This window comes from Natrix helvetica (genome assembly GCF_964273705.1).
Source record: "Natrix helvetica genome assembly, chromosome: 2".
In the NCBI taxonomy this organism is placed as follows: Eukaryota; Metazoa; Chordata; class Lepidosauria; order Squamata; family Natricidae; genus Natrix; species Natrix helvetica.
Window position 1 is genome coordinate 264,035,301 of NC_138552.1, and position 72,089 is coordinate 264,107,389.

At 40.2% G+C, this 72,089-nt stretch overlaps 1 long non-coding RNA gene across 2 annotated transcripts; it reads right to left on the reverse strand.

Annotated features, from left to right (window-relative positions):
• Window positions 1-17,513: 17,513 nt before the first annotated feature.
• On the reverse strand, window positions 17,514-58,832 carry LOC309385910. Of its 2 annotated transcripts, none has more exons than XR_014174315.1 (3): window positions 58,787-58,832; window positions 17,893-18,007; window positions 17,514-17,684 (listed from the first exon to the last, which is right to left on the reverse strand). It is a non-coding gene; the product is annotated as an uncharacterized lncRNA (long non-coding RNA). The 2 variants fall into 2 exon arrangements; XR_014174316.1 differs by lacking the exon at window positions 58,787-58,832 and adding an exon at window positions 20,397-20,468.
• Window positions 58,833-72,089: the final 13,257 nt, after the last annotated feature.

Here is a 72,089-nt window from a genome sequence, read left to right on the forward strand (position 1 = left end):
ATGTTCTACAGTGGTATTCAATTTACTACAATGATTTTTGCAAATTGCATTAAAGCTTGAAGAATACCCCTCCTCTTATACTGATAAAGATTATTCTTTTTCAACATTAAAGCATACAGTCAATCAAATATTTCCAATCCTACAATTGAAAACACATTAGAAGGGCATTTTATACCTTTAGTGGATATTTTACCATTCTTTATCTTCTCCTTTAATTATATATTTCTGCTTTATTTATTTTTCTTGGGCCTTATTGCAATATTTCAATATTCTCCGAGATCCTTCACAAAGAACATTCACAAAGTTCTAATTTAACTGGAATACAAAACAATCTTTCCGATCTGGAATTCCCTGACTCACACCCTCCCCCTCAGCTCCTCAACACTTCTCAATGTTTTCCTTTCCTTTCCTTTCCTTTCCTTTCCTTTCCTTTCCTTTCCTTTCCTTTCCTTTCTGTTATGTACAGATATGTGCTTCTCTTTTATTGCTCATTTTCAAATTAACAGGCCAGCCGGTTTGGGGAGAGAGAAGTGGCTTCTACTTCCTCTTGCACAAGCCTGATAGAGGACAACTGCCCCTTCTTCTTTCTCCCCCCCTCTCTTGTTCCACTGCAGCATCTGGAAAAATGTGCAGGTGGGGATAGGCACCCTCATGGCCTTTTGGGGAAAATAGACACACCCTGCCATCTCGAAGGTCCACTGGCGGGTGCCTTAAAGAAAATGGAGCCGGGAGTTGCTCCCCAGATGGATCTTCCTTTCTTAAGCCTTTCTTAGTCAATAGTCTTGTATGCCTCAATACAATCCATTCTTTCACCCATGTAAGTATTGCAGCCTGATAATGCAATTCCCAATTCGGTAGCCCAAAGCCACCTCTATTTCTCGAATGCTGCAGCATTTTAAGGCTTATTCTTGCTTTTTTCCATTGCCAGATATATCTTAATATTTCTTTATTGAATTCCTCAGAAATGTTTTCCCAATTTTATCGGAATTGTTTGAAATAGGTATAGTAGTCTTGGTAATATATTCATTTTTATTGTAGCTATTCTTCCTATTAATGATAATTGCAGATTTTTCCACTTCTCCAAATCTGCTTTAATTTGTTGCATCAGTTTATAATACTTATCTTCCTTAATAGTACACATCTTGCTGTCAGATAGAGCCCTAAGTATTTTCTTTTCTTAGTAATCTGGATATCTATTCTCTTCATTAAATCTTTTTTCTGCATGTCTGTACAATTTTTAACTAATACCTTAGTTTTCTCTTTGTTTATTTTAAATCCTGCCGCTTCACCCTATTCCTTTATTTTTTTATTAGTTTAGGCTAGAGGTGGTATTCAGCCAGTTCTCTCTGATTGGTAGTGGTGCAGAGAAAAGGCATACTGAGAGGGTCCATCATGGAGTCAAATATGGAGCCTGGTTGCTGGTGGGCAATGGATAGGAAGTGGATTAAGGATACATTCCTGGCAATGAGTGGAAAAGGTGGTTATTCAGCCACATCTCCTAAGCTTTGCCTTGAGGTTTGGAACCTATTTCTGACCTTCCCCTATAGCTTTGCTATAGGACCTCATAAAAGGTGAACATGCAGAATCAGAAATCAATTAACTGCATGTTCACTAAATAGTAGCAGACCAAGTGAGACTGAAAATAGTAACATTGGCAGCTCTGGAAAGACTGGAAAACTGTATGTAATAATGTGGTTGCTTGGTCAAGAACCACAGAAAGCAGTTAATGAGGACACACTGGAAATTAATTGCATCTCTAAAAGTACCTTGAAACCTCAAAATAATATTGAAGTCCTGCTATTACCCAAGAAATGGTGAATTACTTTAGACAATGCGTGGGTGCAGCAACAGTAATGAGGAAACCACAGATACAAACTGACTTGGTATTTGGTAATCAAATTAAGTAAGGTAAAATGCCTTGGTAAGGCCACACTTGGAATACTGCATTCAGTTCTGGTCGCCACGATGTAAAAAAGATGTGGAGACTCTAGAAAGAGTGCAGAGAAGAGCAACAAAGATGATTAGGGGACTGGAGACTAAAACATATGAAGAACGGTTGCAGGAACTGGGTATGTTTAGCTTAAGAGAAAGAAGGACTAGGGGAGACATGATAGCATTATTCCAATATCTCAGAGGTTGCCACAAAGAAGAGGGAGTCAAACTATTCTCCAAAGCACCTGAGGGTAGAACAAGAAGCAATGGGTGGAAACTAATCAAGGAGAGAAGCAACTTAGAACTGAGGAGAAATTTCCTGACAGTGAGAACAATTAATCAGTGGAACAGCTTGCCTCCAGAAGTTGTGAATGCCCCAACACTGGAAGTCTTTAAGAAGATGTTGGATAGCTATTTGTCTGAAACGGTATAGGGTTTCCTGCCTAGGCAGGGGGTTGGACTAGAAGACCTCCAAGGTCCCTTCCAACTCTACTATTGTATTGTATAAAGAATAATAAAATAAGTGGAGACTATTACTTACATTTACACTTAGAAATTATTGAGAAGCACTCTTTGAAAAGAATTTGTGTAAATTTTTGTTTGAAGAAATTGATACTGTGCAGTGATTAGAAAGGCATTTGAATTGACCAGGCTTTTATTAATTATTCATACTTATGGAATTTTGTTCTTTAGGACTAATGGTTAGGCTTGGGAGAAGGAATTTTTAGGTTCATTTATCTCAGTTAACTTGCCCCATGGAAAGTGAAGTTATGGTACCATGACCATGGTAACATGCCACAGTATTAGCACAGTTTTCTTCTGCATTAGGTTTCATGATTCCATAGGTTATACTGCTGAGACAGACTTTTAGTATTGACAATTGTTTCTTTTTTAATAAAACAAAATTTTATTGGTTTTTAAAAAAATAAACAAGGAAAGGGGTGGTGGAATAGGTTACAAATTTTGGCAGTTACAATATGCAGGAGGTGGCCCCTCCCCCCGTGCTCATACTTTCCATTTATTAATACATTAGATTGTTACTAATTAATGGTATTTTGTCAGCATATAAACTTTTATCTTCAAATAATTTCAATCATTTTACATCAAACAGATTTTCTTGTTCATTTTTGTGATCTGAGTTTTCTCGATGTTGCCAATTCTCCCCCCGCCAGCAGAGCTCTGGCCCCTCCCGTGTCCTGTGTGTCTGGTGTAGTGTCATCAGGTTTGTCTAGGAGGACTTTATTTTTTTCCATAAAGGCCTGAGCCTCTGTGGTTGTATTGATTCTAACCATTGTGTCCTCCCAGAATATTAGCATACCTTCAGGCATCAGCCATTTAAACCACACCCCTTTCTGGTATAATTTCTTCGCTAATAGCGAATAGTTTTTTCTTTTATCTCTCACTTTTTTAGGGATCTGTTTCAGAATGGCTATTTCTCTATCCTGGTATTTTAGTGCTTGCCCCCATGGTGCACTCAGAATCTCATCTCTTGTGATCTTTCTGAGAAATTTAATATGTACCTCCCTTGGAACATTGTGTGGTTCAGGCATATGCTGAGTTTATTCTATAAACCAGGTCCATGTCCCACCCCATCTGTTGTTTGTCTTTTTTAATGTATTCAGCCAATACATTTGTCATAATGTCCCTTAGATCTTCATCATCAGCCTCAACCACATTTTGAAAATTATGGAAAAAGGACATTCTTTCAAATTCCGTTTTTATCTGATGGTTCTCAAGCTCTTGGTTTCCTTTTTGCACTCCCCTCACCTTCCCCCTCATCTCATCCATCCCCTCCTCCAAAAGATCCAGCCTCTGTGAGTTACTTACTGTGAGGACTTCCGGTTCTGGCTGCGGATCGCGACGGGCAAGCTTTGCTCGTCCCGCGCACTCCTGGTGGGCTTCCCACTGATCCGGGGGCACAGGATGCCCTGGAGGGGCTCCTGCTGAGGGGGTGGCGTAGCGGGGGACCCCCTGTGTCGGCGGCAGCCGGGGGGGCTACCGCATCGCCCTAGGCACCGGGAGGCAAGAGGGGAGGCGCCGCGGTGTCTTCACGATGAGGCAGCTGGAAGAAAGCAAGATTTGAAGGATGCAGCTGCTGTGCGGTGAGGTGGAAACTTCCCCCCGTTCCCTTGTTCGACTGAAGGAAAAAAAAATTGCCAGCTCTTTAGAATTAACTTTCAACTTGATTTGGAGAAGTGTGATTGGAGGGAGGGGGATTTCCCCCCCCCCTTGGACAAGCGGCTTTAAACAGTTCTGCTCTCTGCCCCCAGAGGAGGAGGAGGAGGGGGGGAGCCATGCAACGAAATCACGCTCATAGCAAAGGCAGATTTTGGACTGCAATTGTGTAAATGAGGTGATGATCTGAAAACTTTGAAATCTTTTGGTCTTTGCCTTCTGATCCCAGAGCTGGCAGGGCAAGATGGCACACTTCAGTTGTCTTCATAGACACTGAAACTTGACTCCACCCATAGAAGCTTCAGGCATCTTGTCTTTGTCTCCGTGACACTCAGATAAATCTCTTGCTACATTTTACTCTGCTTGAAACAAAGGACTTTACTGCTTTATTGCCAGGAGCTGAATCCAGAAAAGGTTCCTATCTGCTTGGACTCCCTGCCTCGTAACCTTACTTGGCGGTTTTCCTCCCTAATTGTTTCCTCTCTGTACTGACATTGTTATCTCTTTGCTTATTACAATGCCATCCAAAAGACCACCCCCGGGGAAGCCGGGATTTGCTGTCTCTGCCCCAACATCTTCAGCGTCCAGCCCCAGTGGACAACAGACTTTAACTTCTTTGCTCCAGCCCAAGCCTTCTGAGGTGGACTTTCAGCAGATGTTCCAACAACTCTTAAAGGGGCAGGAAGATTTAAAAAGCCAACTAAAGGAGATGAATGAGCAGCTTAGAGAGAACCAAGACCAGGTGATTAATAACTCACAGAGACAATTGTTTCCTGAGAATCTGGCTTGGCAATTGCACTGAGGTCTTCTAGGCAACAGATGGAGTTAAAGCCGATTGAACTAGAAAGGCTAATTAGAGTTGACTTTGATTAGTACTTGGATGTTGGACAGGATCTTAGTCTACACACAGACACACTTCCCCCCTGCAAACTATTGCTGTATATATGAAGAAAAAATATTTGTGCGCACACGCAGGCACATGCATGCATGCACGCACACACTTTTCAAACATTTTTGAATGACATTTATTAACTGTTTGTTTGTTTTTACAGAGCAAGTTTGCCAGAGCAAACTTCTGTTTTTCAATATGCTGATGATGTGGTGATTACTCTGAGAAAAAAGATGTTCATAAGGAGTCACTGTAGCTTTGAGGAAGACTACAGAGTGAATCAGAACAATTTGGTCAAACTGTTACGTTTATAGGCCACATAATATCACATGGCCATAAAGCTATTCTTCGTGTACATCTGAGGTCTTTATATTAAAAATGGGCTATTGCAGACAATACATTTTGTAACTCTGAGAATGCTTCACAGTGAAGTCTATGAAGGGTGCAGAAACACTTACTCAGAGTTCAAGTAATATTAGGCAGGTGAAGGAATTAATACAGAGACAGTTGTCAACTGTGCAGTTTGTTTATTCTTCTTCAAGGGAAGAATACTAAGTTTGTGCATCCCAACTGCCTAGAGGGAAGTACTAATTGACTTTTTGGATATGCCTGTATGTAAGCAGAAAAAGCACCTCTTGATTTTCATATGTCCCTCGAGTAATTATGTGGGAGGTTTTGCTATAGGTATCTACATATTTTCTGCCAGATGGATGCTATGAAAATAACTGTTCAGTTCCAAAGAGGCTTCTTTGGAGTGGGTTAGGTTAGATAGTAGGAGTTTTCCTCTTGGTGGTTGTTTGCTTCTAAAAGTGACATGTTTCCATTGCACTTCCTCCTTAGGTTCATATATAGCAGCAATGGCGAACCTTTTTTGGCTCGTGTGCCATAAGTGGGGGGAGCGCAGGGGGTCATGTGTGGGCATGCCGCACCCATAATGCAATGTGCGACCCCCCCAGTGTGCATGCGTGCACTACAGGCGCTCCTCCCATTTTTACATGCTTTTTTCGCCATCTCCAGGCTCCAGAGGCTTTATAGGAGCCTGGGGAGGGTGAAAACAGACTCCCCTGCCCCCCCAGACGCCGTCCGGAGGCGTCAGGGAAGCCTCCGGACCGTCCCTGAAGCCTTCGGAGCGCTCAAAATGACCCTCCAAGTAAACCGGAAGTGACCCTCATGTGCCCTGACAAATGGCTCCGCATGCCACCTGTGGCACACGTGCCATAGGTTCGCCATCACTGATCAGCTTTTTACAGAAGCTGTTTATTGTCAGTCGTGTTCAATTTTGGTGTATTCTTTAGGTTCATATATGGTGTGGTTTTTAAAGAAACTGTTTGTTTCCTGTTGTATCTAATTATGTGTGGTCTGCTTAGGTTGGGGTAACTCACTTTGTTCACTGAGTTTCAGAATGGCTACAGTTGCCTCTAGACCTTTACATTTTCTTCTAGTAATTCATGTAGTTTACATTTAATACATTCGTAGTTTAGAGCTTCTGTGGGCATAAACTCAAACATATGACATATTTTACATGTTACTATAACATCAGGCTCTTTTCCATGACTTTTCTTTAGTTCACTAAAAAATTAAAACTTTCTAAAAATTAATATTTTCCCTGGTGTTAAGTGTCAGTTTACAATATTTACAAATGTTCTTTATTCCCTGCCTTGAAATGCAGCACTATGTTCCCTGTTTTGAAGTATTGGAGGCTTTTTGTCTGTGATTTTTTATATCCCCCCCTCTTAGATGGTAAGAATTAAAAATTAAAATAAACAGGTTTCCCCCCCCAAAATTTTGTAATTAAAAATGGAAACAAATTTTTAAAAAAGTATTTTTAAAAAGTGAAAAAATTGAAAAAGATTTAAAAAGTGAAAAAAGATTTTAAAATTAAAAAGAGAAATTGAAAACATATTTTTTAAAAAAATACTTTAAAAAATCAAAATTTTAAAGTTTATGAACATTTTTGGCCCTCTATGAAGCGATATGCTTTTCTTTTTGCTGGAAATAGCTGGCTGATTTCTAGGAGATGCTTTGCTCTTAACACTCTACTCCCTGCCTTGAAAATTTATCCCTTTCCTCCCTGTCCAGTACTTTTTATACTTTCCTTCCTGCCTTCTTGCCCTGTTATGTATCACAAGTTTTCCCTCTGGTCGTTGCACTAGGGGGCGCTGTGCTAAACGCTGATTGGCTGGCTGCTTGACAGCTGGCATATATAAAGGCTGTCAAAGCAGAGCTCAGCTGTTGCCTGTTAGCTAAACACACGAAATGTGAATTGCCGCGTTGGCAACCTGTTAGCAATAAACTGTTAGCATTTTGTTAAGTCCTGGCTCGCCTCCGTTTGTCCACCCATGTTCTCCGCAAGCTAGAACATGCCCTTTGTTGGGTTTTGGGGTATGATGTGCTGATCTGGGCATCCTGCTTGCTTAGTTGCTGCTCAGCTGATCTACCACGCTGCTCTCAGCCACTACTGTGGACACTCTGATCCACTGTCCTACTTGTTCTGCACCACTGCTACTCAACTGGTCCACCGTGCTGCTCAAAGCTGCTGCTCTGCTGCCACCTAGTTCTGTTTCACTGCTGCTCAGCTTTGCACTGCACTGCCTCCTAAATGGAGAAAGTGAGGGTGAAGTAATGACAAATGGCAGCAAGGAGCCATGGGCCAAATTCCAAAGGTCTCTGGCGGTAACATTACTGCAACCTGTAAAAAAAGAATGAACATGTTTTTTTACATGTAAATATTTTATTAGCAAAGTGTAACAACTAAAAGATAAAAGGGAATTAAAGAGAATTAAAGGATGGAAAAAAAAGGAATTTTGGCCACTCAGTCCAAGCACCAGTTCTATGCAGGAAACTGGTTTAAAGAGGGACAATGAATGCAAGCTTCTAAAAACTATTTTGGTCAAATTTCCAAGCATCACAATTTATAAATGTTTTTAAAGTTCATGTTAGGGGTGGGACTCATAGAGTTCTCTGTTAATTTATCCAGAGGGTTTGTCCATATTAGAAATGACTCCTGAATATTCTTTCTTATGGTGATTGTTGTCTTTTTAATTCTTGGAGTGTTACTATTTGCATTATCCTTCCTGTATGGCTCACAAAACTAGGAAAGAGAAATAGAGTATCCACAATAATTGAAGAGTTATTGATGCAGGGAAGGTAAGCTGGGATAAGCATCTTTAAAGTATATAGCAGGAGCGAATGGCTTCATTCAGGATGAGTCCCCTGGAAGAAATTGATTTGATAACCTCCCCACCATTGAAGAGCTATCTTAGTTTTTCTCCCCCACTTATTGTTTGCTTTGGAAAACAGGCAGGGAAAAGAATGTTATTGTCCCATAAAAATAGCAGGACAACAGCAACCCAAAAAACACTGCGGCACTTTCTATCTGAATTAGGGGTTTTGTATCTGTATGTGTGATTGCAGAATTCCTTTCTACATCTAATATTGGAATAAACCATTGACCAACTCTTCTGGAAAAATATTATTGGCATATCAATGGGAAATTCTATTCTACTTTATTGTCTCGTCTACTCCACTCTATTCCACGATCAAGAAGCTAGAGTAGCTTGAAGCACCTTGAAAGACAAGGCTGAGAATTGGCTGAGAAATGTCATCTGAATTGCTAATGAAAGACTCTTATACAAGATTTTATACAAGGAAAGCAGTGAGCTGGCATATATCCCATAAAATGGGAAGGGTTTTGTCTGATGGGTTATGCTGTATGTAGAAGTATGCTGTACAGAGGAGCTGGACAGTGAACCAACCTTAGAAGTACTAAACGCTGCCCTAGATTCCCTTGCCTCTGGCAAGGCACCCAGGAAAAATAACATTCCTGCTGAAGTTCTGAGGTGCTGCAAAGAGAACATCCCCACTGAACTGCATGAAAACTTCTGTTTTTGTTGGAGGGAAGGTGGAATACGGCAGGACATGAAAGATGCAAATATTGTCATACTGTATAAGAACAAAGATAACAGGGGTGACTGTAACAACTACCGTGGCATCTCTCTTCTTAGTGTTGTAGGGAAGTTGCTTGCCCGTGTCATACTGAAGAGGCTCCAGGAGCACGCAGAAAGAGTCTATCCAGAATCACAATATGGATTCCAAGCCAACAAGTCCACTAGTGATGTGGTATTTTCCCTTAGACAGTTGCAGGAGAAATGCAGGGAACAAAGACAGTCACTTTTCATAGCCTTCATAGATCTTACGAAGGCTTTTGACTTGGTTAGTAGGGACGGCTTATATAAAATTCTCCCCAAGATTGGATGTCTACCTCAGCTCCACAACATCATCAGGTCTTTTCCTACCACATACATCCCTGCGACCAATTCGCTCTCACAGGGAGGGACTCCTCCGGGTGCCGTCCACCAAGCAATGCCAATGGGCGGCGCCTAGGAGTAGAGCCTTCTCTGTGATGGGCCCAACCCTCTGGAATGACCTCTCCCCCGATATTAGAACTACTACCGACTTCCGCTCCTTCTGACAAAAACTTAAGACTCACCTGTTCCGATTAGCCGGCCTGGCCCACTTATAGTTCTACTCTTACCTCCTGGCGGATATTTTATTTTGGGATAGTTTTTAGGGTAAATGTTTTTATAATTTTTAAAATTTTAATCTAACTTAACTAAATTGTACAGTGAATCATTACTACCTCCTCCAGTCCTATATTTAATTTATTTATTTTGTATTTATACCATGTATATTTATTGTTCAATTATTTTAATATGACTGTACACCGCCCCGAGTCTCTTTTGAGAGAGGGGCAGTTTAGAAATTGAATAAAGTTAAAGTTAAGTTAAAGTTAAGTTTTCATGAGGAAATGAAGAGCACTGTAGTTTTTGATGGCTTAACATCAGATTCCTTTGACATTCGAAGTGGAGTGAAGCAGGGCTGTGTCCTCGCGCCAACTCTATTCGGCCTTCTCCAATTCAATGAGACACTTGTTCTGCAGGCTGAGGCAAAGCGGCAGTCCCGGAACCAGTGAAATCTGGGATCTGGGCAGGGGACAGAATGTATCTGCCCTCAGTGTGGAAGGGATTGCCACTCTTGAATTGGCCTTTTAAGCCACACCAGATACTGCTTTCAAGAGCACGATACCATAGTATTTCGAGACTGAAGGATGCCAATGAAAAGTTTAGAAGAGAGTTGGGAAGATAGTGCAGTTTAAATGATTTTTAAAATGCATATACCACTGATTCCCAGCAGCTTATATTTAAATAGAAGCATCACTAGGAGCTACATAAATAAGAGATGCAGAAGGAGCAATGCAATCATAATTCCAAAGGAAATTATGTCCTTGGTAAATTCATCCAGAAAAGCTAAAAGAAAAAAAATTCAATACAAATCAGTGAAGTAAAAGCTATTTAGTATGGCCATAAACTACCAAAGGCCTTCTCACATGATTTTGTCTTTACTACTTTCCAGAAATCCTATATCCATCTTTCTGGAAAGCTATTCTGTAAAACCTGTTTCATTTCCAAAAAGCTCCATGTCCCCATCTTAGCCTTTGAATCTTGCAATCATCCAGGACAACCTTTGAAGATATCCTGTTGTAAAACTACATCTGGCCTTTTAGGTGAAAATTGCACTTGGCAGCTTAATTGCAATTCATGTAAGGGCTTAAGCTCAGATTTGTTGCCGATAGTCAATGGGTGATGATAACAACTGAATAGCTACAGCTTACTTGTGCACCAACTGAAAGGTCCAAAGGCAGTCCTCAACCATAATGGAGCCTGCCCATTACAGCCAAACATAGTTGCAATTATTAAGTAAGGCATCCACATGATTTCTACACTCAATAACCTCTGTCACAACTCTCCCAGTGTGTAGTCAGTTTACTAATGGAGTACAAGAGCTGCCTGCTGAAAGAAGTCAGACAGCTCCCCCCAATGGTCTGAACCAGCTCACTAGGCTGGAGAAAGTAAGACTGGATCTCTCCACAAGGGACCATTTTTACCTAACCCCTTTGAGAGCAAAATGCTGCTTGTCAGTCTCTCCATCAGGGAGCTCTTTTGCTTTCAATGAGGCTGAGCAAAGAAGTGCCTCAGTGAGAGATATTTTTCCTGCAATGTGGCTTGCCAGAGAGACCTTTGGGATACCAATTTCCATTCTCAAGCACAGACAGCAAGTTCCCTGCCCTGCATTATCTAGCTCTGCATTTTCAAGCCATTCAATGCTATATTTTTGAAAATACTTTTTTTTCCAGCCAGTGTTTTTGCTGCTTGGAGGAGAGACTGTGCCCTGCACTTAGGGCAAAATCAATCTGGCAGGCATCCCATTCACTCTCAAAGAGTTTAGCTGAAAATGGTTTGTCGCACAATGGTTTCTGATGGATCTTTTTCAGTCAAATCCTAGGAATCGGAGGGAATTCTGTGGCTGTTGCTTAAGACCTTCCCTCCTGGCTTCCCGGCTGCCTTTTTGAGGAAGCTGGCAGGGAAGATTACAAATAGCAATCACATGAGCACAGAGGGCTTGGCAACTTGTTGTAAGTGTGAATAGGTTCCCAAGAACCCAGATTGCAATCAGGTGATTTTGGGGATGCTGCAAGTTCAGATGTGTGCATGGAGGTTAAGTATCTTAGTTCAGTGCCTTTGTATTTTCTTGTGGTTGCTGAATAAATCATCAGTCAAAGACTGATAACACAAGAAAGTGGTTAAAAACTCAGATATAATACAGTCATTTTGAGGGCTTCCTGGTCCCAAGGAGTCCCAAACTTGATTCAAACACAATGACTTCAGACTTCTTCAGAAGGTTGATAGGATGATGCCTATCTGATGGAACCCATAATGTCTTTCCTACTTGACTTGATGGATGGACAGATGTAATCAGAAGGACGTGGTCCCTCATATAACCTGGCTCCATCCCATGTAGGGCTTTAAAGGTGACCACCAGCACCCTAAATGTTCAGGTTTTATGTGTTTTATTATTTTTATAAACTCAAAAGAAAAGCATTTCCCCATGGAAATATTTTTTTCTAACTAATTCCAAAGTGTTATATTAAATTTATCTGGATCCTTAATCAGTATATATTTTTGCTATTTTGCTATTTATTCAGTTCTGCTATTTTCTCTAGAAAAAAAGTAAGTCCTTAAAGTGTATGGAGATTGTCAACCATCCAGTTCATAGCTGTCCTAAAAGTGCTTTTTCAGAAGGCAACTGGGCTCCCCCCCACTTTGAAAATTTTCACTTCTGATCAAGAACCTTCTTTAGCTCTGACCAAATGCTGGAAGATGAAGGATTTATGCTTCTTGCTGTGATCTGCTTATCAGCATTCTTTGCAAGAGTGTTTGATGCCACTTGGAGGTTTCTCTGTATCCTCAGGATCACCTGAATATTGCAAATGGGTGTGGGGCCTTCTTGGCATTGCTAAAAGGATTGTATTGTACTGTAAACCGGATTTAGATCGTGTCCTCAAACTAAGGTTTGAAAGAAAGTCACCCTATGCTGTAAAACAGGGGTCCTCAAACTTTTGAAACAGGAGCCAATTCATGGTCCCTCAAACTGTTGGGCCCCCCGGACTGGCTGGGTAAGCATGTGACTGGGTTGGCATGACTAGGCCATGTGACTGGGTGGGCATAGCCAATTTAATTGTCCATTGAACAATGCATACAAATTAAACTTTAATTTGTTTCCCCCCTGGAGGTGTTTTATTTGCTTTTGTTTACATGTTGCTCTTTCGGTTGCCTTTTCTTTTTGCTAGATCACTTTTTCAGTTGTTTAGGAGTCTAGTGGTCCACTACAGGAAACTCAGTTTTGCAGCAATTCTTTTCAGCCAGAAGGAACTTGAGAAATCTCTTTCCCCCTCTCTCTTTCTCTCTCTCTTTCTCTTTCTGTCTTTCTCTCCCCCTCTCGTGGGGTTTGCGAAGGTAAGTCCTGTGCTCAGCCAAAGGGTGGGTGGCGCAATGATGGCAGGACAGCCTCATGGTCCTGTGCTGCCAGATTAATTGCTTCGGCGGGCCGCATGTGGCCCCAGGGCCGTAGTTTGAGGACCTGAACTGTGATCAGTTTGTCATTTCTTCCCTCACCCATGGCAGTGGATGATGTCACCTGATGTTTTCAGGTAGATGTGAAACTAGAATGGAGACAATATTGATCCCTGCGAAACCCTGCATTCCGGTACATTCCAGCCAGACTGATTCCATCCTATCCAAACATTTATTTCTTCAGGTTGGCAAGTAATTCTTTAAAAAAAAAACCTTTGTTTTGAGTCTTTACAATTTCTTCTATTTAGTCAGGCTTGGATGGCTGCTAGAGAACGGATGCTGGACATCAACTGTCTATCTCAGCACAGTTTCATTATGCCAAATGAAACCAGATAATTATATCAATTCGTTAAACTCCCTTTGATAATTCAGATTGATTCAGGGCCAGATTCAACATCCTTCCCTCAGCACTTCCATGTGGGATATTTAGTGAGGTTCCTAGGGCCAGTCAGCCCCGCCCTTGTTCTAAGGATTCAGGTACATATCATCCTTCATTTGCTGTTACATTGTGCATTTTATTACAATACCGGAAGAAGATTTATCTTTCCTTTGTTCTCTTTTCTTTCAGGTCAGCCTGAGGAAGTTTATGTTGACTTTCTTCTACTTAGATTGAATGGAGCTTCCTCTTAAGTAAAGTCTATCGTGTATAACAGCCAGGTTTTGTATGACAGAGGCAAATGTTTGTAAACACTTGGTGTTAGGCATACATTGTTAATTAGTATTTGTATATTTTAATAAGTCTTTTCAGTTATCTATGATTCATAGCTAAAATTTTAAGAATTTATAGGATGATTTGTGTCCAGGAGGTTACATTATTTTGCTGTAAATTGGTTATTTGTATCCCTTTCTAAATATAAGCACTGTAATAAAGGATAATAGGAAAGTGAGTGAACATGACTTGGGACAGAGGAAAATTAGATACAATACAATACAATAGTAGAGTTGGAAGGGACCTTGGAGGTCTTCTAGTCCAACCCCCTGCCTAGGCAGGAAACCCTATACCGTTTCAGACAAATAGCTATCCAACATCTTCTTAAAGACTTCCAGTGTTGGGGCATTCACAACTTCTGGAGGCAAGTTGTTCCACTGATTAATTGTTCTCACTGTCAGGAAATTTCTCCTCAGTTCTAAGTTGCTTCTCTCCTTGATTAGTTTCCACCCATTGCTTCTTGTTCTACCCTCAGGTGCTTTGGAGAATAGTTTGACTCCCTCTTCTTTGTGGCAACCTCTGAGATATTGGAATAATGCTATCATGTCTCCCCTAGTCCTTCTTTCTCTTAAGCTAAACATACCCAGTTCCTGCAACCGTTCTTCATATGTTTTAGTCTCCAGTCCCCTAATCATCTTTGTTGCTCTTCTCTGCACTCTTTCTAGAATCTCCACATCTTTTTTACATCGTGGCGACCAGAACTGAATGCAGTATTCCAAGTGTGGCCTTACCAAGGCATTATAAAGTGGTATTAACACTTCACGTGATCTTGATTCTATCCCTCTGTTGATGCAGCCTAGAACTGTGTTGGCTTTTTTGGCAGCTGCTGCACACTGCTGGCTCATATTTAAATGGTTGTCCACTAGGACTCCAAGATCCCTTTCACAGTTACTACTACTGAGTAAGGTATCACCTATACTGTACCTGTGCATTCCGTTTTTGTTGCCTAAGTGTAGAACCTTACTCTTTTCACCATTGAATTTCATTTTATTAGACAGTGCCCAATGTTCAAGTTTGTCAAGATCCTTCTGTATCTTAAGCCTATCTTCTGGAGTGTTGGCTATTCCTGCCAGCTTGGTATCATCTGCAAATTTGATGAGTTCCCCATTTATTCCCTCATCCAAATCATTGATGAAGATGTTGAAGAGTACTGGGCCTAAAACAGAGCCTTGGGGTACTCCACTGCATACTTCCCTCCATGTAGATGCAGTTCCATTGAGAACTACACGTTGAGTGCGGTTGGTCAGCCAGTTACCAATCCATCTGGTGGTGATGCTGTCTAACCCACATTCTTCTACTTTATCTAGTAGTAGGTTATGGTCTACCTTATCAAAAGCCTTACTGAAGTCCAAGTAAACTATATCAACGGCATTCCTCTGGTCCACTAATTTTGTCACATTATCAAAGAATGCAATAAGATTAGTCTGGCATGATCTGTTTTTGACAAATCCATGTTGGCTTTTGGCTATTACTTTGTTTGCTTCTAGGTGTTTGCAAATTCGTTGCTTGATTATTTTTTCCAGAATCTTTCCTGGTATTGAGGTTAGGCTGATAGGTCTGTAGTTTCCTGGATCTAATTTTTTCCCTTTTTTGAAGATGGGAACCACATCAGCTCTTTTCCAGTCCTCTGGTAGTTCCCCGGTGTTCCAGGATCTCTGAAAGATATAATTCAGTGGTTCTGAGATCTCGTCTGCTAGTTCCTTCAGAACTCTGGGGTGTAATCCATCCGGTCCTGGTGATTTGAACTCATCTAGGGTAGACAGGTGCTCACTTACCATTTTCTTCCCTATTTCAATTTGTGTTCCTAATTTTGTGGTGCTGCTTTTGATAGGTTGGAGTGTTTTATCCCTTTGTGTAAAGACAGATGCAAAACATGAGTTAAATAGTTCTGCTTTCTCCCTGTTGCTTGTCACCTTCTTGCCACTTTCTCCTAGCAATGGACCAATTGTTTCCTTAACTTTTTTCTTGTTTTTAACATGTTGGAAGAAGCTTTTTTTGTTAATTTTTACTTTTGTGGCAAGCCTTTCTTCATTGTGAGCCTTAGCTTTCCTCACTTCATCTTTACAGGGTCGGGCTATTTGCTGATATTCTGCCTTAGTTATGTCCCCCTCCTTCCACTTTTTATACTTACTTTTTTTGTCTTTCAGTTTGTCAGATAGTTGTTTATGCAGCCATGCTGGTTTCTTTTGGGAGCTGTTGTTTTTCTTCTTCATTGGTATTGTGTTAGACTGGGCTTTTCTAATCTCATTTTTCAAAATTTCCCAAGCTTCTTGAGTTGTTTTCCCCTCGAGGATTCTCATCCATGGAATTTTTCCCAAGCTCTCTCTAAGTTTATTGAAATTAGCTTTCTTAAAGTCCAAGACTCTAGTTTGACTTTGTTCTACTACTTGTGTTTGGATAATGTTGAATTCCAATATTGCATGGTCACTTGCCCCCAGGGTTCCTATGGCTTCAACACCTTCTATCATTTCCTCTCTGTTAGTGAGAATTAAGTCCAGTATGGCTGATCCCCTTGTTTCCTTCTCTACTTTTTGGAAAACAAAGTTGTCTGCTAGGTTTGTTAGGAACCTGTTGGATCTTCCACTTGGTGCAGAGTTTGTTTCCCAGTTGATGTCAGGGTAGTTAAAATCTCCCATTACTATTGTGGTGTGCTTCCTACATACCTTAGTTAGCTGACTAGCAAAAAGTTCATCTTCTTCCTCTGCTTGGTTGGGTGGCCTGTAGTATAGACCTATGGCAATGTCATTTCCCCCACAACCTTTAATATTGACCCAAATGCATTCAAGATAGTTCTCATTATTGTTGTGCTCTATTTCTGTAGAGACATAGTTATTTCTTATATATAGTGCAACTCCACCTCCTCTTTTATTTGGTCTATTTCTTTTAAATAATTTAAATCCTTCTAGCTGTATGTTCCATTTGTCAGTTTCATCCCACCAAGTTTCTGTAATGGCAATAATATCATATCTGCCCTCTTTTACTTGAATTTCTAATTCTCCCTGTTTATTAGGAAGGTTCAGACTTGATATCTGATTATTATATTTCTTACACTTTTGTGTACATGCTGGTTTTGCAAATTATATTTTCACTTGTGCATATCATTAAAGTAAATCGTATCCCTTTATACGAATAGGTATAACTGTGTTCACAATAGTATCTCTCCCTCCCTCCATCCCCTCTCCCTCTCCTTTTGTTTCTCTGTGTGTATTTGTTACAGATCCTACCTTATCCGCAGCCTGATAATTTTCTTTATTGTAGTCTTTCCATTTGTTTTATGCTGGTGGGTAAAATTAATAGAATACACCTGCCACTTAACAAATAGAATAGTTCAGGAAAGAGATCTCTCCCATGCAGATTTTCTCTCACTACATCTTCCATTCTTTTAACAAGACCCAGGCTATGCTGATACTGAGTCAACAGATAAGGACATTCTTATTCTAAGTAGTTTCTCGTGGTATTTATCTTGAAAAAAAACAATCTTAAGAGATTCTTAAGTATCAGAATAGGCTGGATCTTGAATTTTCCATTGTGGGGTCTCAGTTAATAGTTAATGTTTAACTTTTGTTTTGTTCTACTTCTGCTCAAGCAACCATGTCAGCTGGAAGACCTCAAAGGCAAAATAATTGCTTCAAAAATTAAACAGATGGGGGAGTATGAGACTATTTGACTTTATGGCATAATTTTGTTTGAAGAGCAGGGGACACCTTCCACACTGAAATGTAGGCAAAGAGATATGACACTCAAACACACACTTGTATAGTTAAATTAATATACTGTTTCTTGCTCCCTGTTAAAAAGTTGCATAATATCTGCAATGCTCATTTAGCTTTATTTTAAGGAATATTTGCCAAATTTTACTTCAATGCATAAATGTTTTTAAGATTGATACATAGCAATTTGATTGATGTAAAGGAAGATAAAGCGATAGCAGGCGGCAATCTCAGGTCATTGGTCATATCTTGAAGACATCCAGGCTGGTAGATGGAGATGGTATTATTTTCCGCTGGCACTATAGAAATGAGATAAAATAATAGTTTGATCATAATAAGTTTAAGGTAAATTCTATTATCTGAACCTGAAAATCTCTCCTGCCCCCCTTCTGCCTTTGAAACACCTGTTCCTCCTCAGGTCAATGCCTTGGAACGCCTTGGATGGCAAAGATGTGTATCCCAATGTGTATCGATTGTGGTATCGTTATAAGAGGAGTGTTTACTTACGGTACACAGCATGTAAATCCATGTCTACAGTCCAATCTGTGAATGTCCTCAGTGCCTTTTGGACAGTTCTCAAGGCATCGTCCTCTTTCACGACGACACAGGCGCTGGGCACTACCTATGAAGAGGAAAAGATTAGACAGGGGAATCTTTATTATTTAGATAGATATTTCCTTCTGAGGCATCACTTTCTTCTACAGAATTGCAGGGTTCCTATGAATTCAGGAAATTCTATCTGATCAAGGAATCCATTTCTACTAATCTCCCTTTAGCAGCCCAATATACCATATATCAACCCAGGTTTTAAGCTTGGCCCAGAGCTTAATTGGCAGGTATGCCTTTATCTATAAAGGTAGTATGGAAGAAAAAAAAATCTGATTCACACCAAAGGAAGACTTTGCTGTGATATACAGTATTTCTCTTCATTATTACTATGGATCCTTGGTTGCTAAGAAACAATCCTGAGTTATCATGGCTGGTTCTGCTGGGTGTTTTGGATGGAGATGTTGAGTGAGAATGGTTTACTTCTTTTAACTTTAACTTTAACTTTTTTTGATTTCTAGACCGCCCCTCTCCCAGAAGGGACTTGGGGCGGTGTACAGTCATATTAAAACAGTAAATATACATAATATAAATATAAATAAATATAGGTGTGGCTGGAGGAGGTAGCAGTAGTTTACTGTACAATAGTTAAAGTTAGATTAAAATTTAAGAATTTAAAATACACTAAAAACACCCCTAAAAACTTTCCCAGAATAAAAATATTTGCCAGGAGGTATAAATGGGACTATAAATGGGCCAGGCCAGCTAATTGAAACAGGTGGGTCTTACGTTTCTGTCGGAAGGAGTGGAGGTCGGTAGTAGTTCTAATATCAGGGGGGAGGTCATTCCAGAGGGTTGGGCCCATCACAGAGAAGGCTCTACTCCTAGGCGCCGCCCGTTGGCATTGCTTGGTGGACAGCACCTGGAGGAGTTCCTCCCTGTGAGAGCGAATTGGTCGCAGGGATGTATGTGGTAGGATGCGATCCCGCAGGTAACTAGGTCCTGTGTCATGGAGCGCTTTGAAGATGGTAATCAACACCTTGAAACGCACCCGAAAAACCACAGGCAACCAGTGCAGCTCGCCCAGGAGAGGTGTTATGTGGGAGTACCTAGTACTCCCCATGATAGCCCGCGCGGCCGCATTCTGAACTAGCTGTAGTCTTCGGGTGCATCTCAAGGGGAGCCCCATGTAGAGAGCATGTTTTGAACTTCAGGATCTGGTTTACCTTTGGCTTTCTTCCTCTTCCGTTAATGCTTCTAATCTCCTCTTGAAAAGTGGAAGATTTGTGACATTTTGCTGCAATATCTGCTCTTTTTTACAAATTGAATATCAATAGATTCACTAAGTAATTAATATTTTTTTTACATTTTTAATCACATCTTTATTTCTTAAAATAACTCAAGGTGGCAAATGTATTTAATACTCCTTCCTCCTCCTATTTCTATGAAAACCAAGTAGCAGTCATAAGACATGATGAAAACTCTTTAATTTCATAGCATATGGAGAGATTTAAACATACTTTCAACTGGGGAACTCTGACCACTAGAGAATTCCTGCAAGCCTGGCACTCTGACAAATTAGCTATCAATAGACACACAGACATAAACAACGTGTATTTATTGTGCAAAAGAGACAACCAACAAGCCAAAAAGGGAACAAAAAGATCAAAACATCTCCCCACCAGCAACCAACATCCATATGATCTTATATTAGCACCAAGCTTAACATCTGACCAACCATCAAGAAGTAAACAATACCCAAATCAAGGAAGCACCAAAAAGTTAACAATAAACAGTACAACCAAAAACCTCCCAAGACCTCTCCTATCAATACTAACAGGGCTAGAATATAAATTGAGAGCAAATTCCATTCCTTACCAATGTTAATTAGTTTGGTAATGAAACAACTGTAAAAAAAGGAGAAGCTGAGAGAATACCAAGGATGCCTTCCCCTATTTTACCACAACATCAGCCCTGTCAGGTGCTTTGTGCTGAGAGAAGTCCAAATTTACCCAGCCAGCTTTCATGCCAAAGGTGGGACTAGAACAGTCTCCTGATTTCTAGCTTGATGCTTCGATCACTACACCAAACTGGTTTTTTACAGCCCCTCAAACACTTCATAATGGTTTTGTTGAGAATTTGGTACACCAAAACTAAAATGACCTACAATAATAAAACCTCCAGTTACGCTTTGTAGAGAATAGTGAATGAATGAATTGGTTTTCCAGTCCCTCCTTGATGCCGTATATCTCCTGGATCTCAAGTTTTAATGCAAAGAAAAATCAATGGCATATTATTCAAATGTTTGAAGGCTTATGTTATCAATAGTCCACAGTGTTCAAAGCGATTTCTTTACATAAATTAAAAGATGTTGAAGATTAACCTACTTTCAGTGATGATCAAACTTGCTCAGAAAGTAGTGAGTTACCAGCCATTTCTCAATTATCAATAATTTAGTTTCTTACCTGGTTCAGACAGGAATGCAAGGAAAAGGAATGCGAACAGCAGAGAAAGGATCTTCATGTTGTGATTGGTTCTGGACCAAATCTTACTCCTGGGATAGGACACATCTCTATATTTATAGAGTTATAATGATTGCATCAAACTGTGAAATATTGCAACTACTCTTAAATGTAATTGGCCTTTTGTATTTCCTTCTATTGAAACACTTTTGAGGGTTAACTTGCAAAAGTCCTTGCAAGACCAAGAGAATTAGTTGAATAGTTACATGGTTCTGCTTATAGATAAAATACTTTGGAATGATAAATGTTTGGCTACATTATTGGTGGTCTGCAGAGCTGACACAACTAGTTACATGCAAATGAATTACTTATCAGGTAGATTAGTTATGTTTGGTTTTAATGAAATGTAGCTACCATCTAAAAATATGCTTACTGAGAAATTCTCTCTCTCTCTCTCTCTCTCTCTCTCTCACACACACACACACACATGCACACACACACACACACACACACAATCTGTCTGTCTGTCTGTATGTCCATCCATCTCTCTGTCTGTTTGTCTGCCTACTCTATTTATCTATCAACTATCCAATCTGTCTGTAATTCATGACCTGGATGTTCGGATTTGGAGACACCTGGATCTCTGTACTCAGCTTTTTGGGGAAAGATGATCTGGTGAAAAATAGAAGATTTAAGGTCTTCACTTACAATGGCAAGGTTCATTGGCCTAATAAGAGAGATTGGGGAGAATGAAAATGATATATGGAGTCACTATGTTATTGAATCCACTCATTTGTCTATGTATCACTTCTATACTATGTGTTATCAAGAAAAGACACACATGGTGAAGTGGTTCATTCAGATGTTAGTTCTTATCAACATAAGAATAGAGGGCTGAATGTCCACTCCAAATGCAAAGAACTGGAGAATCTACATAGATTTTTCAACTTAGTTATACAATTATACTCTTAGACCCAGATTAAACACAGCTGTTTAATATTTGCTTGGGACACCTACAGCTGTGGACTGCCAGTTGAAGGAATATTGTAGTGAGATGAGTGACAAACAGATTTAATAAATAAAAATAAAATGTATTCACCTGGCAGAGCAACAGAGTTATACCATTCAGTGTCAGAATTTCACATTCTTCACATCAGCTCTCTTATTCAACGAGAAGAAAAGTGCTCTAGAAAAGGGACAACATTTCAGGCTGTATTAGACTAGTCCCTCTTTTTTTCTCCTCCCTATGTTTGATACAGTTGCTCCGAGAAAGGATCCGAAGAGTGAGGGATTAGGACAAGAATGGGAAATAAATCTACTTGAAGATGCAACAATTTCTGTATTTCAAGGACTCTGTTGATAAAACTGGGGTGAGCAATCAAGATCACAAAAATGCTGCAGTGAAAAGGCATCAGAGATGGTCCTTCATAGAGTCAAGTAATGGCCTGGTCATTGCAGGTAATGGGCAGGACCTGGGTTATTGATAGTTTCACTGCAATGACACTATCAATTCAGCCACATTTCCCAAACTTTGCCTTGAGGGTGGAGCCCATTTCTTTTTTTATTGTATATGTTTTATTTTTATTTTTTCTTTAACAATCAACATTTTTTGTGGACAGCGCAATGACTGGGTTAATATATTTTTCACATAATGCTAACAGTAATAATACAACTACATATACAGAGTTTTTATCATCCAACTGCTAACCTTAATATGCTCATTATAATTCTAAGATATTCTTTTATATATCAATATATATTATACTATTTTCCCAAATTGTACTTATTTCTTTATTTTTCCAGTTTGTTGGGGTTTTTCTCATTATTTTTAAACAATATTATTCTCTCTTTATGATTTTTATCACTTTCTCCAAAAAAATACAATATGTAAACATCAATACCATTTCTTCATACAGTATACTTTTAACCCTGTAAAATCACTAATATTTTAATATTATAAATATAACTGTTCCACCACATTTTCAATACCTCAATTTTCTGTAAACACCAATAAAACCAATTGTTTGTAAAATTTAATCAGTCTCAAGATTATATTTCTATATCCCCTAAATTTAAGTCCTTTTAAGTTATAGTTTAAGTCCTTAAAAACTATATATTCCAATATATATTTTTCACCCTGTTAATCATAATAATGCATTTAAATATACTTAGTCCTAGTCATCCAGAAATGGGTGGAGCCCATTTCTGTGGAATATGGATGGATAGAGCTTTGCTCTAAAAAGATGAACATGCAAAATCAGAAGTTAATTAACATTATTTGACATTAATAGACCCGTGAGGCTGAAAATGGTAAAATTGGCAGTTCTAGAATGGAAAAAAAATCAACTTAATATTATAGTTAATATTTAATATTGTAGCTGTTTGCTCAAGAACAATAAGTAGAAGGTGATGAAGAAACTGTGGAAGCAAACTTCATCTCTAAAAGTGTCTTGAGACCTAGAAACAACATGTTTGTTGTAATCTTGCCGTAATCCAAGAAATGGCCAATTACCTTGTGTAATGAGTGTGTGCAGCAAGGGTAAAGAGGAAACCTCAGGGACAAACTGACTCGATGTTTAGAAATCACATTAAGTAAGATAATGGAAAGTGAATCCATTGTATAAGAGGGCACAATGTTTGGATGGTTTTCTTCTGTATTAGGTTTTATGATTCCATATATTTTACTACTCTTTTAATATTAGCAATCCTTTGCTAAGGAATATGGCTTGATAATTGGATGTGACAGCACAGAGGTAACAGATCAAAGTGATTCAACAAGTCATTTTTGCTTTTAGCATTTTTATTATCTTGAGTTTTTAATCATTCAAAAGATGGAACTTGTATAAAGTTTCATGAGAACATTTTTACACATCCTATTTCCACCTGCAATCCCTCACATTTTAATTCACCGAGTTAACATTTTCTGTTCACTCTCTGCAGTACTGAGAAGATGTTGTGGTGCTTCTTTGTCCAAGAAGGGGGCAGTTTTAAACCTGAAATGTTCTTCATCCAATTAACCTATAGAAGAGTGAATTCCCTTAGTGGGTTCTAAAAAAGCTCTGATAGAAAACTGACAAACAAAACAGTGTGACAGAACATACACTGAAAACCTCAGAACGCAAACATGTGACCAAATGATCTCTCCTCAATACTGTATATTCTCTCCCCCCTTTTTCTGGGTGCCACTCCTTTTGCTGGAGAGGCCCTAAATCAAACTTGCATTTAAGAGTGCCTTCCTTTAAGAATTATGAGCCCTTCAAAATAGATCAGACTAGGAATCAGACAGGCAGTGCAATACAACTTGAATTATAATTTATTTATTTATATACCACCTTATTATTATTTTTACAAATAACTCCTGGCAGCAAATATACAATATCCTCTTATTTTCCCCACAACAACAAGCCTGTGAGATTAATTGGTCTGAGAGACAGTAACTGACCGAAGGTCAACCAGTAGGCATTTATAGATATAATGAAACTAGAGCTCCCACACTCCTACTTTCTAGCCTGTTGCCTTGACCACTAGACCAGTTGGGATGTCCAGAGTGAAAAGAAATCAAATTGTATAAGATTATTTGAAGTGACTAAAGATCAATATTGTTAGAAGTATAAGAAAGGAACATAAATTTGGTTTATTTGATCAAGGTGAAAATGGCAAACTTTTATGGGCCTTTGCTGATATCAGGACTCAAATGATGAGATTTTATAGATTTGTTTATAGTTAAGAGATGTGGTGGTAAAATCCCAGATTCAAAAGGTCCTGAATACGAAAACCACTCAGTCTTGTCTGGTTTCTGAGTGATTTCATCCTTCTTGTCCTATTACATTGCCTATTTGTAATAGTACCTGAAGAAAGTTCATTTTTCTTCTGTTCTCTTTTGTTTCAGGTTGGTCTGAGGAATTTTATGTTGACTTTCTTCCACCAGGAAAAAAGAGGTCTATCCAATATAACTATTTTATACGTGAGAGACAAAGATAAGGAGAGAGATAGAGACAGAAGCAGACACACAGAGAGAATTTGTGATCTAATTCCCAAAACTGATTTCTGCAGTGCATTTTCTAGGATCCTCCATAGATATTGAGTCATCAGATGGAGGGATATATATTTTTAGTAGTACTCCATGGGGTTTTACTTAATACATTTATTTATATATTTATCTTTTGTCTTTTATTGAAAGGTCTTAATATTTTAGGATTTTCTTTGTATTATTTCTTCCCAAGCAACCACATCAGCTGGAATGTCTTTTCTTGGTTCAATTTGTTTCTTTGTCTTTGTCTTTGTGTTAGTCCTTTTTATTTTTATATTTTGCATTTTCTTTGGCAATTAAAAAAAAGCATTTATTTATTTTAAAAATTTCAACAAGCAACTGGACTGGACTTCTTTGGGTTTTTTTCCCTTGAGAATGTTTCACTTTTCATCCAAGAAGCTTCATCAGTTCTGACTAAATGGCTGGATTCCACAATGGAGGTCAATGGCAATTTAATTACTTCAGTAAATTAACAAATAGAAAGAGAAGAGACATTCTGTGTGACTTTATGACACAATCTATGGTTGGAGAGCAGGACTTGTCTTCCAAGCTGAAATGTATTCAAAGAGATATGGATGCACACATGTACGCACAAACATTCTTGTAGTCACCTGAATATAACGCCCCACATCCCTCTTAAAGAACTCACACAACAAATACAACACAGTTGTTGCATTTCAAGGGCATAAACATGTTAGAATCTGATAGATAGCAATTTAATTTATATAAAGAAAAAATAAAGCAATAGGAACTTTAACTTTAACTTTTATTTGATTTCTAGACCGCACCCTCTCCCAGAAGGGACTCGGGGCGGTGTACAGTCATATTAAAAACAACAAATATACATAATATGAATATAAAATAAATATAGGTGTGACTGGAGGAGGTAGCAATAGTTTACTGTACAATAGTTAAAGTTAGATTTAAGATTTAAAAATTAAAAAATTTAAAAAATACATTAAAAAAACACCCCTAAAAACTATCCTGGGATAAAATATTTGCCAGGAGGTATAAATGGGACTATAAGTGGGCCAGGCGAGCTAATTGGAACAGGTGGGTCTTAAGTTTCTGTCGGAAGGAGCGGAGGTCGGTAGTAGTAGCTCCCGCTCCGAGGACCTAGTGACTGCCTGGAATAGGGCGACGACTGGGGCCTTGGACCGGGTTGCGCCTTTGACGTCTCACCTGGACTACTGCAATGCTCTCTACATGGGGCTTCCCTTGGGACGCATCCGGAGACTGCAGCTAGTTCAGAACGCAGCCGCGCGGGTTATTATGGGGAGTACACGTTACTCCCACGTAACACCTCTCCTGCGCGAGCTGCACTGGCTACCTGTGGCCTTTCGGGTGCGTTTCAAGGTATTGATCACCATCTTTAAAGCGCTCCATGGCATAGGACCTAGTTATCTGCAGGATCGCATCCTACCACACTCGTCCCTGTGACCTATCCGCTCACACAGGGAGGGGCTCCTCCTGGTGCCATCCGCTAGGCAATGCCAGCGGGCGACACCTAGGAGTAGGTCCTTCTCTGTGATGGGCCCAACCCTCTGGAACGACCTCCCCCCTGACATTCGAACTACCACCGACCTCCGTTCCTTCCGTCAAAAGTTAAAGACTCACCTATTTCAATCAGCTGGCCTGGCACTTTCTTAGTTTTACCTCCCGGGGATTTATTTTAATTGGGTTTGGGGTTTTAATTGGGATGTTTTTAGGTATTTATTTCTTGTACAGTCTATCTCCCCCTCTAAATGTATTTTAAATGTATTTTATTGTTATGACTGTATTTTATTTGCATTGACTGTACACCGCCCCGAGTCCCTTTTTGGGAGAGGGGGCGGTCTAAAAATCTAATAAATAAATAAATAAATAAATAAATAGTTCTGATATCGGGGGGGAGGTCATTCCAGAGGGTTGGGCCCATCACAGAGAAGGCTCTACTCCTAGGCGCCGCCCATTGGCATTGCTTGGTGGACGGCACCCGGAGGAGTCCCTCCCTGTGAGAGCGAATTGGTCGCAGGGATGTATGCGGTAGGATGCGATCCTGCAGGTAACTAGGTCCTGTGCCATGGAGCGCTTTGAAGATGGTAATCAACACCTTGAAACGCACTGAAAAACCACAGGCAGCCAGTGCAGCTTGCGCAGGAGAGGTGTTATGTGGGAGTACCTAGTACTCCCCATGATAGCCCGCGCGGCCGCATTCTGAACTAGCTGTAGTCTTCGGGTGCATCTCAAGGGGAGCCTCATGTAGAGAGCATTGCAGTAGTCCAGACGGGACATCACCAGCGCATGAGTGACTGTGCATAAGGCGTCCCGGTCCAATAGGGGGCGCAATTGGCGCACCAGGCGAACCTGGTGGAACGCCCCCCTTGCCACTGCTGCCACATGGTCATCCATCGACAGCCGGGCATCTAGGAGGACGCCGAAATTGCGTGCCCGTTCCACAGGAGGCAGTTGCTCGCCCCCTATGGCCAGCGATGGGATCCACTGGTTGAACCGAGGCGCCGGTAACCACAGCCACTCTGTCTTGGAGGGGTTGAGCCTGATCTGTTGTCCCCCATCGAGACCCGAACGGCTTCCAAACACCGGGACATCATTTCGACAGCCTCGTTGGGGTGGTTTGGGGTGGAAATGTACAGCTGAGTGTCATCAGCGTACAGGTGGTATCCAACCCCAAAACCACGGATGATCTCACCCAGTGGCTTCACATATGTGTTGAACAGAAGGGGCGAGAGGACCGACCCCTGCGGCACCCCACAAGTGAGTGACCTCAGGGTCGACCTCTGCTCCCCTGCCAACACACATTGCTTCCGGTTGGAGAGGTAGGAGCCGAACCACCGTAAAATGGTGCCCCTAACTCCCATCCCCTCCAGCCGGCGCAATAGGATACCATGGTCGATGGTATCAAAAGCCGCTGATAGATCTAATAGGACCAGGATAGAGGAACAGCCCCTATCTCTGGCCCTCCAGAGATCATCAACCAACGTGACCAAGGCCGTCTCTGTGCTGTGACCGGGTCGGAAACCGGACTGGCGCGGGTCTAGATAGTTGGTTTCCTCCAGGTGCCGTGGGAATTGCTGTGCCACCACACTCTCTACAACCTTCGCTAAGAAGGGAAGGTTGGAGACAGGACGATAATTAGCTAGTTCCATCGGGTCCAGGGAAGGCTTCTTGAGTAGCGGCCTCACCACCGCCTCTTTCAAGGTGGCCGGTAAGGACCCCTCGCCCAATGAAGCGTTCACTAGACCCAGGAGCCAGCCTCGTGTAACCTCCCAGGATGCCAGTACCAGCCAGGAGGGTCACGGGTCCAATAAACATGTAGTGGCTCGCAGCCGCCCACGTAACCTGTCCAAATCCTCGGGGGCAACAGAGTCAAACTCCTCCCAGTGTGGTCCCTCAAGACTCGCTTCTGATGTCTCCTCTGGTCCACTGAAGGGGGCCCATCCACTCCGGATCTGAGCGATTTTGTCCTGCAGATATTCCCCAAACTCCTCTGCTCTGCCCTGTAAAGGGGCTTCCCGTGGCCTCTGTGATAAGAGGGAGCGGGTCACCCTAAACAGAGCGGCAGGGCGGTTATCGGCGGACGCAATAAGAGCGGCACAATGTCTATGTTTGGCCGCTCTTAGTGCCACAAGGTAGGTCCGTGAATAGGCTCTTACCTGTGTTCGGTCAGATTCGGAGCGCGAGGATCTCCACCTGCTCTCTAGGCGTCTCCTGTGGCGTTTCATCACCCTTAGGTCCTTGGTAAACCAAGGAGCCAGGGTGGTTCGTTGCCGCAGGAGAGGCCGCAAAGGCGCAACCCGGTCCAAGGCTCCAGCAGCCATCCTATTCCAGGCGGCCACTAGGTCCTCCGTCCGAGAGCGGGTCAGGGCTACAGGAAGTGGCCCAAGCTCCGTCTGGAACCTATCCGGTTCCATCAGGCGCCTGGGGCGGAACCATCTTGGACAGGAAGAAGGGATGTCATATTATTGGCCAGATCTTGAAGATATCAATGGGTGGCAGATGGAAATAGCATTGTTTTCCAGGGAGCCTATGGAAATGAGGTAAATAATAGGATGATTAAAGTGGGTGTAAGGTATTTTCTTCCAAAGGAACCACAAAATTCTCTTCTACCCTTCTTTTTTTACAGTATTTTCTTTGAAACCCTTTTCCCGTTCACATCACTGCTTTGCAATGATTTATGAATGCAAACAATATCAGGCAGAGTATCTCAATAAACATCTGTGGCATCTATACTAGAAGAGATCTTTCTTACTGTCTACAGCACCTGCATCCCTTTGGACAGTCTAATTTCCCAAGGTCTTTGATAGTGAGTAGAACACTGAATGGAAGCAATTGGTTTGTTCTCCACGATGTTAAATTAGTCTGTCATAAGTTGAATATTTACACCCCCATTCTTTGAGTCTCTTGGCACAACCACATCACCAATGAGGAAATTTTGCAGCAGAGTCGATTCAGAAAGTTGGAGGCCATTGTGATGGAATGTTCCATGTACCTGGCAGGCCAAATTCTTTGATTGCCAGACCATTGATACCCAATATTATCAGATCATCCTTCTTTATTAGCATAGGTATAATAGTATGCACAATAGCATCTCTCATTTTTTGGCTCTCTCTCTCTCTCTCTCTCTCTCTCTCTGTCTGTCTCTCTGTCTATATCATGTCCTAAGTAACCACTACAGTAAATAGAGGGGGAATAATGAGATTGTGTGAAATTATAGCATAATATGTACTTGTAGAGCAGGTAACACCTTCCAATGGGAAATTAAGAGGATCCTTTAGGAGTCAGGTATGGAGGTTGGTGGTAGTGTGCAATGGGTGGGAAGTGGGTTAAGGAAACATTCCTGACAATGAATGGAAAAGTTGTTATCCAGCCACATCTCTTAAGTTTTGCCTTGAGGGTTGGAGCTTATTTCTGTGGACTACAGATGACCCCCTCCCCTTCAAATAGCCTTGATACGGACTTCATAAAAGTTGAACATGAAAAATTATAAATCAATTAACCACATGTACAGTAAATAGTAGCAGACCAAGTGAGACTGAAAATTGTAACATTGGCAGCTTTGGAAAGAAAGGAAAGCAATATTTAATAATGTAGTTCTTTGCTAAGAAACCACAGAAAGCGGTTAATGGGGCAACTGTTTAAGTCAGCTGCATCTCTAAAAGTGTCTTGAAACCTCTAAATAATGTTGAAGTCCTGCTATTACCCAAGAAATGGACAATTACCTTAAGTAATGAGAGGGTGCAGGATGAGGAAACCTCAGATACAAACTGTCTTGGTCTTTGGTAATCAAATTAAGCCTTGTAAAGAATAAGAAAATAAATGGGGACTATGACTTACATTTAGGTTTAGAAATAATTTAGGACCACTGTTTGAAAAGAAGCACTGTTTGCCTACATTTCTCTGTGAAGAAATATTATATTGATATTATTCAACAGTTGTTAAAAAGTTATTTGAAGTGACCAGGGCTTTTATTTATTATTTATGCTGATGACATTGTGGCAACCAAAACTGGATGCCGTATTCCAAGTGTGGCCTTACCAAGGCATTATAAAGTGGTATTTACACTTCATGTGATCTTGATTCTATCCCTCTGTTTATGCAGCCTAGAACTGTGTTGGCTTTTTTGGCAGCTACAGCACACTGATGGATCATTTTTAAGTGATTTATTTATTTATTTTATTATTCATGCTTCTAGACCGCCCCCTCTCCCAAAAAGGGACTCGGGGCGGTGTACAGTCCATGCAAAATATATCAAAATACAATAAAAATTGAATATGTACAGTTGGAATGGAGGAGGTAAAAATGGAATTAAAAGAACTGTACAAAGCAATATATATAAATATAGGATTTTGAACCCCTAAAACACACACAATAAGTTAAAAACAATACCCCTAAAATAACCAGTTAATACATTTGCCAGGAGGGACAGTTGTAATTATGCCAGGCCTGCTAATCGGAACAGGTGAGTCTTCAATTTTTGCCGGAAGGAGCGGAGGTCAGTAGTGGTTCTAATGTCGGGGGGGAGGTCATTCCAGAGGGTTGGGCCCATCACAGAGAAGGCCCTACTCCTTGGTGTCGCCCGTTGGCATTGCCTAGTGGACGGCACCAGGAGAAGTCCCTCTCTGTGTGAGCGAATTGGCCGCAGGGATGTATGTGGGAGGATGCGATCCCGCAAGTAACTAGGTCCCGCAAGTAAATTGTCCACTAGGAGTCCAAGATTTCTCACAGTTACTACTATTGAGCGGGATACCACATATACTGTACTTGTTCATTTAGTTTTCTTGCCTAAATGTAGAACCTTACCTTTTCACCAATGAATTTAATTTTTTAGATGTTTGTTACTGAGACTCATCATTCCATAAATGTTACTGCTGAGACAGATTTTGTGTATTGTCAGTTGTTTCTTGGGAATTTGGCTTGGTAATTGCAGTGATGTCCTAGAGGCAATAGATGAAGGTATTTCAAGAAGTATTTTGTGCTGTTAGCATTTTTTATTATCTTGAGTTTTTTTCGCCCAAACTGGTAGGGGAAAAATGCTTTAAAAATGGAAATAAATCTTCCGACGATTGCGTGGCTCACAGCTGAGCTCTGTGATCTTTGGAAGCTTTTTTTTTTACTAGCAGTTCACAGAACCAAGGACAATCGTCCCTACCGGTTCGGCTGCCCCCATTTATTCCCTGCCTCCCGAGTCCAGCTGATTGGGAGGAAATGGGGATTTTGCAGTAACCTTCCCCTGGAGTGGGGTGGGAATGGAGATTTTACAGTATCCTTCCCTACCATGCCCACCAAGCCACGTCCACAGAACCGGTAATAAAACTTTTTTGAATTCCACTACTGTACCAGATCATGTAAATAGAAGACTCTTTTTTTTTAAACAAAATTTTTATTGATTTTTTTAAAAAAATAAACAAGGAAAGGGGTAGTGGAATAAGTTACAAATTTTGGCAGTTACAATGCAGTAGGTGGTCCTTCCCCCCATACTCATACATTTCATTTATTAATGCATTAGATTATTACAAATTGATGGTATTTTGTCAGCATATAAACTTTTATCTTCTAATAATTTCAATCACTTTACATCAAACATATTTTCTTGTTCATTTTTGTGATCTGAGTTTTCTCGATGTTGCCCCTTCTCCCCCCGCCAGCAGAGCTCCTGCCCCTCCCGTGTCTTGTGTGTCTGGTGTAGTGTCATCAGGCTTATCTAGGAGGGCTCTATTTTTTTCCATAAAGGCCTGAGCCTCTATAGTTGTATTAAATCTAACTCTTGTATCCTCCCAGAAAATTAGCATACCTTCAGGCTTCAGCCATCTGAACCACACCCCTTTCTGGTATAATTTCTTTGCTAGTAGCGAATAGTTTTTTCTTCTCTCTCTCACTTTCTTAGGGATCTGTTTCAGAATGGCTATTTCTCTATCCTGGTATTTTAGTGCTTGCCCCCTTTGTGCACTCAGAATCTCATCTCTTGTAGTCTTTCTAAGGAATTTAATGTGTGCCTCCCTTGAAACATTGTGTGTTCTAGCGTATGCAGAGTTTACTCTATAAACCAGGTCCATATCCCACCCCATCTGTTGTTTGTCTTTTTTAATGTATTCAGCCAAAAGGTTTGTCATAATGTCACTTAAATCTTCATCATCTGCCTCAATCACATTTTGAAACCTAAGAAAAAAGGACATTCTTTCAAATTCCATTTTTATCTGGTGGTTCTCTAGCTCTTGCTTCCCTTACTGCACTCCTCCCACCTCCCCCCTCATGTCAGCCATCTCCTCCTCCAAAAGATCCAGTCTCTGTGAATTATTAATCGCCCGGTCTTGGTTCTCTCTAAGCTGCTCATTCATCTCCTTAAACTGATTTTTTAAATCCTCCTGTCCCTTTAAAATCTGTTGAAACATCTGCTGAAAGTCCACCTCAGAAGGCTTGGGCTGAAGCAGGGAGGTTAAAGTCTGTTGTCTGCTGGGGCTGGACGCTGAAGATGTCAAAGCCCGGCTTCCCTGGGGGTGGTCTTTTGGGTGGCATTATAATGAGCAAAGAGATAACAATGTCAATGCAGAGAGGAAACAATTAGGGAGGAAAACTGCCAAGGAGGTTACGAGGCAGAGAGTCCAAGCAGATAGGAACCTTTTCTGTATTCAACTCCTGGCAATAAAGTAATAAAGTCCTTTGTTCCAAGCCCAGACTCCAATGTAACAAGAGATTTGTCTGAGTGCCACGGAGACAAAGACAATATGCCTGGAGTTATTATGGGTGGAGTCACGTTTCAGTGTCTATGAAGACGATGAAAGTGTGCCATCTTGCCCTGCCAGCTCTGGGATCAGAAGGCAAAGACCAAAAGTTTTCAAAGTTTTCAGATCATCACCTCATTTACACAATTGCAGTCCAAAATCTGCCTTTGCTACGAGCGTGATTTCGTTGCATGGCTCTCCCCCCCCCCTTTGGGGGCAGAGAGCAAAACCGTTTAAAGCCGCTTGTCCAAGGGGGGGAAAAATCCCCCTCCCTCCAGTCACGCTTCTCCAAAACAAGTTGAAAGTCAGTTTTAAAAAGCTGGCAATTTTTTTTCCTTTCAGCCAAGTAAGGGAATGGGGGAAAGTTTCCACCTCACCACACGGCAGCTGCGTCCTTCAAATCTTGCTTTCTTCCAGCTGCCTTATCCCGAAGACGCCGTGGCGCCTCCCCTCTTGCCTCCCGGTGCCTAGGGCGATGCGGGGAGGCCCCCCCAGCCGCTGCCGACACGGGGGACTCCCCGCTATGCCGCCCCCTCGGCAGGAGCCCCTCCAGGGTGTCCTGTGCCCCCCAGATCAGTGGGGAGCCCACCAGGAGTGCATGGGGCAAGCAATGCCTGCCCGTCGGGATCCGCAGGCAGAACCGGAAATCTAAATAGAAGACTCTTAACTGTCAGTAATTATTCGAAATAAATAATTATTTATTTATAATTGGGGGTATTGGGCATATTTAATGAAATTCTGAAAATCTGTATAGGGATTATAGTAGAGAAAAACAAAGACAGGTAAAAGAAAGAGGCCACTCTTTTAGCTACATGCTTTTCTCTCATTGATGTAGACAATAGTAATGCTTATTGGTTAATACTGCTTTTTAGATGATTGCTTTATGTCAAAAATTCTGTTTATATATAGCACTAGAGATCAAACAGAATGTACAGTCACCATGTACTTTACTGTTTAACTGTTTAACTGTAACAGGAAACAGGAAAATTTACTTAGAACAAAAAGGACATATTGATATGCCATAGACATACCATAGATCCAAACCTGTATCTACTGACTGAATACTACTGTAGTTGTTGCATAAAAATACAACAAAACTGTATTCCGACACTTTACTTGCTAGCTTTTAACATACTGTATCTTTTGTGATATTTTCCATAAATAGTTCCCCAGGTTTAGGGAGGCTCTTTCCCTTGTAAGTTTCATGATTTGCCAGTCCAAAAGTTAGCTAGCAAAATATACCTGGATGGGATAGCAGGGACAGTACAAATAATAAACCAGGAATTTATTGTGATCAAGATATAACAGTGATATGACATATTGCCTTCTAGAGAAGCTTTTGTAGAATCCTAAACAGAACCATTTAATCTGATGGTAGGCATTCTTAGAAGTGCACCTAACAAAGAAAAGCAATCTCTAGGTTCTTTGAATGCCACCCTGTACTGAGTCAATGGATTCACGGTTTTGTAAGCTTCCAGGACAATTCAGGATGGTTTGGTGGGTGGGGTGGCTTTCTTAACATTCTACTACCCAAGAAAAAGTGACCTCCACTTTCAATACTCACCCCAAATTTTACCTCCAAAACTAACCTTTCAGGATCCATCTCCACCGTGTCCCTATTCTATCCTCACAGACAATCTTTGCCTCTAAGAGTGGGAACATTCTAGCAGAAGAGAAGACATAACAACATTTGACAATGTTGTAAGTAATGAATTCCTTTGAAATTTCCACCTCTTCTCATGATCCTGGTCCATGCCCTGGCCTCAGACTCTGAATCTAATGTTGAAGTTGCCACTCCAGGAGAACCTGTGGAATGTCAGCGTCAGAAGACACCAAGCCGAAAATTACATGAGGCTAATAAAAAATAGGATCCACCTGAACAACCGGAGCAGTCAGGAGCTTTACATACTTTCCAAGTCTCAGAATCAGGAAAGTGGAGAAAAGAAGAGAGCAGAAATGCCCTATGAGGTTGTCCCGCAATGCTCTTCCAAAAAGGCAACTGGAATTTGTTGCTTTTTTCTTTGAAAACATTTTGCTTATCCGTGAAGATGATAAGGGTGAGAAGCAAAATGGTTTCAAAGAAAACCCCAAGAAAGTGCAGTTGCCTTTTGAAAAAGAACCTTTGGGACAATTGTGACCTAGATGATTGAGAATCTCCATAGATATAGGATCCTCTGATGTTTTGCCAAGCAAGGAAGTAAATCACTTGATTATAAGAGCTGTTTGCAGACCCATGATCCTTGTTATCTGGCTCTTGTGTGATGTTGATACTGTCCATAATATTCTGAATTTGGACTGACTGACAACCCTGTCCAGGCTCCTAGGACCTTGGATTAGATTTGGAAAATTCCTCTGTGTGCTCCTGTTAAACAAAATGCTGGGAAACAAAGATTTTGCTTCCTGAACACTTTGGGATGTATCCTACAAAATCATGGAAATAACCTGTAATTTTACATTGTACTTTTACATGTAATTTACATAATCTGCTGGCTCCCTCCCTGTGGATCCTCATGGAGATAAGATTGGTCCCAATTTTGATATTCTTTCACAAGGCCCTGAAGACCTTCTTTTGCCAATGGACCAGGGGAGCCCAGAGTGGGAAGGAGCCGATCCAACGGCTCATTTGATTGTTATTACCAAGGGAGTGGGGGAGGGGGATATTGCTTTTTTATTGTTTTGGTATTTGGGCTCTTTTCCTTGTAAACTTCCCGAGGCCACTGAGAAAGACATTTTCTTAAATAATTAAATAAATAAAAAGTATGCCAATTATAGACTTGCTATAGGATGATGGTGAAAGTCTCACCAATGTTCTGATTCATTTGTGGTGAGTACACCCTTAAGCCTCAAAGACACACCATGGATTCTTAAGAAAGCATATGAACTGCACTTTGGTTGTAAAACTGGTGATCAAAACAAAGCCTGGACTCCTCACATTTATTGTGTAAAAAGTGTTGTTGATCTTAAGCTTGGCACAAAGGAACTTGGAAGTCTATGCCATTTGCTGTCCTGATGATATGGCGATAATATAATGTTCATGTGACAGATTGTTATTTCTGTCCGACTAATGTTGGTGGCTTCTCTGCTAAAAATAAGAAGTCAATTAAATAGCCCAATTTGCCTTCAGCTATAAGACCAGTGCTACATGACGACTATCTGCCAGTTTTGAAGCCACCAAAGAAATGGAGCTTAGAAGGAAGGGATGAAGATGCTGCAGTTCACTAGTCAGGCACGGACAGGGATAATGATCTAGATTTTTGAACTGTGTGTTTTTGCTGAGCCTCATCTCATAACACAATCAGAGTTAGTGACCTGGTCAGGGTATATCAAAATCAAAAGCAGAGCTAATCAGTTCAAGACTACAAAGATGCTACAGCCAGGTATGAAAATGTCTGTCTTTTGAAGCTGCCACGTTGATTAAAAAATTATTGCAACAGATTGGTCCTTGTTTTCCATACTGACATAGATAGTTTGTTATTATTATTTATTAAATGTTTATGCTGCCAATCTATTCTACAAAGTGACTGCACAGTTTTTCTCACCTTTGGGTTGTCAGCATGGATGACTGGAATGGCTACTTTTTATTGATTTATCAGCGTTAAACTTAGGGCTCTCTTGTTACACAACTGCAATGTACACTCTTCAGTACCTATTGGTGATGCTACAAATATGAAAGAAACAAATAAACACAAGGGACTGTTGATGAAGCACTTCTAGTATATCAAATATGACCGTTGAGATCTAAAAGGAGTGGGCCTACTTCTTGGAATGCAGCTCATATATACTAAGAAAGAGTCCAGAGAAGAACAACTAATATGATAAGAAGTTGGAGGCTAGAGGTCTGGAGACTAAACTGTACAATGACCATTTAAGAGAACTAAATATGTCTAGCTTTATGAAGAGAAATATTAGTGATGATAAGGTAGCTGCCTTTCAATACTTGAGCGGCTGACACAGTGAAGGGGGGGTTGACTTATTTCCTAAAGCTGTTTATGGCAGAACAAAAAAATAATTGGTGGAAGATTATCAAAGAGAAATCCAACCTTCATATTAAGCAAGCATTTGTCCAAAATGATATAGGGTCACCTGCTCGAGCAGAGGGTTGGACTAGAAGATCTTTAATGTCCCCTTGAACTCAGTTATTCTATGTTGTATTTCTGTGTCACTTTATGGCATAATGTCTGATTGAAGAATAGGGAATGTCTTCCACACTGAAATATAAGCAAAGATAAATACATGCACATGTTTCCATTTGGTCCCATGAATATAATGCCCCAAGCCCCTCTTAAACAAATTGTACAATATCTCCAATGCTCATTTAGCTTTCTTTCAAGGAATATTTGCCAAAATTTACTTCAATTCATAAATATTGTGGAGTTTGATAGATAGCAATTTGATTTATATATAGAAAATAAAGCAAAACACGCAGCAAAACAAGCAGGGATATTAGGTAATTGGCCAGATCTTAAAGATCTCCATGGTGGATGGAGACGGCGATGGCATTATTTTCTCCATCTGGTACATAAATGACATGAAATAAAAGATTGTTCAAAGTGGGTATAAAGTGTTTCCCATCACCTGACCCAAAGTCACCCAGCTGGCATCAAATCATCCAATTTGTAGACTGATGCATGAACCACTACATCCCACCTGCCTCTCTCCCCAGACTTAAGGTTAAATTTTTCTTCTTTTTTCTCTTCTGATTTTATCTGTGTTATGTATTATTCCTGCTTTATTGACAGGAATAATATATGAATTTCAATAAACTTCTAGTGACTGAATGAGTGATTGTGTGAAGGAAAGGTTTTAAATACTGAGATGGTAGGTTTGTGAATAATCCGTGGATGGAAAACAATTTATCCTTATGTCAGTACAAGCTTTTATTCCACTGTAAATAGCAAGCCTATCAAGCATTTGAGTTTCCATTTTCATTTTGGGTGAGTGGATATTTCTCCTTCCTCCATCTAGTTCCCTCAATATCTTGCAGTAATTTGGGCTGTAAGAGAATGACTGACCCAAAGTCACCCAGATGGCTTCCGGCCTAAGGCAGGTCAAGAAAATCCAGGACTCCAATTTGTAGCCTGATGCATGAACCACTACATCCCACCTGGCTCTCTCCCCAGATTTAAGGCTATTTTTTCTTCATTCTTACCTTCTGATACTATCCACATTATGTATTATTCCTGCCTTATTGACAGGAATTAGACCTAAGTTCAATAAACTGCTAGTGACTGAATGAGCAATTGTGTGAAGGAAAGTTTTTAAATGCAGAACAACAGAAGGTATTTTTATTAATGTCACTGAGATGGTGGGATTATGAATAATCCTTCGATGGAAAATAGTTTCTTTTCATGCCATTACAAGATTTTCTTTCAGTGTAAATAGCCAGCATAGCCAGCATTTCAGTTTTCACCTTCATTTTGGGTGAGTGGATAAGTGGTTGCCTCATTTGCTGTAGCAACAAAGTTATGACACCATAGAGCAATTCTGTAAATTTCAATAGCACCCAGAGTTACAGTAGTTTAAGGACACAAATTGCAATCACTATTTCTACATTTAATATTGCATTAAGAAGAAACCGTTGATGGTCCTTGAGTAATTTTGAGTATTTTTGTGTGTGTAAAGAACACATTTGGCTAATGATTTGAAACTTCTTCAAAGATCCTCTTTTTTCTCCTTCCAGAATGAAGGGACTATCCATTCTATCTCTTTTGGTATATTTGCAACAGATTTTTTGGCTGCGGGCAGCACAATTATACACTGGTCATCCTGATTGATTAATTATGTGTTATCAAGTTGATGTTGATTCTTAGGACCTTCATAGATAGATTTTCTCCATGACAATTTGTGGCTAACCTGGTCCTTGAGCACTTCCAATAATGCATTATCACTACTGTAACTGAACCATCTATGTTGCAATTGGTTGACCTCTTCATTTCATTCCTTCTACCTTTTCGAGAATTAGATCTTTCTCCGGAGAACTGGACTTCATAGAATATATCCAAGTAGGATAATTTGAGTCTGTGCACTTTTCTCTCAAATGAGAAATTGTTCAATAATCCTATAGTTTCTTGCCATGGCCGCCCATAGTATACTCAAGCTCTAGAACACAATTTGAAAGCTTTCAATACTCTTCCTAACTTGCTTCATCCAAGTCTGATTTGCTACAGAAGAATGGTAGATGATGAAGAGATATTAATGGTTCCTGCACTAAAGAAGTTAAATCAATAGAGATCAGGCCCCTTACAAAGCCATTAATTAATTAATGAATTGGATTGGTTTGGAAGGGCAGGAAGAGAAAAACCAGAATTTCACTGTTTGAAACTCTGAATTATATATGGCTTTTGGTTTCTAAGAAATGTAACACATCTCTTTGAAATGGGCAATTTTATGGCTGAAAAGAAAACCAACAGACTATTTTTTCAAATGTTCTTGAGATCTACAGCATAAGCAAAATACATCACATGCAATCTTCTTTTTCTGCAGTAAAGGTATTCATTTAGTCATGTCAACTCCATGAGTGCATTGCATAGTTACCCAATAGGTGCCAAGTATATGGGGTCAGGGAGCATACATTATTCTCTGTATGTATGAAACCTGATGAGGAGAAACACAGAGAGTATAATTCTTTGCTTTTGCCTAAAAAGATAAGGAGGAGGCAAAAAACACAGAGGTCATCCAGTGTTTCTGGCACTACCATCCTAATGAAATTGCCAAAGACACCTGCAGTTTCTACAGGGATGCTTTGTTTAATTCTCGGAGTGAGAGTGTAACATGGTGCTTTGTAGCAATTTAACAAAAGAGCCATGTGTTTTTCTAGATTATCAAGTGTTTTCCACTACAAGGTGGCTTGTATTGTGTCTACCTGATGCTGGAAACAGATGCTGCCCCCTTAGTGATTTACTGAATGATAGCATAACAGAAAAATAACAGAATAGCAGAATTGGAAGTGACCATGAAGTCTACTAGTCCAAATCTCTGTGCAAGCAGAACCTATTATTTCAGATAAGTGACTGTCCAATCTCTTTTTAAAAACCTCCAGTGATGGATCATCCATAATTTTTGAAGGCTAGTTGTTCCTCTGGTTTATTGTTTTCACTGTTGAGAAATTTCTCTTTAGTTCGACATTGCTTCTCTCCTTGATTAGTTTCCAATCATTGCTTCTTGCCTTGCCTTCTGGTGCTTTGGAAAATAGGCTGATCCCCTCTTTTTTGTGGCAAATATTGGAACATGCTATCATGTCCTTTTTTTCACTGGTTCCTCCAACTGTTTTTATATGTTTTAGCCCCCAGCCCCCCAATCATCATTTTTTTGCTCTTTTCTTCACTCTTTCTAGCATCTCAACTTTTTTCCCATAAATTGTGGTGACCAAACCTGGATGCTGTATTCTAAGTATTGTCTTACCCAGATCTTATAAAGTGGTACTAACACTTCACCTGATCTTGATTCTATCCCTCTGCACCCTAAAGACTGCGTTGCACTGATAGATGCTGGACTAGCAGACATAAATCTTTTCTTTGGAACACAATTGAAAGCAATGATCCTGCTGATCAACCTCTGATGCAACCGCTCTAATAAGCTCATTGTTTAATATCATTGAAATTATTTCTATTCAACAAATTGGTGGGCCTCTCTCTCTGCTCCCTCCAAACCTGACATTTATTTCCAAATGAGAAAGGAAGTATAGGAAAATAGAAATATCATGACCAACAAAGAGGTGGTGCTAGGCTACAAGCTAACAGTTGGGATCCCACAAAAATTTATTTAGTTAAAATTTACTTTACTTTACTTACTTTATTTTGGACTTTTATACCGCCCCCTCTCCCAAAAGGGACTCGGGGCGGTGTACAGTCAGATTAAAACACATAAATACATAAAAATACAAACATAGTTAAATACTAAGTGCCTAAAAGAGGAGGCTATAAAAGACTGTACCCAAGTAAAGTAGTTAAAAACAATGTTTAAAAATAACCCCTAAAAAATACCCAATTAAAAATATCTGCCAGGAGGTGAAATAGGACTATGAATGGGCCAAGCCGGCTAAACGGAACAGGTGAGTCTTCAGTTTTTGTCGGAAGGAGCGGAAGTCGGTGGTGGTTCTGATATCAGGGGGGAGGTCATTCCAGAGGGTTGGGCCCATCACAGAGAAGGCTCTGCCCCTAGGTGCCGCCCGTTGGCATTGCTTAGTGGACGGCACCAGGAGGAGTCCCTCCCTGTGAGAGTGAATTGGTCGCAGGGAAGTATGTGGTAGGATGCGATCCCGCAAGTAACTAGGTCCTGTGCCATGGAGCGCTTTAAAGATGGTAATTAACACCTTGAAACGCACCCGAAAGACCACAGGCAGCCAGTGCAGCTCGCGCAGGAGCGGTGTTACGTGGGAGTACCTAGTACTCCCCATAATAGCCCGCACGGCTGCGTTCTGGACTAGCTGCAGTCTTCGGGCGCATCCCAAGGGAAGCCCCATGTAGAGGGCGTTGCAGTAGTCCAGCCGAGACGTCACCAGTGCATGAGTGACCGTGCGTAGGGCATCCCGGTCCAGTAGGGGGCGCAATTGGCGCACCAGGCGGACCTGGTGGAACGCCCCCCTTGCCACGGCTGCCACATGGTCATCCATTGACAGCTGGGCATCTAGGAGGACGCCCAAATTGCGCGCCCTTTCCACAGGGGGCAATTGCTCGCCCCCTATGGCCAGTGATGGAATCAACTGGCTGAACCGGGGTGCCGGTAGCCATAGCCACTCAGTCTTGGAGGGGTTGAGTTTGAGTCTGTTGTCCCCCATCCAGACCCCGACCCATCCAGACAACTCTGGGCAGCTCCTAATACAATCAATTTAAAACTGTAAAACATACTCAATTAAAACATAAACCAATACTTGAATTTCTTTTAAAGAAATTAACTGAAATGAATATGTTTCTTTTGTGTTTGTTTTTCTTTCATAATTTGGTTCCTGCTTGCTTTCTGAAATGAAAGTAATCATATGACGTAAGGAATTATTTGAAAGTTTGCCCTAAAGGTTTGTTTTCAAGAGGCAACTGGACTTTCTGCTTTGAAAACATTTAGTTTTTCATGCATGAAGCAAACTTCTTGGTTGAGAAGTGAAATGTCTTCAAAGAAAAACCAGAAAGTCCAGTTTCCTCTTGAAAAAGCACCTTTACCTGGATGACTGAGAATCTCCATAGACATAAAAGTTTATTCTGCAATTTTCTGAAAGAAGTTTTGTTTTCGGTCTAGGCTAGTCATGGTTTAAGAGATAATTTAATTGGTCGCCCCGCTTTTTTTTCTTGTATAATACACCATTCTATTTCTCTTGTGGACAAGTTCAGAAATATCCCGGCTTCTAATTTGCAAAATCCTGGCTTCTATTTGATAATTTATTGTATCTTGGGTTTTAATGCAAAAGAAAAATCAATGGCATATTTTTCAAATGTTGGCAGGCTCATGTTTTCAATCATCTCCACTGTTAAAAGCTATTTCTTTAAAGCAAAACAAAAAGATGTTCAAGATTATCCTATACTAAATATTTCCTGCTGCTACAGCTAAAAAGAATCTCATGGAGACATACTTTTAATTATGTATTTCTATGTTTTTTTTCCAGTGGTGAGAAAAATATGGCTTTACATTAAGTATAAGAAGGATCTCAGACTCCTAGTGGACAGCCACTTACATATGAGCCAGCAGTGTGCTGCAGCTGCTAAAAAAAATCGAAGAAAACCAAGTCTGCATCAACAGAGAGATTTGCTAAAAAAAAAGCACACACTTGGAACACTGTATTCAATTTTGGTTACCATGTTAAAAAGGGTACAATGAAGAGCAAGAAAGATGATTAGGGGGCTGGAGTCTATAGGAATAATGGTTGCAGGACTGAGTGTGTCCAGGATAATAAAGAGAAGGACTGGGTGGGTGAACATGATAGCAGTCTTCCAATATTTGAGAGGCTGTCACAGAGAAGGGGGCGGCGGTCAATCTAATATCCAAAGAACTGAGGACAGGACAAGAAATAATGGATGGAAACACATCAGAAAGTGATCCAACCTAGAATGAAAGAGAAATTTGCTGAGGGTGAGAACAATTAACCAGTGGAACAGTTTGGCTCCAGAAGTTTTGGGTGGTCCATCACTGGAGGTTTTTAAGAATAGTTTGGAATGCCATTTACCAGGAATGGTATAGGGTCTCCTGCTTGAGCAGGAAATTGGACTATAAGAGAAGGTCACTTTCAATTCAGTTATTGGATTAAGGATACATTCCTGGTAATGAGCGGAAAAGATGGTTATTGAGCTTTGTCCTGGGGGTTGGAACCTATTTCTGCCCCCTCCCAATCAAATAGTCTTGCTACAGGACCTCATAAAAGGTGAACATGCAAAATTAGAAATCAATTAACCACTAAATAGTAGCAGTCCAAATGAGACTGAAAAAGGTAACAGTGGCAGCTTTGGAAAGAAAGGAAAGCAATATTTAATAACATGGGTTTTTGCTCAAGAGCCACCGAGAGCTGTCAATGACGACACTCTGGGGGTCAGTTGCACCTCTAAAAGTGCCTTGAAACGTCTAAATGATGAAGAACTCCTGCTATTAACCAAGGAATGGTAATGACCTTTTTTTCAGCCTGTGTTTTTGAAAATGACAGGCCTGCTTGGAGTGGAGGGATGGTGCCCCACGCTTAGGGCAAAATCCATCTGGCAGGAAGCCCATTCACTCTCAAAGAGGTTAGCTGAAAAAGGTTTGTCCCCCAATGGTTTCTGATGGACCTCCTCCCACTTATGACTGCTGGACTGTAACTTTGTTGCCTATATCCTTACGATTTATATTGATATTAATTGTTTCCTGATTGCTTATTTGTACCCTATGACTATCATTAAGTGCTATACCTTATGATTCTTGACGAATGTATCTTGTATTTTTATGTATACTGGGAGCATATGCACCAAAGACAAATTCCTTGTGTGTCCAGTCATACTTGGCCAATAAAGAATTCTCCTCTCCTCTCCTCTCCTCTCCTCTCCTCTCCTCTCCTCTCCTCTCCTCTCCTCTCCTCTCCTCTCCTCTATTCTATTCTATTCTATTCTATTCTATTCTATTCTATTCTATTCTTTTTCAGTCATACCCCAGGAATCAGAGGGAATTCTGTGATGGTTGCTTAAGAACTTCCCTTCTGGCTTCCCTGTTGACTTTCTGAGGCTGCTGGCAGGGAGGATTACAAATGGCAATCACATGATCACGGAGGGCTTGGCAACTTCTTGTATGTGTGAATAGACTCCTAAGAACCCAGCGGTGACATCGCTGTGAGGTTGACACAGGGGAACAGGGCTCTGCATTCCTGTGCCAAATTCCTCTTTGTCAGAGCCCCCCCCAAGGGGCTAAAGTCACTCTGTAGGGGTGACTAAGAAGGAAGGGCTCCCTGTGGGTCATGGAAAGTGGCAGCTCTTCGGCTGAACCCAGGGTTTCTTCTATACTGAAGGCAAGGTGGCCATCATGGCTGCCACGAAGCAGGGGCTGCCAAAAAAACTAAGATTGTGCTGGAGCTGTGAGAGTGGACAGCAGAGGTGAGTTTTGGCTGCTACGCTGCAATATGGGTGTATTGGGGCCAGAAATTTCCCGTACTTTTACGTACCTGTTCTACGGCAGCGTTGCCATGCCCATGTACCGGTACGCTTCCCTGGCCTGCCGCCATTTGCAAGGTGCGAGGGCAGAGCTTCTTCAGCAGACCCGAGGCAAGAGTGGCATTGAAGCCCTCTCTGAAGCAGCTGGAAAAGGTATGTGTGAGTTGGAGGGGGGAGGAGGAATTCAAACAATCCTCCTGGTGCAGTGTGGGGCTTTGGGCAAAGGCTGGAGGGAAGGACTTTGGCTCGCTCATGCTCTCTCCCTCAGTCTCTCCCTCCCTTGTGTAGTTTGATGCAGCCTGCACTCAGTAAAGCTGGGCACTAGTGAGGGCTGGCTTTTTGCATAGCTTTATCAAGCTCTCTCTCTCTGTCTGTGTGTGTGTGTGTGTGTGTGAGAGAGAGAGAGAGAGAGAGAGAGAGAGAGAGAGAGAGAGAGAGAGAGAGAGAGAGAGAGAAAAATGGCTGGGGGGCTGGGGAGGAAGTTATTCCCCTCTCCCAACAGCTGGATAAAGCTATGCAAAAATCCAGCCCAGCTTCACTGACTACAGGTTTGAAAAGAGAGAAAACTGACTTTTCAAACCTGCAATCAAACTGCCTGCAATTAAACTAGACTTAGGAGGGAGGGCACAAGTGAGCACTGAGGAGACCACAGGAGGAGGCAGGAAGCCAGGCAAAGGGGCATGCTGTAGCACACACACTTTCCCTTAGCCTTGTTCTTTTGAAAGGCTCTGATCGGCTCCTCTTTGGCTTCTCTGCCTCTCCTCTCACCCCAGCCTGCCAGCAGGAGGTGAGTGGGTGGGCTATATTGCGTTCCAGGCATTTCTGACCCAGACAGCACACTGCATTTGCAATGGGGGAGGTGTTTGGGGAAGGCAGGCAGGGGAATGGAGGGGGATGGCAGAGGAACTGCTTTCAAGCCATTGGGAGAGATATCCAATCCAACTTCTCTCTGTGTGTGTGTGTGTGTTTGAGAGAGTGAGAGAAGAAGGGGAGGGACAGAGGGAGGGAGAGAGGGAGGAAGGAGGGGAAGGAGAAAGAAAGAGAACGAGAAAGAGAAAGAAAAAGAAAGATGGAAACTTCTTTTCAAAGGAGAAAAACAAATGCTGTCACTTTAAATCGGAACTGAGCATGCCTGGCTGTGGAATTCTGGAAGTTGAAGTCCACAAGTCTTAATGCTTATAATTTTAAATTGAAGCTTTAAATTGAAAAGGTGTGGGGAACAACAAATTGGTTATATGGTTATATGTTATATGGTTTTATGTTTTGAAGTTTTGGGGTTTGTGCAATATGGGCTTTGTGTTTTTAAAATGGTTTGGATGATTCCCTGTTTGTGAATGGAGTCAAACTTTCTCTAAGGTCATTATCTCATTATATCTATCTGGCAGGAATGTGGAGTAAGCCTCAGTCAGGTTTCTTTGTTAGCAGGAAGAAAGAAAAACAGCACAGCAATTTAGGACTAGAAGGCTACTCTGAGGTCATCTAGTCCAACCCCCTGCTGCAGAAGGAAACCTTACATTGACTGAATTATTATGGTGCCTCTAATAGAGAGGAACATTGCCAGAAAGGAGAAGGACAAGGCTGCCATGTAGAGGAAGGCAGAGATAGTCCTTGATTTATGACTACAATTAAGGTGACCAACCGTCCTCCTTTAGGGAGGACAGTCCTTCTTTTGTAAGTTCTGTCCTCCCTCGAAAAGTGTCCTCCTACATGTCCTCCTTTTCGATATTTGAAGACTAATCTGTTGCGCGTTATGTGACATATTTGTATTTGACATGACAATTCGTCAAGACTCGGTATAGTGCAGTTTAAGACGCGATTATGAGACGCATGTGCTCCGCACGGGAGACCTTGAGAGAGAGCGCCGCGTGCAAGTGGCTTTGTTTACTTCTTACCGAAACACAACACGGCACATACGCACGCAGTAGACTCACGGCACGTCAGCAATTGAATGACTCACGGTAATTATTTATTTCTCAGTGAATATTCAATTATACAGAATATTCAATACAATTATACTTACAGGTAAGTACAATTCATGTTTTATTAAACAGTTTTTAATGGTGTTTTTTTTTACTTCATCGCAAGTATATTGAACAGATATTGAATCTTGTGTTGAATTTTTATTTAAAGAAATGCTAGACATTAAAATAGACGACAATTGTCTCTTTGAAGAAATTAGAAGACTGAATGTATATTTAAATTCTGAAAAATTAATACAATGGGAAAATCAACATGTTGGAATTGATAAAAGATGGGTGGATATTTTCAGCCATTTCAAAAATGAACATATTCCATGTGAACATTTATTTATACATGTTCAATTTATGTTGTGCTGCCCTGGAACTAATGCAGCAGTTGAAAGAGTTTTTTTTCAATTGCCAATGATTTTTCGACAAGTGAGAAATCGAGATTGAATGTTGATACTCTAGCTGCAGCACTTGCCATAAAATTCAATATGAAGGATACTTCTTGTTCAGATATTTCCAATATATTGTTAGAAGATGATACATTGACAAAAAAAATATCAATTCAATGGAAAAGTACTCATTTAAATAATAATTAACAGGCATGTAAGCATAATTACAACATAAAATGTTGCAAATGTTTTTATTATGCATATATCATATTTTAGTGTATTATTGTTGCAATGAATAAAATATTTCTTTTATTTACGATATATTTTTTCCAATTTATTTGTCCTCCTTTTCATTGTAAAAAAGTTGGTCACCTTAGCATTTTGGACAATAGAACGTGTTTTGTCCTCCTTTTCATTGTAAAAAAGTTGGTCACCTTACTACAATTGAGCCCAACATTTTGGTTGCTAAGTAAGAGCATTGTTAAGTGAGCTTCATCACATTTTACCCAATCCATGACATCTCCTGGTCAGTGACATTAAGTTGGCCACTTCCACCTGGTCATATGCCTGCCAATCCACTCCCACCCAGTCACATGACGGCCAAGCTACTCCCACCCAGTTACATGGTCTCTGAGCCACTCCCACCCCAGTCACATGATCGCTGAGCCACTCCCACAAAACAGGCCACACCTACAGAATAGTTCGAAAATTTATTGAAACCCACCACTGGTGGACAGTGATTGGAGCTGGGTAAGGCGAATATTATCTTCTGCATAGGATAGACCCAAAAAGAAAATTAATCTGGGAAAAGAGGCTCTCTGGAATAATTTTGAGTAGCAACTGGGAAGTGGTGGAGAAAAATTGCACCCTAACAGGAAATCAGTAAAACATTTAAAAACATTTAAAATATGAAAAGACTGGAGGTATAAATTTTATTGGCATGATTTAGCTAAGATACTTGAAAATGCTGAACAGCTGACTGTCTTATTGGATATTTTGCTTGAATTAATCTGAAATATATAATTGGCAAAAAGTGGCTTTTTGATGTTGATTTTTAATCTGAGATGCCACCTACTGTGAATGGATATATACTATGTCATACTCTTAGAAAAATAAAACAACCTTTGAGATTTCTGACAAGAGGAGGACAATACATGGAGGTCTGTTGCATTATTTATTGCTCTACACCTACCAACTTCATGGTTACTAGAGGCTCAACCTTGAAAACCTGAAGGATGTCTAATGGAATGATTTTGAATACTGAAACTAATTAGCAACCCAAAGAGTGGATCTAAAGGATAATTTGGGAAAAATCTCTGGACTGTGTAAATGGAACCGATTGACTAATAGTGGTATAAAGAACCATAATTATTGTATCTTCTGATGAATAATGTTAAGATTTTGGAATCTGCTGAATCTTCAGGAGGAATCAGAGGTACTCCAAAAAGAGATGTTGCTACTGAAATACATCTATGACACTATGATGGGGAACTTCAGGGAGATAAAAGACTTATTACATGAAATAACTGGAAAGCCTGAAAATGTGCAACGAGGAATGATGAATCATGATAATAAAATCCAGGAAACAGGGGCAATAACTGAAAGCTTAGAGGACAAGATAGAACAGAACGCACAACAAATAGAACAATGAGATAAGAAAGAGGAGACAATAAAGTGGGGTGAAATAAATTTTGGAGACTATATATTAGGTGGTAGAAAATGGAAGTCAAGAAATTGAAAAGCATTTTCTGGAAAAAAAGACAGAGGATTTGGCAGATCTGTGGGAGGACTGACAGCAAAAAACAGTGGAGATGGAAATAATGGTAGAGTTGAAAATGAAAGATGTAGATGAGGACCTAAGGGAGGAATATGGAATGCAAGATAAAAAGAGAAGGGAAATTTCCAAAAGAGTGAGAGTTGATGGATAAAAAGGATCTTTAAAATAATAATAATAATAATAATAATAATAATAATAATAATAATAATAATAATAATAATAACAACAACAACAACAACAACAACGGCATTTTTATCAAAGTCTTAATGTGAATGATGACACCAAAAGTCAAAAACCAGAAAAGCAGGCCACAGTTGAATTCTGGAAAAAATTGTGGGAAAATGCAAAGGACTACAATAAGGAAGCAAAATGGATACATGACTTTGAGAAAAGCATTGGCAACAAACAAATGCAAGTATTAGAAATAACAACTGAGATGGTCAAAAATCGAGTAAAAAAAGTAAAGAATTGGACATCACCTGGAAAGGACCAATTACATGGTTTCTGGCTCAAATATCTGACCAGTTTACATGCAATATTGGCCAGGCAACTGAATGAGATTTTACAAAATGGCCAAATTGATGAATGGTTGACAACTGGAAAAACATAATTGATTCAGAAAGATGCAACTAAAGGAACAATACCTGAAAACTACAGACCAATAACATGCTTGCCAACAACCTTCAAATTACTCACAGGCATTATTGCAGATAACATTATGGATTATTTGGAAACAAACAACATCTTGCCAGTAGAGCAGAAAGGCAACAAAAGAAGGAGCAGGGGCACAAAAGATCAGCTCCTAATTGATAAAATGATATTAGAAAATTGTAAGAACAGAAAAACGAACTTGAATATGGTCTGGATTGATTACAAAAAGGCATTTGACTCATTGCCACATAGCTGGATCATAAAATGCTTAGAAACAACTGGCATTAGCAAAAATATTACATCCTTTACTGAAAAGGCGATGAAACAATGGAGAACTGAGTTGGCAGTAGGGAATGAGAACTACGGAATGGTTAATATCAAGCGAGGAATTTTCCAGGGTGATTCACTTTCACCTCTTCTCTTCATCATCGCGATGATCCCACTATCAGTAATCTTAAAAAAAATGAAATTAGGCTACCAAACAGCCAAAGAAGCCAAAAAAATTTCGCATTTATTATATATGGATGATTTGAAACTCTATGGAAAGTCAGAAATAGAAATCCAATCATTGACAAACACAGTCCGAGTATTCAGCACCGATATTTCAATGAAGTTTGGCATGGAAAAATGTGCCACTGTATCCATAAAAAGGGGCAAAATCACTGCGTGTGAGGGAATTGAAATGCCCAATGGCCAACTAATTAAATGCAACGAAAATGAAGCCTACAAATACTTAGGCATTCTGCAGTTGGATAACATCAAGCATGGAGAAGTAAAAACTATTGTCAGGGGAGAGTACACCAACAGAGTTAGGGAAATTTTGAAATCTAAATTGAATGGTGGAAATACAATCAAGGCCATAAACACCTGGGCAATACCAGTTATAAGATACACAGCTGGTATAGTTAACTGGACACAAGCTGATTTGGACATTTTAGACTGAAAAACCAGGAAACTAATGACAATGCACTACAGTTTACATCCACGTGGTGATATTGATAGACTATACCTACCCCGGAAATCAGGTGGCAGAGGATTATTACAAGTGAAGCAAATAGTTGAAGAAGAAAAACATGCACTGGCTGATTATTTAAAAGAAAGTCAAGAACATCTATTAATCGAAGTAAAGAACAAAAATCTATTGAAGGCCCAACAGACGAAACAAGAATACAAAAAAGATGTGATAAAATTAAGAATGGAGAGTTGGCAGAACAAAGCATTGCATGGCCAATTTCTGGAAAAAATAAAAGATAAAGTGGACAGTGAAAAAACTTGGTTATGGTTAACAACAGGTACATTAAAGAAAGAAACAGAGTCACTAATCCTGGCTGCGCAAGAACAAGCTATCCACACAAATGCCATTAAGACCAAAATCGAAAAATCCTCTGATGATGCCAAATGTAGACTTTGCAAAGAGGCTGATGAAACTGTTGACCACATACTCAGCTGCTGTAAAAAAATCGCGCAGACTGACTATAAAATGCGGCACAATTCAGTAGCACAAATGATCCACTGGAATTTGTGCAAAAATTATAACATTAAAACAGCAACAAACTGGTGGGAACATAAGCCTGAAAAAGTCATCGAGGGTCAGATGGTCAAGATCTTGTGGGATTTTCGCATACAAACGGATAAAATATTGGCGCATAATACACCAGACATCACACTGGTTGAGAAAAAGAAGGTTACAATCATAGACATCGCAATACCAGGTGATAGCAGGGTTGAGGAGAAGGAACATGAAAAAGTCGCGAAATACCAGGACTTAAAAATTGAAATCCAACGATTATGGCACAAACCAGCAGTGGTAATTCCAGTGGTAATCGGCACACTGGGTGCTATTCCAAAAGCACTGGAATTACATTTAAAACAGTTAAAACTTGACAAAATCACCATCAGTCAAATGCAAAAAGCTGCACTGCTTGGATCTGCACGTATATTACGAAAATACGTTACGATGTCCTAGGCCCCTGGGTGGGGCCCGACTAGTAATCAATGCCAAATCTGGCGAATCAACTGGCCGCTGTGATACAATCGTATAGTAGTAGTAGTAGTAGTAGTAGTAGTAGTAGTAGTAGTAGTAATAATAATAATAATAATAATAATAATAATAATAATAATAATAATAATAATAATAATGGTTATGGCACATTATGGCACAAACCAGCAGTGGTAATTCCAGTGGTAATCGGCACACTGGGTGCTATTCCAAAAGCACTGGAATTACATTTAAAACAGTTAAAAATTGACAAAATCACCATCAGTCAAATGCAAAACACCGCACTGCTTGGATCCGCACACATATTACGAAAATACGTTACAACGTCCTAGGCCCCTGGGTGGGGCCCGACTAGTAATTAATGCCAAATCCGGCAAAACAACTGGCCGCTGTGATACAATTCTGTTGATGCAATAATAATGATGATGATGATGATGATGATGATGATGATGATGATAATGATGATGATGATGATGATGCTACCACTGACAATCATTTTGAAGAAGGTGAACTGTGGATACGAACTTGCAAAGAAAGGACTGAAAATTTCGCACTTGTTTTACATGGATGATTTGAAGCTGTTTGGTAAAACAAAAGCTGAAGTGAATTTATTAATTGAAAGCACAAAAGAATTTAGCCAATACATTGGTATGCAGTTTGGAATTGACAAATGTGCAACAATGGCAACCAAAGCAGGCAAGGCGATAGAAGATGATGGAATAGAACTTGAGAATGAAGAAATGATAAAGACAGTAAAACCAGAAGAAGGCTACAAGTACTTGGGGATTTTAGAGGCCTCTGACTTAAATGCATAATAAAGTCAAGGAATTAACTTCAGCCAAATGCATTCGACGAATTCGCAAGATATTAAAGTCCAAATTGAGTGGAGGAAACATCATAAAAGCCATAAATACCTGGACTATACATGTGATTTGATATTCTGCAGAGGATGGTCGAGGACTCCTACAAGTAAAGCAGACTGTGCAAGAAGAAAGACACAGCTTGAATGATTACATCCAGAAAAGTGAAGAATGATTAAGGAAGTAAATAAAGGAGGCCTTTTGAAGACAACTAAGTTAAAAGCTGAATATAAGAAAGAAGTAATTGAGAAGTGAGCTGAAAATTGGAAAAGCAAAGCTATGCCTGGCCAATACTTGAAAAGTAATTGAAGGCAAAGCTGACCAAAAACTAACTTGGAACTGGTTAAGATCAGGAGTACTGAAAAAAGAAACAGAAGTTTTTATTTTGGCAGCTCAAGAACAAGCCTTAGCCACAAACTGCATGAAAGCAAAAATTCAACATGTAACCAGCAACAGCAAATGTCGTCTCCGTGATGAGAAAGATGAGACAGTTGACCACTTGATCAGTGGATGCAGCAAAATTTCACAAACTGACTACCTACAATGCCATGACCATGTTGCTAAGATTATTCACTGGAATTGTGCCCAAAGTTTGGATTTGAGTACAGCAAAAACCACTGGGACCATCAGGTTGAGAAGGTTTTAGAGAACGAGAAAGGCAAAATCTTGTGGGACTTCAGAATCCAGACTGACAGGCACTTGGCCTACAACACACCTGACATAACAATAATTGAAAAGAAAAAAGTATGGTTCATTAACATTGCAATACCTGGTGATGCATGAATTGAAGATAAACAGCAAGAAAAAAATCACAAAATACCGGGACTTGCAAATTGAAGTTGAGCGACTGTGGAAAAAGAAATCGTGTGTTGTCCCAATTGTAATTGGAGCCCTTGGAGCAATACCTAAAGGGTTACCTCGCTACTTGAAAATTCTAAATTTACCTGACTTGAACATTCTGACTCTACAAAAAACCACCCTACTTGGAACAACTTATATCCTCCAATGTTACCGTAACAGTTCCTAGGTCCTTGGTTAGGACTCGAGATGTTAGGCTACCAACCAGCCCCAAAGGCTGTGAATCTCACCAAAGATTAACCACATAACAACAACAACAACAACAATAATAATGGCTGTACTGAGAACTAGAACAGATCGGCCTAGCCAACTTCCTGAGGCCAATCCCCAGATTATTAGCAACTGTGGCATTTATTAAGCATTGAGTGCATCCTGAATTCTCATTGCCTGGCTGCTTCCTCCACTACCCATATCACAAACGGTTTGATAGGCTTAGTTATTATTGGGTTGGAACCCTCCCCCCAATTGCTACCACCAGTATTGAGCATATCACCCGATGGGCTGGAGTCAACTGTTAAAGGAACTGGTTGGCTTGCCCCATGTGACTTCTCCTGGCTGCCCCTCATGGTCTTCTTGGCTGTTCCCTTTCTTTTTCTTGATGTGCTCACGGATGCTGTAGGACCAGTTTCATGGCAGACCGCTGGTCTATGCCCCGGCCTCCTGTATTGAAAACATGTTATGAGTGGCCAGTTGTGCATTGTCACTCCAGCTGCCATTGGGGAGGAAGGTTTCCCCATGGAAACCACTGTGGGTTGCAGTGTTTGGGGGGCAACTCTGATAGGATGCCTCTGTTGCAGTCTTTGTCCTCGTCTACCCCTCTCCCTTCCTGGCTTATCCTAGTGGAACTCTATAGCTAATTCCATGGCAGCCTGGAACCATGCAGTCAGTCTAGGTGGCAACCCTCTGTAGACGCAGACCTGGCGTAATGTTCGGTCAAGACAGCCTTAAAGTAATGCACCACCAACCTCTCTAGTCACATCCTCACTTTGCTGGCCAGACTCCGGAACTCTCTGATGTATTCAGCTACTGGCTTCCCTTGTTGTCTTGTAGCCCGCAATTCCACTTCTGCCCACTGGATCCTGGTGGTATCCTCAAACCTCTCCCGCTGTGTCATCAGGAACAGACCAATGTCCGAGAGTTCCACAGCATGATCCCAGTACAGATCAGCCACCCAGCCAGTAGCCTCTCTGTCCATCACTGCCATCATGGCCATCACCCTGTCCCACTGTGATGTAAACATATGGCTCTAATGATCCATGTGATGTAACACCTGGCCTAAAAAAAAGGCCACTTGTCCTGGGCTACCATCAAAAATAGCCTATATTGCCTGTGGGTCCCAGGATCCCATCACTCTGGGCCCATAACCAACTGGAGACCCCTTCTGGGTAAGGAGAGGGTGAGGTGCATAGTCCTCTCATGCTGCTCATCTCCTGCAGGTGTCCTGGGCAGTTTGGGGTAAAACTAGCCTGGGCTGCTGATCTCCTACTTTTGCAGCCCCTTGGGCACCATACCATTCTGGATTGATTATGCTGGACTGTCCAACGACTCCCCCTGCCTGTTGGGATCCATGTTCCAGGGACCCTGCCACACTATCTCTCCAACCACTGCCACATCCATTATCTCGGAAGCCCACTGTCCCAAACCTTTGCTGCAGCATCTGTAGAGTTAGGCTGTCCACCCCGGTGGTGTAACTCCAATCATCATCTGAGCTGTGCCTTTCATGTGATTGGGCGAAATGGGTTCCAGAAGAGGTGAGCTGAGGAGCATGGGATGGTAAGCCTCTGTGGTCCTGAGCCACTGGCAAGCCCAGACGCCAATCCCCTGCATGGACTTGGCCCACATTGGCCTCTAGAGGTTCTGCTGTATGCTTCCATGCCACCAAGTGGTCCTTAGACCTTACATCCAATGGTGCCTCTCCTGCTGGCCCTGACACAGCCTCCAGCACAGTTGTATCAGTTGCCAAGGCAGACTCCTCCAAACCCAAAGCCTCCAACCTAAGCACGGTATCTTCAGCAGGGACGGATTTTCCTATAGACTAACTAGGCTTCAGCCTAGGGCCTCAAGATCAAGAGGGGCCTTTTATTTTTATTTATTATCCGTGCCACATTTTTTTATAAAGGTTAGTACCAATTACAACATGTTTCATTTAATATATTGATATATATCACAGTAATGATGTATTTTATTATCTCTCATGTAATTTACAAACTTAAAAATGGGAGGTGAAAGGGCCCCATAAGTGGAATAGCCTAGGGCCTCTTTTCATCTAAATCCGGCCCTGACCTTCAGCCATGGTGTGAGCTCTGGTGACAAACTGTCAGGTTCAGAAAGGTTAATGAAAACAGCCAAACACAGAAATGGTTTGTAAATGGTATTCTTCCTTGGCACAAACTGACCAACAAAGCACTAAGGCAATGAATAAATTGTCAGAGTTGCCATCCTGTGCTTCCCACCACCTTTTATAGTTATATTGGTAATTAAGATAAACCGCACCCCGTGCATGTGCACACCCATCACCTTGTGACCCGGAGCGAAAACCATTCAGCAATTAATCATGGATTGTTAGTAGGAGCTTTTTGTTAGCTAGCCAGTTTGTGGAGGAGGGAAGGTGAGTCTTGGCAGCTGGCCCAGTCTTCTCCTCTGAATGGCAGCTCCAGGCCTCTGGGCTGGCCTGAGCTGACGGCAACTGGACTATGCTTTTTTCCCCTTGAAGACATTTCACTTCTCATCCAAGAAGCTTCTTCAGCTCTGACCAAATGCTGGAGGATGAAGGACTTATGTTTCTTGCAGTGATCTGCTTGTTAGCATTCTTTCTAAGAGTCACTGATGCTACTTTGAGTTTCTCTGTATCCTCAGGGTCACCTGAATATTGCAAATGGGTGTGGAGCCTTCTTGGCATTGCTATTATACTGTAAAGAGGAGATAGTTCGTGTCCTTAAACTTGCATTTAAAACTTATTTCACTTAGCTTGAAAGAAACTCACCCTATGCTGTAAAACCTGAGCTGTGATCAGTTTGCCATTTCTTCCCTCACCCATGTCACCCAATGTTTTCAGGTAGATGTGAAACTAGAATGGAGAGAATATTGATCCCTGCAAAACCCTGCATTCAGGTACATTCCAGCCAGACTGATTCCATTCTATCCAAAAATTTAAATTTTCAGGTTAGCAAGTAATTCTAAAAAAAATTGTCTTAAGTCTTTACCATTTCTTCTATTTAGTCAGGCTTGAACGATTGTTAGAGAACGGATGCTGGACATCAACTGTCTATCTCAGCACAGTTTCATTATGCCAAATGAAACCAGATAATTATATCAATTCGTTAAACTCCCTTTGATAATTCAGATTGATTCAGGGCCAGATTCAACATCCTTCCCTCAGCACTTCCATGTGGGATATTTAGTGAGGTTCCTAGGGCCAGTCAGCCCCGCCCTTGTTCTAAGGATTCAGGTACATATCATCCTTCATTTGCTGTTACATTGTGCATTTTATTACAATACCGGAAGAAGATTTATCTTTCCTTTGTTCTCTTTTCTTTCAGGTCAGCCTGAGGAAGTTTATGTTGACTTTCTTCTACATAGATGGAATGGAGCTTCCTCTTAAGTAAAGTCTATCGCATATAACAGCCAGGTTTTGTATGACAGAGGCAAATATTTGTAAACCATTGGTCTTGGGCATACATTGTTAATTACTATTTGCATTTTAGTAAGTCTTTTCAGTGATCTATGATAAATTGAAAATTGAAAAAGATTAAAATACTGAAAGAAGATTTTAAAATTTAGAATTTGAAAAAAGAAATTGGAATTTTTAAAATTGAAATTTTAAAAATATATTTTTTTAAAAATCGTATTTAAAATTTTATGAAAGTTCTTCACCCTCTATGAAGTGATATGCGGCTGGAGTGACAAAAATTGAAAAAATATTAAAATATTGAAAAAAGTATTTTTTAATAAGTGCAAAAAGAAATTGAAAATTGAAAAGGATTAAAATAGTGAAACAAGATTTTAAAATTTTATGAAAGTTCTTGGCTCTCTATGAAGTGATATGCTTTTCTTTTCCCTGGAAATCTCTGGCTGTTTTTAGGAGATGCTTTGCTCTTAGCACTTCACTCCCTGCCTTGAAAGTGTATCCCTTTCTTCCCTATCCAGTGTTTTTTGTGCTTACCATTTTCCTCCCTGCCTTCTTGCCCTTTTTTTGGGGGGGGAGGGGTTGGGTATGATGCGCTGATGTGGCATTCTGCTCCCCTTAGTTGCTGCTCAGCTGGTCCACCATGCTGATCTCAGCCACTGCTGTGGGCACTCCAGTCTGCTGTCTTACTTAGCTCTGCCCTGCTGCTGCACAACTGGTCTGTTGTGCTGCTCATAGCGGCTGATCTGCTGGCACCTAGTTATGTTTCACTGTTGCTCACCTGGCCTCCATTTGGACTGCACTGCCAATGGCCTTTTCAAATAATTCTGTCTTTCCCGAAATCTTATATCCATCTTTGTAGAAAGCTATCCTGCAAAATGTTTCATTTCCAAAAAGGTTCTGTGTCCTCATCTCAGTCTTTTGAATCTTGCAATCATTCAGGAGAAGCAGGTAGTTACTTTCAAGACACCCTGTTGTGAAATCTGACCTTTTAGATGAAAACTGCACTTGGCAGCTTAATTGCAATTCATTTAAGGGCTTAAGCTCGGTTTTGCTGCTGATAGTTAACAGGTGATAGCAACCAAACTACAGTTCAGGTGTGCATCAGTTGCATGGTGCAAAGGCAGTTTCGTATACAGGTAGTTCTGCACCTATGACCATAATGGAGCCTGCCCATTACAGCCAAAAGTAATTACAATGATTAAGTGAGGCATCCACATGATTGCCTAGCTCAACAATGGCTGTCATCCTTCATGTGCTGTTACATTGTGCATTTTATCACAATACCGGAAGAATGTTTGTCTTTCCTTTGTTCCCTCCTTTTCCTTCAGGTCAGCCTGAGGAAGTTTATGTTGACTTTCTCATATGGGATGGAGTTTCCACATAAGGAAACTCTTTCCCATATAATAGTCAAGTTTTGTATGACAGAGGCAAATGTTTGTAAACAATTGGTATTAGGCTTACATTGTAAGTTACTATTTGTATTTTAATAAGTCTTTTCAGTGATCTATGATTCATAGTTCAGATATTAAGAGTTTAGAGAATGATTTGTGTCCATGAGATTAAATTATTTAAGTTGAATATTAAGTTGTAAGTTGAATATTTGTATCCCTTTCTAAATTTAAACCCTGCAATAAAGGATAATAGGATTATTATGATTTCTTACATATTTGTGTACATGCTGGTTTTGCAAATTATATTTTCACTTGTGCATATCATTATAGCAGATCACATCCCTTTATGGGCATAGGTATAACAGTGTCCACAATAGTATCCCTCATTTAGTCTCTCTCCCTCTCTCTCTCTCTCTCTCTCTCTCTCTCTCTCTCTCTCCCTCCCTCCCTCCCTCCCTCCCTCCTTCCCTCTCTCCCTGCCTCTCTCTTCCTCTCCCTTTCTCTCTCCCTGCCTCTCTCCCTCTCTTCCTCTGTGTATTTGTTACATATCCTACCTGATTCACTGCCAAATCATTTTTATTTTATTGTATAGGTAATGTGTAACTTTTGTTTTCTTCTACTTCTGCTCAAGCAACCACAAGAGCTGTTAAACCTCAGTGGCAAAATAACTGCTTCAATAAACAGATGGGGAAGAAGGGGACTGTGTGACTTTATGGCATAATGTGTAGTTGAAGGGCAGGGAACACATTCCATACTGAAATGTAGGCAAAGAGATACAATAGACAAACAGACAGACACAGAATAAGACAGTGGTGTGGAAGGACATGCACAAACCAGCACACAGGGACACCGAATAATAAAAGTAATAGTATTTTACTTATGTGGAAGATAGAGGTATTCAGAGTTCAATTTACACACAGTTCAGTCAGTCAGTTATCAATGTTCTCAGTTAAGGAGTCATCCATTGAACACAATCCAGTATCATATAATCAGTTCAGCATACAAAGTCACTAACAGTAGCAAAACTCACAGTAACTCACGATACATCCACAAGCAGTATCCACCGATCAGCATCTAACAAACAGAGAGCTAACAGTCATTCTGGTTCCATCTTATGGCTGCTTGAGGTAACAGCAACCAATCCCATTACAGCAGTACTTAAAGAAACAGTACTACTCTCATGGCTTATATATTGCTGACCCAAATGTTAGCTTACATACCTAACACACATTTACATAATGAAAGGAAAATATTGCTCCCAGATCCCTGTTAAAAAGTTGCACAATTTCTGCAATGCTCATATAGCTTTATTTCAAGGAATATTTGCCAAATTTTACTTCAATGCATAACTGTTTTCATAGATAGCAATTTAATTCATGTAAAGAAAGATAAAGCAATAAGAGGAGGTTATCTCAGGTCATCGGCCATATCTTGAAGACGTCCAGGATGGTAGATGGAAATGATATTATTTTCCAAGGTAGCTATACAAATGAGATAAAATAATAGATTGATCAAAGTGAGTTTAAGGTAAATTCATGAACCTGAAAATTTCTCCTGCCCTCCTTTCTGCCTTTGAAACACCTGTTCCACTTCAGGTAAATGCTTTGGAATACAAAAAAGAGTATCTCAAAGTACATCTGTGGTACCTTTAATAGAGGAGTGTTTACTTACGATGTACAACATATCAATCTCTCTGGACAGTCCAGTTTCCCAAGGGAGATGGAGTCATTTGGACAGGAAAAGTAATTGCAGAATCCTCTTTGACTAAAACACTGGGATTGGGCATTACCTGTGAAAAGAAAAAGAGTAGACAGGGAAATGATAAGTGAAGATATTTTTTATTTAGATAAAAATTTCCTTCAAAGACAACACTTTCTTCTATAGAATTACAGGATTCCCATTAATTCAGGAAATTCTCTCTGAGCAAGAAATCCATTTCTGCTAATCTCCCATCAGCAGCCCCAATATATTATATATCAACACAGGATATAAACCTGGCCAGATTTGAATTGGCAGTGATGTTTATATTTATTAAGATAGTGCAGAGGAAAAAATCTGATTCACACCAAAGGAAGACCTTGCTGTGATATATTTCTCTCCATTAGCACTATGGATCCTTGCTTGCTAAGAAATAATCCTAAATTATCCTGGCTAGTTCTGCTGGGTGTTTTGGATGCAGATGTTGAATGAGAATGGTTAACTTCCTTTGAACTCCAGGATCTGGTTTACCTTTGGCTTTCTTCTTCTTCCATTAATGCTTCTAATGCTGCCCTTCTCTGCTCTTGAAAAGCGGTGCATTATTTTCTCTTTTTCACAAATTGAATATCAATAGATTTAATAGATAATTAATATTTAGTTTTTATTTATTTTTAACTCATCTGTATGTCTCAAAATAACTTAAGGTGGCAAACGTACCTAATACTCCTTCCTTCTCCTATTTCCATGAATACCAAGTAGCAATCATAAGACATGATGAAATCTCTTTAATTTCACAGCATATGGACAGATTTAACCATACATTCAACTGGGAAACTGTGACCATCCTAGATCAAGCCAAGTTCAAAAACACTAGAGAATTCCTGAAAGCCAGCTCTCTGCCCAAATTAGCTATTTTAATACAATAAAATCAGTTCTCTTATTCAACTGCAAGAAATGTGCTCTAGGAAAGGGACAACATTTCAGGGTGTATTAGACTACTCCCTCTTTAGCTCCCCTCCCTATTTGCGATTCAATTGCTTTGAGAAAGGATCCTAAGAGTGAGGGATGAGGAGACGAATGGAAAATAAATCTACTCCAAGATGCAACAATTTCTGTATTACATGGACTATGCTGATAAAATTGGGGTAAGCAACCAAGATTCAAAAAAATGCTGCAGTAAAAAGGCATCTGAGAGGGTCCTTCATGGAATCAAATATTGAGCCTGGTCATTGCAAAGACTTGGGTTATTGACAGTTTCACCGCAATGAGTGGAAAAGATAGTTATTCAGCGACATCTCTCAAACTTTGCCTTGAAGGTAGAACCCATTTCTGTGGACTATAGATGATTTCCACGACCCCCAGCTTTGTCAAGACCCTCATGAAAGATGAAACTGCAAAATTAGAAGTTGCTTAACCACGGGCACATTAGTAGACCCGTCAAACTGAAAATGGTAAAATTGGCAGCTCTAGAAAGAAAATAAGTCAACTTAATATTATAATCAACATTTAATATTGTAGCTGTTTGCTCAAGAACCATAAGTAGAAGGTGATGAAGAAACTGTGGAAAGCAACTTTATCTTTAAAAGTGCCTTGAGACTTAGAAACAAGATGTTTGTTGTAATCTTGCTTTAATCCAAGAAATCGCCAGTTAACTTGTGTAATAAATGTGTGCAGCAGAGGTAATGAGGAAACCTCAGGGACAAACTGACTCAATGTTTAGAATTCACATTAAGTAAGAGAATGGAAAGTGAATCAATTGTATAAGAGGCCACAATGTTTGGATGGTTCTTCTGTATAGGCTTAATGATTCCACATATTTTACTGCTTTTTTAGTATTAGCAATCCTTTCTTAAGGAATCTGGCTGTTAATTGGATGTGATAACGTAGAGGTAACTGATAAAAGTGATTCAATAAGTCATTTGATTCATGAAGAGGAGACTGTAAACATATCAGTTCTGAAATATTCTTCATCCAATTAACCTATAGGAGAGTGTGTTCCTTTAGTGGTTTCTAAAAAAGCTCTGATAGAGAAACTGACGAACAAAACTCCTGCTGTCAAGCAAAACCAAACATTTAATAGTGATTGCCATGCCATGTGCATGAATCACACAAGTGGCAAGAAAATAGGGGCAGTCAGTCATAACACAGGTTATGTAGACAGTAAACACAGGGTCAATCAAAATGGACTCAAATGTCTATACACCAATGCACAGAGTATGAGGAATAAACAGGGCGAATTAGAAATTCAAGTAAAAGAGGGCAGATACGACATTATTGCCATTACAGAAACTTGGTGGGATGAAACCGACAAATGGAACATACAGCTAGAAGGATTTAAATTATTTAAAAGAAATAGACCAAATAAAAGAGGAGGTGGAGTTGCACTATATATAAGAAATAACTACATCTCTACAGAAATAGAACACAACAATGATGAGAACTATCTTGAATGCATTTGGGTCAATATTAAAGGTTGTGGGGGAAATGACATTGCCATAGGTCTATACTACAGGCCACCCAACCAAGCAGAGGAAGTAGATGAACTTTTTGCTAGTCAGCTAACTAAGGTATGTAGGAAGCACACCACAATAGTAATGGGAGATTTTAACTACCCTGACATCAACTGGGAAACAAACTCTGCACCAAGTGGAAGATCCAACAGGTTCTTAAGAAACCTAGCAGACAACTTTGTTTTCCAAAAAGTAGAGAAGGGAACAAGGGGATCAGCCATATTGGACTTAATCCTCACTAACAGAGAGGAAATGATAGAAGGTGTTGAAGCCATAGGAACCCTGGGGGCAAGTGACCATGCAATATTGGAATTCAACATTATCCAAACACAAGTAGTAGAACAAAGCCAAACTAGAGTCTTGGAATTTAAGAAAGCTAATTTCAATAAACTTAGAGAGAGCTTGGGAAAAATTCCATGGATGAGAATCCTCAAGGGGAAAACAACTCAAGAAGCTTGGGAAATTTTGAAAAATGAGATTACAAAAGCCCAGTCTAGCACAATACCAATGAAGAAGAAAAATATCAGCTCCCAAAAGAAACCAGCATGGCTGCATAAAGAACTATCTGACAAACTGAAAGACAAAAAAGGTAAGTATAAAAAGTGGAAGGAGGGGGACATAACTAAGGCAGAATATCAGCAAACAGCCCGAGCATGTAAAGATGAAGTGAGGAAAGCTAAGGCTCACAATGAAGAAAGGCTTGCCACAAAAGTAAAAATTAACAAAAAAAGCTTCTTCCAACATGATAAAAACAAGAAAAAAGTTAAGGAAACAATTGGTCCATTGCTGGGAGAAAGTGGCAAGAAGGTGACAAGCAACAGGGAGAAAGCAGAACTATTTAACTCATGTTTTGCATCTGTCTTTACACAAAGGGATAAAACAGTCCAACCTATCAAAAACAGCACCACAAAAATCAGATTAGGAACACAAGTTGAAATAGGGAAGAAAATGGTAAGTGAGCACCTGTCTACCCTAGACGAGTTCAAATCACCAGGACCGGATGGATTACACCCCAGGGTTCTGAAGGAACTGGCAGACGAGCTTTCAGAAACACTGAACTATATCTTTCGGAGATCTTGGAGCACCGGGGAACTACCAGAGGACTGGAAAAGAGCTGATGTGGTTCCCATCTTCAAAAAAGGGAAAAAAATAGATCCAGGAAACTACAGACCTATCAGCCTGACCTCAATACCAGGAAAGATTCTGGAAAAAATAATCAAGCAACGAATTTGCGAACACATAGAAGCAAACAAAGTAATAGCCAAAAGTCAACATGGATTTGTCAAAAACAGATCATGCCAGACTAATCTTATTGCATGCTTTGATAATGTTACAAAATTAGTGGACCAGAAGAATGCCGTTGATATAGTTTACTTGGACTTCAGTAAGGCTTTTGATAAGGTAGACCATAACCTACTACTAGATAAAGTAGAAGAATGTGGGTTAGACAGCATCACAACCAGATGGATTTGTAACTGGCTGACCAACCGCACTCAACGTGTAGTCCTCAATGGAACTGCATCTACATGGAGGGAAGTATGCAGTGGAGTACCCCAAGGCTCTGTTTTAGGCCCAGTACTCTTCAACATCTTCATCAATGATTTGGATGAGGGAATAAATGGGGAACTCATCAAATTTGCAGATGACACCAAGCTGGCAGGAATAGCCAACACTCCAGAAGATAGGCTTAAGATACAGAAGGATCTTGACAAACTTGAACATTGGGCACTATCTTATAAAATGAAATTCAATGGTGAAAAGAGTAAGGTTCTACATTTAGGCAACAAAAACGGAATGCACAGGTACAGTATAGGTGGTACCGTGCTCAATAGTAGTAACTGTGAGAGGGATCTTGGAGTTCTAGTGGACAACCATTTAAATATGAGCCAGCAGTGTGCAGCAGCTGCCAAAAAAGCCAACACAGTTCTAGGCTGCATCAACAGAGGGATAGAATCAAGATCACATGAAGTGTTAATACCACTTTATAATGCCTTGGTAAGGCCACACTTGGAATACTGCATTCAGTTCTGGTCGCCACGATGTAAAAAAGATGTGGAGACTCTAGAAAGAGTGCAGAGAAGAGCAACAAAGATGATTAGGGGACTGGAGACTAAAACATATGAAGAACGGTTGCAGGAACTAGGTATGTCTAGCTTAAGAGAAAGAAGGACTAGGGGAGACATGATAGCAGTGTTCCAATATCTCAGGGGTTGCCACAAAGAAGAGGGAGTCAAGCTATTCTCCAAGGCACCTGTGGACAGAACAAGAAGCAATGGGTGGAAACTAATCAAGGAGAGAAGCAACTTAGAACTGAGGAGAAACTTCCTGACAGTTAGAACAATTAATCAGTGGAACAGCTTGCCTCCAGAAGTTGTGAATGCCCCAACACTGGAAGTCTTTAAGAAGATGTTGGATAGCCATTTGTCTGGAACGGTATAGGGTTTCCTGCCTAGGCAGGGGGTTGGACTAGAAGACCTCCAAGGTCCCTTCCAACTCTACTATTGTATTGTATTGTAAAACAGTGTGACAGAACTCACACTGAATACCTCAGAATGCAAACATGTGACCAAATGATCTCTCCTCAACACTGTGTACTCTTTCCCCCTGGAAATGGCATTCCTTGTGCTGGTGAGGCCCTAAATCAAGCATGCATCTAAGAATGTCTTTCATTAAAAGTTATGAGCTCTTCAAAGTAGATCAGACTAGGAAGCAGATATACAGGGCAATGGAACTTGAATTATAATTTATTTATTTACTTACAACATTTATTATTTTTACAAATAACTCATGACAGCAAATATACAATATCTGACACAATTTCTTCTTATATTCCCCACAACAAAAAGCCTGTGAAATTGGTGAGTCTGAGAGAGAGAGTAAGTGACCAAACGTCAAGCAGGAGGCTTTTATAGTTACAGTGTGTCTAGAGATCATACTCTCCCACTTTCTAGGCTGGTGCCTTAATCACTAGGTGAATCTGGCCCTCCAGAATGAAAAGAAATAAATTTACAAGACATTATTTGAAGGGACTAAAGATCAAGATTGTTAGAAGTAAAAGGAAGGAACATAAAGTTGGTTTATTTGATCAAGATGAAAATGGTAACACTTTATGGGCTTTTGCTGATATCAGGACTTAAATAATGACATTTTTTAAAGTTTAGTTTTTTTATTCTCATTGCACCTCGTACAGTGAAATTAAATTCCATCTTCAGTGTACACTGTAACTATACTAATAAAACACAAACACAAATCCTTCACATTCTGTACAATTGAATTGAAAACCCCTGATATTGCATTAATATTGTACTATACAGTAGAATTCAATACAGTTACTGTCCTGGGATAGAAGCTGTTTTTCAGCCAATTTGTCCTTGTTTTTATTATCCTGTACGGTCTACCAAATAGTAACAGTTCGAAAAAGGGTGTCCAGGATAAAGCTCTTCCAAAGAGGGGAGAGGGCAACTAGTGATTCTCTGGGCAATGATGTTAACCCTCTGGAGTGCTGTCCTACATGTCACCGTGCAATTGGCAAACCATACACAAGTGCAGTAAGTTAAAATTCTATGGTGCAGCGGTAGAAGGTCATGATTTTTATTCAATTGTTGTTTCCTGAGAAGTCTCAGATAGTATAATCTCTGCTGGGCTCTTTTGACTAGTGCTGCAATGTGAGTGTCCCAGGTCAGGTCCTCTTTTACGATAACATAAAACAGAAACATAAAACTGGCCACTTTCTCCTTTCAGTCTCTATTGAAAAGCAAGGCCTGGATGTCTGATCTATTCCTTCTATAGTCCACTATAAGCTCCTTGGTCTTATTGATGTTAAGGATCAGGTTATTGTCTGCACACCACGAAAGCAACTGGTCCACCTTATTTAGATAGGCAGACTCACCCACCCTCCCTGAGACGAATCCCACTTTGTTGTATAATCTTCAAATTTAGTAATAGTATTGCTAGCGTGAGTGGTAATGCAGTCATGCACATAAAGAGTATAAAGTAAGTGACTCCACACACAGCCCTATGGTGCACCAGTGTTAAGAATAAGGACATGAAGAGACATGATTACCTAATCTGACCCTCTGAGAGCAGTCAGACAGGAAATCCATAATCCAAAGGCTGATTAAATAAGAAACTGCAAGATCCATAAGTTTAGACACTAGTCTATTGTGTTAAATGCAGAGCTAAAATCTCCAAAAAGCGTCTTCACATAGCCCTTCCTCCCCATTGCTGTTCCAAATGAGTCAGAGCAGTGTGAAGAGTGATGGCTACAGCATCCTCTATAGATCTGTTTCTTCTGTATGCAAGCTGGTATTTATCAAATGTATGCGGAAGACCAGAAATGATGTGCTGGGAGTGAGTGCCACTGGTCTGTAACTGTTCAGGTTATTGATAGGGAACTTCTTTGGCAGCGGAACAATGGTGGAAGCCTTCAAACAAGATGGAATAGGATAAAGACAGATTGAAGATCCTGGTAAAGACTTCAGCCAACTGAATAGCCCAGTTTTTAAGCACTCGGCCAGAGATACCGGCAGGACCGGCAGCCTTTCTAGTGTCCACAGCTCTCAGAATGCTCCCCACTTCCTGTTCCTCCTCAATGAGGTGGGGGCTACAATGGGCTGGTGTCTGTATTTTCTGATCCTAAAGACGAAGACCACTCAGTCTTATCTGGTTTCTCAGTGATTTCATCCTTCTTGTGCTATTACATTGCCTATTTGCAATAGTACCTGAAGGAAATTCATTTTTCTTCTGTTCTCTTATGCTTCAGATTTGTCTGAGGAATTTTATGTTGACTTTCTTCCACCAGGAAAAGAAAGCTCTATTATGTGTGAGAGACAGAGAGAAGGACAAAGATAGAGACAGACAGAGAGAGAATTTGTGATCTCACTCCAAACCTGATTTCTGCAGTGCATTTTCCAGGTTCCTCCATAGACATGGTGTCATTAGATGTAGGCATGCTTATTTTTAGTAGCATTCCATGGGTTTTTGTTGAATACATTTATTTATATACACATGTACACACACACATTCTTGCAATCAAATGAGCCCCAAATCCCTCATAAAGAAGCCACACAACAAATGCAACACAGTTGTTTTATTTCAAGGGCATCAATATTTTAGAATCTGATAAATAGCAATTTAATTTATATAAAGAAAAATAAAGCGATAGCTTTATCTGACTCACCCTCTAATAATTTGAGTGCTTAGATCTGGCCCATGGGGCCACCATGGAAAAAGCAAAGGAGTGGCCTGTGGTGCCTCTGCCAGTGAAAACAGAGCTCCAGGCTCCATTTTCCCCATTAGGGCCTCCTGCAGAACTCTGCCAGCAAAAATGGAGCTTGGGGAGGCTGCATGTGCCCCCCCAGCTCTATTTTCGCTCACAGAGCATTCGTGGCACCACAGGCACCTCCAACATGAGTGACCTCAAACTAGTCATGGCCACCCTGACTAAGCCCACCCTGGCCCCCTGAGGTCAAACCCAACCTTGATATGGCCCTCAATGACATTGAGTTTGACACCCCTGGTTACATCTTCCTTTCTTTTATCAAGATTCAAGACAAACTTAAGAAATTATTTTGTCCTCCTATCCATCGTTTTAACTGATAACTTAAATTTGATTTTATACTACTTCTTCCCAGCAATCACATCAGCTGGAAGATCTCTGTGGCAAAGTAACCACTATGATTAATAAACAGAGGGGGAATTATGAGACTGTGTGAAATTAAAGCATAATATGTGCTTGAAGAGCAGGTAACATTTTCCCAAGTATTATTGAGAGGATCCTTTAGGAGTCAGGTATGGAGCTTGGTGGTAGTGGGCAATGGGTGGGAAGTGGGTTAAGGAAACATTCCTGACAACGAATGGAAAAGTTGTTATCTAGCTACATCTCTTAGGTTTTGCCTTGAGGGTTGGAGTTTATTTCTGTGGACTACAGAAGATCCCCTCCCATTCAAATAGCCTTGATACAGGACTTCATAAAATATGAACATGCAAAATTAGAAATCAATTAACCACATGTACAGTAAATAGCAGACCAAGTGAGTCAGAAAATGTTAAAATTGTCAGCTCTGGAAAGAAAGGAAATCAATGTTTAATAATATAGTTCTTTGCTCAAAAACCACAGAAAGCAGTTAATGGGCAACTGTTTAAGTCAGCTGAATCTCCAAAAGTGTCCTGAAACCTCTAAATAATGTTGAAATCCTGCTATTACCCAAGAAATGGACAATTACCTTAAGTAATGAGGGGATGCAGAATGAGGAAACCCAAGACACAAACTGTCTTGGTATTTGTTAATTAAGTTAAGCCATGTAGAGAATAAGAAAATAAATGGAGACTATTACTTACATTTAGGTTTGGAAATAATTTAGGACCACTGCTTGAAAAGAAGCACTGTTTGCCTACATTTCTGTGTGAAGAAATATTATATTGATATTATTCAGCAGTTGTTAAAAAGCCATTTGAAGTGACCAGGGCTTTTATGTATTATTTATGCTGATGACATTTTGTTATTTGGGACTAATGATTACGCATGAGATATGGAACCTTTTAGTTTCAATTATCTCAGTTAATTTGCCACATGGAAAGTGAAGCCATAATACAACATGCCATAATGTTTGGACAGTTTTCTTCTGTACTAATAGAATAACTGAATAACAGACTTGGAAGGGACCTTGTTGGATCATGGATTGTCCACTAGGACTCCAAGATATCTCTCACAGTTAGTACTATTGAGTCGGGTACCACATATACTGTACCTGTGTATTTTGTTTTCCTTGCCTGAATGTAGAACCAGTGGTGGGTTTCAATTATTTTACTACCTATTCTGTGGGCGTGGCCTATTTTGTAGGTGTGGCTTGGCAGTCATGTGACTGGTTGGGAGTGGCTTGGTGGTCATGTGTCTTGGCGAGCCTGGTCACCTTGTAAAATGTAGTGAAACTCACTTAACAACGCTCTTGCTTAGCAACCAAAATTTTGGGCTCAATTGTAATAAATTCTCTTTCTTTCCTTTCTTTCTTTCTCTCCTTCCTTCCTTCCTTCCCTCCTTTCTTCCTTTTGTGTGTGTGTCTCTCTCTCTCTCCCTTCCTCATTCTTTCTCTTTCTTTCTTTTTCTTTCTCTCTTTCTCTTCTTTCTCTTTCTCTTTCTCTTTCTTTATCTCTTTCTCTTTCTTTCTTTCCAAAGGGACACTATAGGTGGACCTAACTAGATGTTATACACCATAAAATATATGGCACCTTACAAAGCTGATCCATAAAAGGTGAACATGCAACATTAGAAAGCAATTAATCACATGTACAATAAATAGCAGCAGACCAAGTGAATCAGAAAATGTTAAAATTGGAAGCTCTGGAAAGAAAGGAAATCAATATTTAATAATATAGTTCTTTGCTCAAAAACCACAGAAAGCAGTTAATGGGGCAACTGTTTAAGTCAGCTGAATCTCTAAAAGTGTCTTAAAACCGCTAAATAACATTGAAGTCCTGCTATTGCCCAAGAAATGGACAATTACCTAAAGTAATGAGAGGTGCAGAATGAGGAAACCTCAGATACAAACTGTCTTAGTATTTGGTAATCGGGTTAAGCCATGTAGAGTGTCTGTCCATAATATTCTGAATTTGGACTGACTGACAACCCTGTCCAGGCTCTTAGGACCTTGGACTAGACTTGGAAAATTCATCTGCGTGCTCCTGTTACACAAAATGAACAATCAGTTTTAGTCAATCTTTTTTTAGATTTCGGTATTTTTTATTCTGTGTTTATTTTTTAAAAATAAATACATCATGGAGGTGAATATACCTAATTCTCCTGCCTTCATTATTTTCCTCAATATCTTGCAGTAACTTGGGCTGTGAGAGATTGACTGACCCAAAGCCACCCAAATGGCTTCTGGCCTCAGGCAGGTCAAGAACACCCAGGCCTCCAATTTGTAGCCTAATACATGATCCACTACATCCCCCTGGCTCTCTCCCCAGACTTAAGGCTACATTTTTCTTTCTTTTTCTCTTCTGATATTATCTGTGTTATGTATTATTCCTGCTTTATTGACAGGAATAAGATCTGAATTTCAATAAACTTCTAGTGACTGACTGAATGATTGTGTGAAGGAAAGGTTTTAAATAGTAAAATGGTGGGTTTATAAATAATCCTAGAATGGAAAGCAGTTTATCTTCATGCCGGTACAAGTTTTCATCCAGTGTAAAAAGCAAACAGGCCAAGCATTCAGTTTCCATCTGCATTTTGGGTGAGTGGATAAGTGGTTGCCTCATTTGCTGTGGCAACTGTGTTATGTCACCATAGAACAATTCTCCTATAGAACCCAGAGTTGCAGTAGCTCAGGGATGCAAATTGCAATCCCCATTTCTACATGTAATCTTGCATTAAGAAGAAACCGTTGATGGTCCTTGAGTAACCTTGAGTAATTTTTTTGTGTAAAGAACACAGTTGGCATATTCATTTGAAACCCACTTCAGTACTCTTCCTATCTTGCTTCATCCAAGTCTGATTTGCTACAGAAGAATGGTAGATGATGAAAAGGTACTAACGGTTCCTGCGGGAAAGAAATTAAATCAACAGAGATCAGGCCTCTTACAAAGCCATTAATGAATTTGATTGGCTTGGAAGGGTAGGAAGAGAAAAACTAGAATTTCTCTATCTTGAAACCCTGAATTATATAAGGATTTTGGTTTCTAAGAAATGTAACCAATCTATTTGGAATCTGATATTTTATGGCCGAAAACAAAACCAACAGATTATTTTTCAAAAGTTCTTGAGATCTATAACATAAGCAAAATACATCACATGTAATCTTCTTTTTCTGCAGTAAAAGTATTCATTTAGCCATGTCAAGTTCATGAGTGCATCATATAGTTACCCAATACGTGCCAAGAATATGGGGAGCTTAAATTATTCTCTGTGTGTATGAAATATGATTAGAAGAAACAGAGAGAGTACAATTCTTTGCTTTTGCCAAAAAAATATGGAGGAGGAAGTTAGAGGTCATCCAGCCTTTCTTGCAATACCATCCTATTGAAATTGCCAGTTTCTATGGGGATGTTTTGGGTTTAGTTCTTGGATTGAGAGTCAGTGGTGGGTTTCAAATTTTTTTGGAACCTACTCTGTGGGTGTGGCCTCCTTTGTGGGAGTGGCTTGCTGGCCATGTGACTGAGTGGGGGTGGCTTGCCGGCCATGTGACCGGGCGGGAGTGGTTTGCCGGCCATGTGACTAGATGGGAGTGGCCAAGACAATGTCACTGAATTCTTTGCCCCAATGGATGATCTACAAAAAGAAGATATAAAAAAGGATATTTATTATTTTGTGCACTTACTACTTAAATAAGATTAAAATAAGTACACAAAACAATAAAAGAGGGTAAGTAGCTTACTACTTACTACTTGTATTTCAAAGGGAATAAATATATATTTAATTTTACACATGTTAACAGCTGTTGGAATTGTCTTTGCACAACAGTGGAAAAAACAAGGATATGAAAATGAATAAATATTAGAATGTGCAGGAATGAATAAATTGACAATTAAAATCAAGAAGGCTTCAAATACTTTTTCACGTGGGATTTGTTTTATCAATTGCTAACTAATAGAAACATCAATTAGAAATCTAAAAGTATGAAAGAAAACACCAATTATGTAAGGAAAGGTCACTAAAATGTATAAGGAAATATTATTAGTACTTGATCATTATTAATGTGTCGATAACTGCGGGACATTACATACCCACACACACAAACTATGACAGTGCCAGGAAAACACCAAAAAATAACAATTTCCCCCCAAAAGACTGCAGATAAAACCAGTTTTTTTTCCTTAACCCTAAGAACAGGAAAGACAAAGCCACAGGAATAAAAACCATCAAGGCATTGTGGGAAATTATAAAGGAAAGTGCCAGGAAGCTTACAGAACCAGCAAGCACCTCACAATTCCCTAAACAACCAGGTATCACACAGAAACACACAAAATCTGGCAAATCTGCCTTGCACCAACCTGGCCCACCCATAGAAAAGCAGCCACCTTGAGACACATAAACCATGTACCAACCTGTGCACTTAAAAGCAACATATTGCATCACAAATAAAACATTTGCAAAAAGGAATAACATTTCTTGTAATAAACATTCTA